The following is a 72,089-nucleotide window of genomic DNA, read 5'->3' as shown; positions in this document are numbered from 1 at the left end:
GCTTGAATTTGCCGAGGCAATAGCCTGATTTGCTAACTTCGGTGCCACTTAACTCAGTACGTCGTACCTTGAAACATCCTTACAATCCTTTCACTCTAGTTCTGGCCTTCATAAACACATATATCTTGTCGGCAGTGAAATGCTCTGTGATATTACACAACTTAAGCATCACAGTAAACCTCTTCTGCAATGCTTTACACGCTGTTGATTGTGACATATCCAACTCTCGGGATGCCAAACACACTGGTTTTGTTGGACACTTCTCAAAACGTCTGCCGTAACTTGTCCACGTTGGCATCTGCAACAGATGGGTGACCCGTCCCCATTTATGGAGAGCACTACCTATTTCTAGAAATAACGAATGCCAAACCAGAATAGTTGGTCTGGACACTGGTTTCCTTCCAAACAGTGATCGAAAGTTTTGTTGCAGCTGGGTACTAGCCTCCATTTCTGCGAAGCAGGCTGCCCACTGAATTTTCCTATATGGCGTCCTCATTTTTCGTCAAATCTGCAGCACCTAAAGAAAGGATACCTTTATAAGATCAGATGTTGAAAAACAGTTATTAAGTTTAAAGCTGTAATGATAATTTATGGACACACATTAATACACCTTTCCGCCTCAAAATATGCAACTACATGCTGCGCCTGTAAGAGATATCGAAACGTCCAATACCCCAACTTCTACACAGTTTTGCCTAACCCCATCCTCAGAAATGACTTGAAAGTGAACGTGCACGTGGCATAGGTTGAATTTTCACGTTACGACGGATTCCCTAGCACCAAATGCAGAAACGTACATGTCAGATTTTGGATCCCTAGATATACTCACGTAGATGCGAGCTCACGTTCTATGTCACCAGTAGAAATCAGGAGAAGCCATAATGGATTACGTCTATCGCAACTGAAGCCCGCATTTTCTGGTTATTATATAGCAGCTTTCATCAGTATGTGGTGTTTCACATTGCGGATCCCACGAAAACGCTTCGTTTCTGTTATTCAGGGAACAGCATATTCATTGTAAATGGGTTTGATACTTTTAGTATTATAATGTGCGTGTTATGAAAGTAGCACAGTTTTAAGTCACTGGTAAATTGAAAGTTACTTGAAAATACGTAGCTTTCGCAACAGTTTGTTATAATAAAATGCCATTTGATGACATATCGGCGCTTAAAGCTTTCGGAATATCGTAAGATCAAAGAAATAGACTGAAAATAGTATCTGTCAAATAGGGGGACAGATTGTTATCTCGTAGGTTGCCGGTTAGAATATGGCTTTCTCCAATAAATTTTAATTTACCTTAATGTTTTCTAAACTATTTTGGGACTTACTTATTAATTTAACAGACGTATGTTCTCTGTAACATCCTACACCGAAGAGCCAAACAAACTGCTACACCTGCCTAATATCGTGTAGGGCCACCGCGAGCAGGCAGAAATGCCGTAAAACAACGTGGCATGGACTCAGTTAATGTCACACGATGAATCATGTCAGGAAAATGCCTCAAACTGGCCTAAACAAACCATCTAAACTGCTTTGTATGCGCGCAACGCGAGATATGCTCAATGATGTTCATGACTGGGGAGTTTGGTGGCCAGCGGAGGTTTTTAAACTCAGAAGAGAGACCTGAAGCCGCTCTGTAGCAGTTGAGGTCGTATCGGCTGTCGCATTGTCCTGCTGGAATTGTGAAAGTCCGTCGGAATGCACAAGGGACATGAATGGATGCAGGTGATCAGACAGTATGCTTACGTACGTGTCACCTATCTATCGTATCTAGACGCATCAGGTGTTCCACATCACTCCAACTGCACACGCCCCACACCATTACAGAGCCTCCATCAACTTGAACAGTCCCCTGCCAAAATGCAGGGTTCATGGATTCATGAGGTTGTCCTCATACCCGTACACGTCCATCCGCTCGATACAATTTGAAACGAGACTCGTTTGACCAGGCAACATGTTCCCAGTCATCATCAGGCCAATGTCGGTGTTGACGGGCCCAGGCGAAGAGTAAAGCTTTGTGTAGTCCAGCCATCATGGGTACAAGAGTGGGCCTTGGGCTCCAAATGCCCATGTCGATGATGTTTCGGTGAATGGTTCACATTATGGCACTTGTTGATGGACCAGGATTAAAATCTCCAACAAATTTGCGGAAGGGTTGTACTTCTATCATGTTGAACGATTCTCTTCAGTCGTCGCTGCTTTCGTTCTTGCAGATCTTTTACGGGATACTTGATATTCACGGTACACTCACGAAATGGTCTTCAGGGAAAATCCCCACTCCATCGCTACGTCGGATATGCTGTCTCCCATCGTTCGTGCACCGACTATAACACCACGTTCAAACCCACTTAAATCTTGATAACCTGCCACTGTAGCAGCAGTAAACGATCTAACAACTGCGCCAAACACTTGTTGTCTTATATAGGCGTTTCCGACCGCAGCGCCGCATTCTGCATGTTTACATATCTTTTTATGGGAATAGACGTGCCTATACCAGTTTCTTTGGCACTTCAGTGTGTGTAACGTATGTACAGGGTCTAAACGGTAACTGTTTACAACGTACCACAGTGGTTTAGAGGAAGTCGAAACGAACAGCTTGATACAGGCCACTTGTAACCGATCAGGTTAATCACGTTATTCAGTCAGAATACGATTTTTTTTTAAATTCCGTTATAACTGGTGATTTAAACTTTGCAGTGGGGATAATATAAGGAAAAACACTTTTGTAAATATTATACAAAAACTAAGTACGTTTACAGTTAGAGCTAAGCTTGACGCTTACAACCATATTAGTCTCATAGTAAGAATGGCAGAGGAACAAAACGTTAAATGTTAATTTTACGCTGTTAAAATTCAAAAAAAATTGAGGAAAAATTTACATACGCTGTTAAAATTAAAAAAAATTGAGGAAAAATTTACAGAAACGAAACGTTTATGGTACGTACGTGGAAGAACAAGGTATTTTTAATATTTAAGGACGGTTTTGTGAGGAAAGGAAATGAGCTTCAAGCGATTCAGAGCGAATAAGCCGCTGGAGTAAGAGGACGATATGATATCCAAAGCCCGGTGTAGCTTAGGGGCTTCTGTAGGCCAATTTTTCTTTTTATCAGACATTATTGTTAGGTTAGCAAAAATTTTTATTGCAGTGTTGTGCACTACATTTTCTGATAAAGACTACCTTAATAGAGGATAATAAGTGCCGTTATTTCTTATGGTATTGTAATTGCGTACATCATTGTTCCTCTTGAACTGTATTGGTTTTATAACAAAATGCATGATGAGCCAAAACATTATGACCACCTGCTCAATAGCTTGTTCATCCATCTGATTCTGCGAATCAGGGATCCGACAGTTTGTTGGTAGAATGAGATTTTCACTCTGCAGCGGAGTGTGCGCTGATATGAAACTTCCTGGCAGATTACTCGAACTCGGGACCTTTGCCGTTCGCGGCCAAGTGCTCTACCAACTGAGCTACCCAAGCACGACTCACGTCCCGTCCTCACAGCTTTACTTCGGCCAGACGTCATCTCCTACCTTCCAAACTTTACAGAAGCTCTCCTGCGAACCTTGCAGAACTAGCACTCCTGAAAGAAAGAATATTGCGGAGACATGGCTTAGCCACAGCCTGGGGAATGTTTCCAGAATGAGATTTTCAATCTGCAGTGGAGTGTGCGCTGACATGAAACTTCCTGGCAGATTAAAACTGTGTGCCGGACTGAGACTCGAACTGGGGACCTTTGCCTTTCGCGGGCAAGTGCTCTACCAACTGAGCTACCAAAGCACGACTCACGCCCCGTCCTCACAGCTTTACTTCTGCCAGTACCTTGTCTCCTACCTTCCGCGAAAGGCAAAGGTCCCGAGCTCGAGTCTCGGTCCGGCACACAGTTTTAATCTGCCAGGAAGTTTCATGTCAGCGCACACTCCACTGTAGAGTGAAATTCTCATTCTGGAAACATCCCCCTGGCTGTGGCTAAGCCATGTCTCCGCAATATCCTTTCTTTCAGGTGTGCTAGTTCTGCAAGGTTCGCAGCAGAGCTTCCGTAAAGTTTGGAAGGTAGGAGACGGGAATTATACTGCTGAAAGATGACATCGCCATCGGGGAAGACATGAAGCACGAAGGGATTCAGGTGATTCGCAGCTGTCAGTCTGTCCTCGGTTACTACCACAGGTCCCATACAAGAGCAGAAGAATGTCTCCCACAGCATAATACAGCTCTCACTAGATTGCGCCCGTGGCGTCCTCCACGTTTCGAGCTGTAGTTCACCTCGATGACGGTGTTTGTGGAGACGACGTGCGAGCTACTGTAGCAAAAATGTGATTCTCCCGAAGGAGCCCAGACATTTCCGCTGATTGACGATCGAATCCCGATGGTCCCGTGTCCACTGCAGTCGTAACTGACGATGTATTTGGGTAACGTATGAGCACGTAGAGGTGGTCTGCAACAGAGCTCCATCTTTAACAATGTGCGATGAACGCTTTGGTCTCAAACACTTGTGCGTGCACCAACATTGCTCTTTCGGCAGTGATTCCACACATTGCCATCTATCCTACTTTATAGAGCAGACAAACCAACGAACACCCCGTTCTGTAAAGAGTCTTGGACGTCCAACCATTTACAGCCTAGAGGTAGTTTCACTGTCCTCTTTCCGTAGATGCTCGCAACAGTAGCACGTGAACATTCGACCGGCTTCGTTGTTTTCTAGATGCTTCTCCACAGAGTCTGTGTAATAATGATCTGCCTGTTGTCAAAGTCGCCTATCTTAAAGGATTTCCTCATTCGCAGCGCTTGTCTTTGGTAGAGTGATCCACCGTGTGTGTCTGCTCAACCTACATACTTTTGTTGCCGCGTCACGTGCCTGCTACGCCACCAGGAAGCACCCAACGTTGTGGTGGGCGATGGTCATAATGTTTTGATTAATCAGTGTAAATATAGTGTGAAGCAGAAGTCAAAATGCCTAACTCCTTAAAGAAGTATACAAGATGACTGTAGAGGAGTACTGTATACTATTCTTACGACATGTTTATGAGCAATGAAAACTTTCTTTCTTAAATAAATGATGAAACGTTCACGTATTGATTTGTGTCTACGCAGATTTGCAAATGATTTAAAGTGGCTGAAGTGAGTTGCTGTAGGAGCTAAAAATGTGTTTTCCGCACTGAATTACCATCAATGTGGACACCTAAAATTTTTGCTGTTCCTGTCATAGATACTGACTTTGTGTTAAATTTGTCATAGATAGTACCTCTCGATGTGAACTGAATATATTTTCCTTAGTAATTGGGAGTGAAATCATTTGCAGGGAAACAGTCAATTATGCTTTCAAATAAAAAGGCAGTATCTGTTCCAGGTATTTATTTTAAAGTAAATACCTGTAAAAGAGAATGTCCTTTTATTTTAAAGCTGGATTACATTTTATGAACAGGACCAGAAATTTAATGAAGAAAAATCACTCAATTATATGTTAAAGAACATTATTTTCGAATTGTTGTTTTGTCGCATGCATATGTGGGTTGATTACAACATTACTACTAATTGCATAAACAGCTAATTCTACTTGCTGTATATTAGGTGGAAAGTTGCTTACACCTATGAGAACAATAGTGGACCTATGACTGACCCTTGTGGAACCCAATAAGTGATTTCTCCCTAGTCAGAAATATCTAATGTGAGTAGATTGGTTCAATCATTTAGTACAGCTTTCTGCATTCTGTTTGTTAGAGATGACGTTATCAAAAAAATTGTTCAAATGGCTCTGAGTACTATGGGCCTTAATATCTGAGGTTATCAGTCCCCTAGAACTTAGAACTACTTAAACCTAACTAACCTAAGGACATTACACACATCCATGCCCGAGGCAGGATTCGAACCTGCTGCCGTAGCGGCCGCGCGGTTCCAGACTGAAGCGCCTAGAACCGCTCGGCCACAACGGCCGGTTGACGTTATCCACTTGTTGGCTAGAGCATCAGTTCCATAAAACTTCAGTTTATCTAGATGCATACTGTGATTCACACAGTGAAATGCCTTAGATATACCACAGAACGACAGCTTAAGACGTTCCTGTGGAAACGTGCGTATAGAACTGAGCCCTTGCGGTGACCAGCGAGTGTTAAGGAGATGAGCGACCGATACCGCCGCCTGGTTCGCCAAAGCTCACAAAGTTGGGCCGTGGGCCGCGCGGAGCGGGTTGCTCTGCCCTGGTCGATAAGTAATTTGCGTCGAGGTCAGAATAGACTGAGAGACCCTGCTGGCCAGCAGGGGACGGGGCAGTGGATCCCCGGCGGTTGTTTTCGGCCGTGGCCACCTGCTCCTGCCCCTGCCGGCGGGTGAGAAAAACAGCGCCATTTCTCCAAGTCGCCTGAGGGAGAGCGATGGGCGTTCTCCCGCCAAGCCTCGTCTGCGATCTGGTCAGCGGGAGATGGAGTTGTTTGTTATCGAACTGTGCCAGCTGACTGATAGCTGCCCACTGCATTAAAGAAGACTCTTCCTCACTAGTATACTCCAGGGAGCTTAATGACTGCAGACTTAATTGTAAACTGCAAAACATACAGAGTAGCATTTGTGGACTGTGGCCATAATCTCTTATGTCCTGACTGACTGACTCACTCACGAGTCATAGTCGTCCAGCCCAAACCACTAGGGATTGTAACTTGAAACTTGCAGAGGGTGTTGATTTTATACTGCCAGCGTCGTTTAAGAAGGGGCTTTTCGAATTTCCTCCTTTAAGATGACATGCTCGTGAAAATGACCAAAAAATTGAAAAAAAAATCTTGGTCTATAGAAAAGAGCATTTTAAGTTGATTTAAAAAATGTATAGTTTATGGATATTATCATTTTCCGTTCGTTATAAAATTGAGGTTGAACGTAATGTTGCACAGGGGCCACGCCCATATGTCTGTTTGAAGTGTGTCAGAATACGTGATGAGTTATTTTGTTCTTCCCTTTTTTCCCCTCGTTAGTTATGGAGTGTTAACACACATGTATTCTAGCAGGCACCGACTCCCAGAACCAAAGTACAGGCATGTCTAGAAGGCTATGGTTCGAATGTAAATAAAGATCTGAGAATATTGATATCGGAATTTCATATGCATGTGGTTTTGTAGTTATTGTGTGTTGTTTTGTTTTTGTGTGTGTGTTTCCTGTGCTACAAATGCCGACAGTAATGACATTTAGCCCCAAACGAAAGTTTCGCTGCAACCATTTCCAAACACAACCAAATAATACACATCAGTTGCCTCAAAAGTCGCCCGTGGAAACTGTGTCTACAGTCAGTGGTTCTAGACGTAAACTTTCGCTTCCTGAATGTAATAAGAACAAGCCTAGAAGTAGTGTGAATAGCAATAACAACGAAAATGTTATTGTGAACCTAAATATGATGTCAAGAATTTTGAAGAGTACTATGAAATGTAAGTACTGCAACTGCGAAGATAGTATTGACGTTTCTGAGGACATTTCAGCAAGGAAGGGTTTCTCAAGTCGGTTAGTGATGGCCTGTAACTCGTGTATGATGCATAGTGATACTATGACATCGCCAGTAACTGATAGTCGACATTACAGTGTAAATATTCGGCTTCCTTATGGAGTGCGATGTATTGTATTTGAAGGAGGAGGAGGGCTGCCCAGACTTCCTATGCAGTGATGGATTTGCCTCCAGCTCCACTGAAATTTTACTGATACAATAAATTAGTATGTAATGCTTTATGTGGTGTAAGTGAACATTCAATGAAAAGAGCAGCGGAAGAAGCAATAGCCTTGTCTGAGAACGCAGCGTTTGATGGCTCTTGGCTCCGAGAGGTCATACTTCTCTGAATGGGGTTGTAACTGCCACATTTATTGAAACTGGTAAGATACTAGATTATGAATGTCTAAAAAAGCACTGCCAGGATTGTTCAAGTAAATTTATTGGCACCCACGTTTGTGTAAAGAACTTTGATTGCCCAAGTGGAAACATGGAAACGAAAAGAGTTCTAAACATTTTTAGAAGATCAGAGGTCAGTCGTGGTGTGAGATATGTATGCTACCATGGGGATGGGGACTGTAAAGGACACACTACTGTGGTTAATGACAGACCATGTGGGGACACACTGATAGAAAAGCTTGAATGTTTTGGGCATGTGCAGAAAAGAATGGGAGATCGGCTGAGAAAATTATGTGAAGATTTGAATGGAAAAAAAGGCCTGTATATAGGGATCTGGCAAACAAAAATCTGCTTAGGAAAAGTATGCATGGTCTCTCTCAGAATGCAAATGAAAGCTTCAACAGCTGTATATGGGACAGAATACCCAAGACTGTATTTGTTGGGCTGACAGTGCCAAAGAGTGGTATAATGGATGCAATAATAACATTCAATGTTGGTTCAATTTCAAGGATCAATGTTATGAAGTAATAGAACATCCAGATGGCGAGGCATATGGCTTCCGCTCTGTCATTGATAAGCGGTGGGTAACCGAAGCAGAGACAGTTGCAGAAGCTGCTACCAAGGAGTCAAGGATAAAAAAAAAAAAAAAGAATGAAGAGGAAAAGTACAGAGGATAAGGAAACAGGAGCACAGCTGGAATATGCAGCTGGAATGTTCTAAACAAGCACAGTGGTAAGTTAATAAATCTGTTAATCTTCTTTTGTGATTTTTCTTCTAAATGACTGAAGTTAAACTCACAAAAATGGTACAGGTGTTTAGAATGACTTCATCTGCATCCATAGTCCACTATTTCCTGAAAAATTTATAACACGATGATGATGATGTCGGTGATATTTGAGCTACATTTTTAAATATTTTTGTTGCAGTAAAATAAATTATTAGTTTTTTTCACAGATAAGCATCAGGGAGGCAACTTATGTGAATGTTGTCTGTAGTCTGTCTTTTTCCAAGCTGCGCAGTCAGCGGTTCCAAAGAAAATAATACCGCAGTGAAATAGTCTTCCGTTTTTTTTATACCACTGTAAATGTTGTTGTCAGTACCTAAATATAATAAATATCTAAATGATTTTTAGCGAAATGCTTTGACTAATGACCCTTATTGTGTGTAAGAATTTTGAGCTATCTCTCGTTTATAGATCAGTTGCACTAAAGGGTGAAGGTAATGAATTCTAAAAATGCAGCCAGTTCAGGGGCATGTCCCCTTAAGGGAGTGAAGTGGGAGGTGATAAGTTATTTGAAAATACGTCGCTATTAATGCAATTTTGAAGCAAGAGCTACGAAAATTGGTATTTAGTTTCTGAGTCAGAAAGAAAGAAATATCTATTCCACCATTTTTAGAAATTTAACCCCTAACGCTAATTTACCCCTGTGTGGCTAAAATACCGGGTAAAAGATTTTTTAAAAGCAAACTTTATTAAAATGTCTTTCAGTGTTTTTGGAAATTCAGAACCTAAAGAGATGTTTTTTGAAATATTTCACTATGAAAGTATTTCAAAACTAAATCTGTGAAAATTTGAGTTTGTTTCTTGGCTGGAAAGAAAAATTACGTATTTCACTGTGTTAGGAAACTAAACCACAATGGGGGTGGAATTGGGAATGAAAGTTTTTCTGGAAATATTTCATAATAAAATTTATGACGGTAAATCAATGAAAATTTGTATTTGGCTTCTCTTTTAGAAATGAAGAAAAAAAATACGCATTTCACTGCTTTTGGACAGTCAACCTCTAATGGTGTGAAACGGGTGTTGGAATGTACACACATCAAAAAAGTTTTGCATCACCCCAGTTCCCAGAACTCCTGAAGATATACGTTGACTGTGGACATTGTATCACAGGCACAGTCCCTTTGACTCTTCAGAGATGTCACTAAACCTCCCCCCCCCCCCCCCCAAAAAAAAAGATGTAAACAACCATGTATGAGCAGTGCTTATTAGACGAAGGGGTTCCGACAGCCGATCAGTTCCAGTCATTCCACCAGGTATCTGTAGTTCAGCCATGCCTAGACGGTCCATACCGCGGTTCGATCGCTTCTGCACTGTTACTTTGTGCCAGGAAGGGCTTTCAACAAGGGACGTGCCTTGGTGTCTCTGAGTGAACCAAACCGATGTTGTTCGGACACGTAGGAGATACAGAGAGAGACAGGAACAGTCGATGACATGCCTCGCTTAGGCCGGCCAAGGGCTACTACTACAGTGGATGACCGCTACCTACGGATTATGGCTAGGAGAAACCCTGACGGCAACGCCACCATTTTGAATAATGCTTTTCCTGCAGACACAGGACGTCGTTTTACCACTCACATTGTACGCAATAGCTGCATGATGAGCAAATTCACTCTTAATGACAACGGTGAGGTCCATCTTTGCAACCACGACACCATGCAGCGCGGTATAGATGGGCCCAAAAACATGCCGAATGGGCCGCTCAGGATTGGCATCACGTTCTCTTCACCGATGAGTGTCGCATATGGCTTCAACCAGACAATCGTCGGAGAGGTGTCTAGAGGCAACCTGGTCAGGCTGAACGCCTTAGACACACTGTCCGGCGAGTGCAGCAAGGTGGAGGTTCCCTGCTGGTTTTGGGTGGCATTATGTGGGGCCGACGTACGCCGCTGGTGGCCATGGAAGACGCCGTAACGGCTGTACGATACGCAAATGCCATCCTCTGACCGATAGTGCAAATATATCGGCAACATATTAGCGAGGCATTCGTCTTAATGGACGACAATTCGAGCCCCCATCGTGCACATCTTGTGAATGGCTTCCTTCAGGATAACGACATCGCTCGATTAGAGTGGCCTGCATGTTCTCCAGACATGAACCCTATGGAACATGCCTGGGATAGATTGAAAAGGGCAGATTATGGCCGACTTGATACACCAACCACTCTGAGGGATCTACGCCAAATCACCGTAATGACAATTTTAAAATGTGATCTGTTTGTTCGACCTTGGAGGCACAATATGTGCTACAACTGTTCCATGAGCTCTGCGACAGGAGTAGGGAATGTCGTGAGATTACGCTTGATTGGGGAAATGATCATCCACTTTTGTATGGCAGTTTCTTATGGTGTGATGAAGCGGTATTTCATGTGGGAAGTTTTCTGAAAAGTCGTAGTATCATTATTAGTCAAAACTGGATCTAAATGTAACGGCTGAATAAATGCAACCAAGGGTATCGATCTGGTGTGGAATGACATGAAGCAGTCATTGGTCCGCACATGCTACGCAACACCATGAATGTTGGATGACACATGGAGATACTTTGAACGTATATGTGACATGTGATTCACGAATGGGAAAATGGAAGTGAATTGCTGATGATCCAACGTGAAGCGCTACCCCATTACGCAACTGCAGTGGGAGAATGGCTTGATGACTATTTCTCGAGCAGCTGGAATGGCTCTTGGGGACCGACAGAGTGGCTTGTATGCATCCCTGGTCTTCTTTTGAGATTGGGCTAAGGAACAAGAATAGTAGTTCAAACCAGTCTTGAACAAAATATCTATGAAATGTTTGCAAATGTTCCAGTTGAGATGCTAAAAAAAAGCTGTTGGTCCAGTTCCTAAAAGACCCAGGATTTGTGGGAAAAATGAAGGTGCACACGTTGAAATATAACTTTATTACGAAATGGAACACCCTAAGAAGGTACTCAATGGAAATAAAACTACAATAAATCGTAAAAGTGTGTCAAGTGTAGAGATGATTCACAAAGAACTTGAGGTTGAAAGAAAAAAGGTTTTTCACCGTGCTTATTAAATATTGAAAACTAAATTTATGGATTATCAGATTTGTGTACATATATGTATTTTCATAATTTTTCTTGAGATATGTCAACTTTTTATGATGATGTTAAATGAATTCCCAGAGGAGCATAATCATTTGTACATAATATGCCTAAGGAGCTTAAGTTCTTCGGCTGTTCTAGCACTGTTTTATCCTCATTTTCTGTGCAGCATCATCTTTCTCTGTTTTCCAGTCTACTGCTGCCATATCTCCCATCCTTACTATATCTCTTCCTTATGGCGTTTCTGCTGTAACTAATACGTTGTAAAGTTATGTGGTTACTTAGTTACATGATCTTATCTTTGAGAGCAAGAGTAATATTAGATTGACATAAAATTTGCGTTTAACAAAATATAATTGCAGTTACTTAAACGACATTAGAATAAAAGACTATAATCGGTGGCAAAGACGTATGGCATATGCATGGAAATAGATCTATCGCTGCGCATTCGATCCACAGGGTGATATCGATGTATTTCTGCATGCTGCACCGTCGTGACATCTTTGTGATTTTATTACAGAAATTGCCGGATTCCAAGATTTGTCCAAGCTGAAGCCGCTATCTCTGTTAATTAAATTCGTCGCCAAGCGAATTTCAATTTCTTTCTTCACTACTGAGTCCCAGAAGGATGATGTCGAGGCTAAAATTTCGAAGTTATCGTGGACCATAGAGTGCCCAGTGACAATACAGTGCTCGGCCACCGCAGATTTATTAGTTTGTAAGAGCCGGGTGTACCTGCGGTGCTCTGTGCACCTCTCCTGAACTGTACGTGTCGTCTGTCCGATGTATAAACGGCCGCCCTTACAGGGGATCTTGTAAACCCCAGGCTTCCGAAGTACCAAATCATCTTTAACGGAGCCCAGGAGTGCTGCTGTCTTTAGTGGAGGGCGAAAAATCACTTTCACTTCATGCTTACTGAGGATCCGTCATATTTTTTACGATAGGCTTCCCACGTTAAGGCAGAAAAGCCATCGATTTAAAACTTTCCTCGTTTTCTTCTGATTTTTTTATACCCACAGTTGGTTTCATTTGTAGCGCCTTTTGTATCTGCTGTTGTGAGTACCCGTTGGCTTCAAAAACTCTTCTCAGGTGTAAAAGCTTGTCCTCCAGGCTGCTCTCGTCAGCAATGACATGTGCTCTGTGTACTAGAGTTCTGAGTACACTCATCGTCTGTGAAGGATTGTGTTAAGGATGGTGGTAGCTTTTGCGCGTAAATATAAATCCGTACGGGGCGGTTTTCGATAAACCGCGAGTCCCAAGGTGCCATCATCTTTACGCCATACCAGCACATCCAGAAATGGAAGGCATCCATCTTTTTCGATTTCCATCGTGAATGGAATTTGTTCGTGAATGGAGTTCAGATGATCTAAAAATCCTTTTAACCTGCTTCACCATGGGTCCACACTACAAACGTGTAGTCAACATATCTCCAAAACACTGTGGGCTGCAAGCTTGCAGATTCCAACGCTTTCTCCTCGAAGTTCTCCATAAAAAAGTTGGCCACCAAAGGCGACACCGTCAGGATGTTCATAAAATTCGTTATTGAATAAAAATATGTCGAGGTCAAAACATTTTCAAATAAAGCTGAAATCTCTTTATCGATACTTTTTCCAGTGAGAAACATTGATTCCGGAAGATGAACAACGATACTACATCAAAACTGACAAACATATCAGAATTTCTCAGTTTGAGTGATTTCAGTTTGCCAATGAAGTGCACAGAGTTACGCATATGATGAGCGCATTTTCCCACCAGAGGCCTTAATAACGATGCTAAGTGTTTGGCACAGTCATAGGTTGAGAGCTAATGTAACTCACTATCGGACGCCTCGACTTCATCCTTCTGGGACTCAGTAGTGAAGGAAGAAATTGAAATTCGCTTGGCGACGAATTTAATTAACAGAGACAGCGGCTTCAGCTTGGACAAATCTTGGAATCCGGCAATTTCTGTAATAGAATGACAAAGACGTCGCAACGGTGCAGCTCGCAGTGATACATCGATATCACCGTGTGGATCGACTGCGCAGCAACAGATCTATTTCCATGCATATGACATACGCCTTTGCCGCCGATTAACGTCTCTGGCGCCCTGTGTATCTGTGGCCACATGCGCAGTGGTTCGGTCCTCGGGTTTAAAAGGACGGAGCAAGTGTTGGAGCGTCAGTCACATCGGCTCACTCTGAAGATGGCTGGACGGTATTCAGCAGAAATATAAGAAGAAGAAGTCAAATTTATGCGGCTGTACGCACGAAATTTTATCTATCAGTATTTGCGCTGCGAAAATATAAAGATGCACGATATTAGAATACGTGAACTTGTTTTGTCAATTTGAAGATGGGCAGGTCTTGATACATTGCTGACTTGAAGTCAGCGCATGAATTATGATAGAAGAGCCAAAATCGGACTATTAACTAAAGCTTTGAGATAAAGTTTGTCATATGATAATAACGTTGATTTATTGTCCTAATGACACAGGGTTGCCCATAATTATGTATATGATGTTTGACTGACTGTAGTATTAACTTTGATTTATTGTCCTAATGATACAGGGTGGCCTATAATCATGTATATGATCTTTGACTGATTGTAGTATTTGTAAATCTGTACAAAAAGTTCCGATATGGCAACACTTTTTAGCCCCAGAGTGGGGATAATGGTTACTGGACTTAGAGCCATTAGTGTGTGCCAGAAGACATAGCGAAATGGTGGTATCTGGACCAGTGTGTGTACTATGTGCGTTTTTATTCTGCAACAAACAACTGCGAAGTGGTGAGATGCAGGATGGTAGTCGATTTTGGAGGAAATGGCCCATCTGTCTTAAGAATAAATTTGACGCTATTGGTAATATTTTGCACGCAAAGGTAGAGGATAGGCCGTGGAGTGCGCATACAGCTTCTGCCAGACATCATGTGCTGGAAGCAGTTAACCCATGGGAAGCCAATATCTCAAAGGCTTGAGTCTAGTGTGTTGAACATTTCACGCAGTATACTGCAGAGAATAATGAAGGACCTGCAATTAAAGCCATGCCAGTGCAAGAGCAGCTGAACAAAACATCTCCAAAACACTGTTTCGTTAGACATGAGTGTGTGGAGTGGCCAGCTCACTCTCCTCATTTGACACCACACGACGTTTTCTTGAGGAGCGTTTTAAAGGATAAAGTGTATCAGGATAACATACATAATTTGGCTGAACTCTGGGAAGCTATCACAGAAGAGATCCACAGGATATCAGTATGGGTCTCTCAAATAGCTTGTGACAACACTGCTCTTCGTCTCCAGACAGGTATCTATTTGGGCTGGTGAACCATACCACAGTGGACAGAGATCAAAATTCTTGTAAGGGAAGGTATGAATGTAATGTATTCAATTGCAATTTTATATTCATATTGTGTTGCTAGTTTATTTACTGCAGTCTTTGAAACATCATATTCCAAATTATGAGAGACCCTATATTAAGAAGTAAATGACATGTAAGTAAGTAAACTGATTTTTAGATCATATTGACGGGCGAAACACTTAAAATGATAAAAGCATGTTCTGAATGATAGTTGAGTGAAATATGTGTACTGAAATTGGCTGTAGTTGAACTGTGAATACACAGTTCACAGAATGACCTATTGTATGAAGTTATTGGGTTTAAGAATACATTGAAATGATGAAATGATGTATTGAAGTAGAGTCTTGGTGTGCAGCTGAAGAGATACTGAAAGTACATACATTGTTGATGATGCTGAAACTGAGGGAATGTTGATGATGTTTACGTTAAGAGTAAAGTCAAGGTTAGGGAAATTTTATTTGTTCTTTATTATGGTGTCGTGTTTTACTATACCAATCCAGATATTCCTATATATTCAATTTTTCTACCACTTATGTCTGTCCAAAGTTATCATCATTTTATTATAATTGTCGATGTTATTTTAAGTCTTTTATTTCACTTATCAGAACCAGAGTAACCACATATTAAGCTATATATATATATATATATATATATATATATATATATATATATATATATATATATATATATATATATATATGTGTGTGTGTGTGCGTGTGTGTGTGTGTGTGTGTGTATAGCTTAATATGTGGTTACTCTGGTTCTGATAATTGAAAGAGGAAACTTAAAATAACAGTCAATAATTATAACAATATGATGGTAACTTAGGACAATTACAGTGACATAAGTGCTAAGAAAATTGAATATGAAGGATTGTGTGTAGTAGCAGAATGTTGCTGACCATCTGGTGACATTAAAATGTTAAAGAAATCGTGACTGTTGTAGAAATTCATAATTAATGATATCTGAAAATGAATTAGATAGCGTTCTGAGAAGGAAATTTATGAAATGTTAAGCTGATAGACGATTTTGCTTAATATGATAATGAAAGCACTAATTTTGCTATCTAAAAGAGTAATAATACAATATTCGTTTTGCTAATATGCCTTACTTTGGGGAAACGTTCAAGTTAGTATGTTTCTCCCAGAAATTAAGTAAATGCCAAATGCTTCAACCTGGTTTTCATTCAAGTATTTATAACTGGTAACATTGCCAGAAAGGATTCGTGACTTTTTTCTTTTCTTGTAGCTGACATTACACTCACACAACGGACATTCTGTTACACCAAGATGTGAGAAGGGTTCATAGTCATGAAAAACGACATTCTAAGCAAAGAGAGAATAAGGACTGATACAGTGCTAGTAATGATACGCTGTAATACCTAGGACATGGAAAAGACTAAGTGAAGTGCAGAAAGGTTTGGTAATTATACAATTTTTTATAAAGTGAAAACTATGTACATGTTTCTATCTGATGTCAAAAACACTGTTAAACGATATGAAAAAGCAGTGAGGCACTGTATGCAAAATCAAAGAGAATTTTACATGAAGAACTTCAACAACAAATATATTTATGCCGACTACTGTTTAATTTGTTGACAATTTTTTCCTATCTCATTTTAAAATGTCTGTTTGTTTTATGTAATTGTACTTAAAATAACCTTTAATCACAACAGAGTCTAAATGTCAGATACATTTCATTTGCACACCTCTTTTTTCGTGAAGCATCGAAGGGGCTGATACGCTATAATTTAAATTCAGTATTATAATCATACTAATTGCTTACCACGATTATTCAAAAAGATAAAATTGATAGAAAAATGGCTTTCTATTAATCATGGAAACCAATGACAATGGCTATAATATCAAATTCAAATATTCTTCACTTTACACTGTAGTGCATCAGCTACTTCAGTAATACAACGTATGGCCCCTTAACATAAGAAAAATGGAATACATTAAAATCATACACACATTCACAATCATGTGTAGCCTTGTCTAAAGAGCAGTGATAAGCAGCAAAGGATAAGACAAAAATCACATAAGTAACACTCTCATTCCATCACTCAAATAAACAGGGAGGAAAAAGGCAGCATTCATTTCAACAACCCGCCACTACAAAATTATTCAGAATCCACGCAAAGAGGGCATGGGTGACATGTGGTCACAAAAATATGTTAAAAATTAGTGAGATGTGTGTTCACGGCCTAATCAGTTACCGTCGGCTGCACAGTAAACACATACACTTTGTATTTAAGGAATTAAATTTTCTTAAAAACAATCATTTAAAAAAAAATTGACTGCAATACAAGCTGCACTGACAGCTGAAGGCTTTAATAAGCAAGAATTCAAAATTATTTATCTGCTGAAGGCCACAAGCAAGACTTTAGAAGAATGAACTACTGAAGCCATGAATCACAAATGAGGAAGACAATTGCACGTTAAAAATACCAAAATAATTTTTAAACAATCTTTTTTTTAAAAAAAATGACTGTAACACAAGCTACACTGACGGCTGAAGGCCTTATTAAGGAAGAAATCAAAATTATTTGTCAGCTGAAGGCCACAAGCAATACTTCACAACAATTAGCAGCTGAAAGCCTGAATTACAAGTGAGAAAGACAACTACACGTTGAAAATAGCAAAACAATTTTAAGAACACTCATTTAAAAAAATGGAGTGTAACACAAGCTACACTGATGGCTGAAGGCGTTATTAAGAAAGAATTCAAAATTATTTGTCAGCTGAAGACCACAAGCAATACTTCAGAACAGTTAACGGCTGAAGGCCTGAATCACAAATCAGGAAGACAATTACACTTTAAAAATACCAAAATAATTTTTAAAGACCTTTTTTAAATAAATTGACTGTAACACAAGCTACACTGACGGCTGAAGGCCTTATTAAGAAAGAATTCAAAATTATATGTGGGCTGAAGGCCGCAAGCAATAGAAATAATTTAAACAAAATATTATTTTTAAACAATTGACACAATCAGGCCAAATAAACAAGGGAGTGATCCACAGACAGTGCTCCAAGGATCGACCTGAGAAAAATCCCTAAAGCTGTATAAGCGTTGAGACAGGCAGCCAAGAGTTATGCTCACCTAATAGGATGGCAACTTAAACCGATAACCAGTACAACGATGGAATAATTCAAGCGAGGACGAAGTGACAGACAACCCTGCGTCTTCAGAATCCGGTGTTTAAAACATCGAAAGGGAGAAGGAACCACTACAACCAAGGTAGACAAAAGAAACCACACTCCACACCGCAATCGAGGAGGCTGTCGAACTACGCGTCATGCCCGACAGCATCGGCAAGACGAGGAAAAGTACACTGCCGCAAAAATACGCTAATCTCCAGGGCGGGTAACTGGGACGTTAGCGGCCACTAGACAGTAAAATGCCGCTGGTTGCACTTCACCAAATAATAACACAAAATTCAAAACTAATAACAGGCAGTAGAAGATATCTTATAGATTCTGCCAACTCGACACGCTCCACTTGGTGCTGTTCGTCTCTAGGCGACCTTTGAGCAGCAACGCACGAACAAATGGCGTGATCACCAAAATGGAGGTTTAACTACTGGATTAATGTTCACTCAACTCAACCTGCTGAGTCAGGATGACAACGAGGTTGTGGCCCTCGCACCTACAGCCCCTCGATCCAGCAATGCCTGCGTGCCGCCAGCGGTCACGGCATGTCCTCAGGCAGCCGGACCTCTCTGCTGCTCCGTCCCAACCAAACTACCGACACACCCGACCCGGAAAACACTTCACGTCCTTCTAAAGATAGTACTGGTACTAGATATCGATAAACGTTGTTGCTGCCAATCATGGACAGAACGTAGTGGGGCCAATAAACAGAAGAAGAAAACGAGACGACACTATCCCTATTATACGATGCCAACCAACCAATGGCACCAACGCGAGCCACACAAGGATCAGTAGGAAACTGGAAAATGGAAAGAAACGTACTGAAAGGTGAGTAATAGTGAAAGGCAGTAAGCTAACAAAGGAAGAACAAGTGCTATGGCTTAAGAACGTTGGCTATGTAGAAACAAAGACAATTCGTGTATCTTCCAAAGCCACACTCTTTTTGTATTCAAGAAGGAAGGCCGTGGAGGAACAAGAAACAGGTGTGGAGAGTGCGTAGGTTTAATACTCGTTTGTTTGAGGAAATGCTCAGTCACACAGTACCAACACGTAGGGATGTAGCGAACAGAGATCTAATGTGCTGTCAAGTAATATAAGATACAACTGGATAAATGTACAAATCTGACAAGAAACCACATGTTCAATTTGATTAGCAATCAGCTCGCGAAAACCAAATCACATTGCATTATAAGCCCACGTGGTAGCAGTTCAGAAGGAACACTGCACACCTTACTAACTCAATTACTGCAGTCACAAATCGATGAAAAGAAATTTAAAATGAGGACGGGAAGCACTCTCCCTAACATAGTACAGCTGAAAGAAATATTTTAAACACTTTTACAGATTAAGAATTGACATTCGATCATCTAAGCCCATTACTGAACTACACTGCTCAAGTGGGCATGTCCATACACTTGCGAGGCCAGCCAAAACGTACATCTCCCTTGGATACTGACCAACTGTTCTGCTATGTGCCCTCACCAGTTCAGGTTAGCAAAGTTGTACTCTGTAATACAGACTTTGGTAGAGCAGTTGCCCACAAAATGCAAAGGTCACGAGTTCGAGTCTCGCTCCAGTACACAGTTTTAATCAGCCAAGAGCTTCATATCAGCACACACTCCATTGCAGTGTGAAAATTTCATTCTGGCAGACTTTGACGGCGGGAATTTTTAAATGAATGCACTCACACAAAGTCATTCATGATATCTATCGGCAGAAAGGGGGAATTGGAAGATGCGATGTGAAAACAAATACATCTTGTTTTTCCTCCACGATCTTATTATCGTCTCAAATATGTAATAGCTGCTCTGGAGCTCCGACTGATTCTGAAGATGACAGAATCTGCACGCACTAGCGCTGCTACGTCACTACGGTACACACCCAATACTGCTACCAACAGCATATTTTTCCATAACATGAAAGGGAAGCAGTATCTGAGACGACAGTGAGACAGGGTTGTAAACTCCCCAGTGAATTTGACAGTGAGCAAGCAGTAAGAGAAGCCAAGGGGAAATTTTGAAGTGGCTTTAATATTAAGTACAAAACAATAACAATTTTGAGGTTTTCCAAAAACTGTAATTCTTTCAAAGACGACAAAGTACTTGGAAAAGCAGTTGTACAGAATGGATAGTGTCTTGAAAAGACGCCGTAAGATGTATTTGAAGAATAGTAAGACAGGAGTAGTTGAATTTAGACGAATTACATCAGGCTGTGCTGAGGGAAGTGGATACGGAAATGTAACACTAGAACTAATCGATGAGTTTTGCCATTTGTGCAACAAAATGGCTGATGATGGCCAAGGTAGAGAAAATGTAAAATACAGACTGGCCATATCAGGAAAAGCATTCCTTAAAAAAGGAACACTGCTAATGTATAAAATAAATTTAATTTTAAGGGTGTCATTTCTGAAAGTATGTGACTGGAGTGAAGCCTGCCGTGGAAGTGGTCGATGACAAGAGGGGAATGGAAACCTTTGAAATGTGGTGTTACAGGAGAATGCTAAGGATTAGGGATTAGGTGGCTAGATTGGATAATTGATTCTATTTTTAGCCCACCAATGAGTCGTCCTCCAACGTTTAAACTTCAGAGAGATGGCTTCTGAACCCCCCATCCTCAACAGCATTTTTAAGACTACTCAGTAAGCTCATTTCTTGCACGTTCATGGAAGAATCCCTCATCCCACCAGGACTTGGCGTCTGCTGGGCGTAGTGTGCTTTTACCCAGTGTCGGTAAGGCATAGCCTGGCTTTGTTTACATTTGAGAGAGAGATAAGAACCTGTTAAAATTGATTGGCGACTCCATGTTGTCTTGTGCACAACGACCAGATAACAGGTATACTTGAAAAAAGAGACAGCATTGGTCGTATATTTTTACTATTGAAAAATCGATTTTCTGTCACTGAGTGACCATCTTCAGTGCTATATTGTATAACTTAAATTGGGATGCACTGTTGACACTATGCTTACGGCGGTCATAGCATAGTGTCAACAGTGCATCCCAATTTAAGTTATACAATATAGCACTGAAGATGGTCACTCAGTGACAGAAAATCGATTTTGCAATAGTAAAAATATACGACCAATGCTGTCTCTTTTTTCAAGTATACCTGTTAAAATGTTTCCCTCACCTAAACTCACTTCACTGGCCTGTGCATAATGTCAAATGGAGAGTGTTCTGGGTCCAGTTGTAAATGTAGCCATATATTTTCTATGGGCGAGTCTCCACAGTCAATCATTGTAACGTCTTAGATGGAGTCGTGCACTGTCTATTAAATTCCTGCCGTTTATGGAAAAATTTTGTGACGACTGCAAGGAAGTCACTGGACAGCGGCTCAAAAGGACTGGACGGGCAGAACTGTTATCTCTCCCCCCCCCCCCCCCACGTCCTTCTAGTCAGTGGGGTCTCACAAGCCCACCTGTGCCTGTAGGGAGTGCCACAACACTAGCCTCGTCCTGTCAACCTCAGTGTAGCTAACGTCACCCATTCACAGCCCGACTGTCGGTCGACCTCTTGCTGAGGCGTGTGTGCGTGCTGTGACTTCATGATGGACCCAAACTGACTGCACTGATGGAGTGTGGGATGGAGGCAGGGGTCAAGGCAAGCAGGTAGAAGCCTGCCAGGAAACCAATGTGCCTGGATTACGGACCTGTTTCCTGTAAAATCGCCCACACGTAGACGAATGGGTCAGGGCAGACCTCACTCAGCAGGGGAGAGGGGGGGGGGCAGGGTCAGCCTATGTATTGGGGCTTTAAAGGCCTCAAAATTCCTCATACATACACTGACCAATCGTTTGACCAAAACCTCCCCTTTGCAAAGTGTGCTGGTCGTAACATGTCTGCCTTTGTTTGGACGATTTTTTAGTGGTTGGGCTCTGGACCAAGTGTGTCAACTTGCTGGAAGATCTCTACCTGCTTGCCCCAGCCGCTACCTGTCAACTCACAATCTGTCAATGCAGGTAGGGCAGGATCTGCTGCCGGCCATGGTGGCCGAGCGGTTCTAGGCGCTTCAGTCTGGAACCGCGTGACCGCTACGGTCGCAGGTTCGAGTCCTGCCTCGGGCATGGATGCGTGTGATGCCCTTAGGTTAGTTAGGTTTGAGTAGTTCTAAGTTCTAGGGGACTGATGACCTCAGATGTTAAGTCCCATTGTGCTCAGAGCTATTTGAACCATTTTTAGGATCAGCTATGCAGGTGGGGTGTGCCCAGAAACAATCTGATGGGTTGGGAGTAATGGGATGTCGACCAACAAGTTGGGGTATGAATGGACAGCTTCAGTGTTGACTTTCCGGACCTCAGCTCACAAAAAAATCTAACATTACATTTCAGTAGTATCATTACTGTAATTAGTATCATTATTAAATACGTTGATGGAAACATGACTCTAATGGTGAATAACTGAATCACCATAATAAAAATCAGATGTGTCATGCTGGAAATGGACTGACGCCTGTCAAATGTTTGAGCTCTATGGACCAGAATGTTTAGCGCAAGGCTGACTGCGCTCAATCTCACAGGTGTTTGAGAAGCTCTGAAATTGGATTTTTAATCAATTCTAATTCCCATCACTATGCATAGTTTTGGTGTCTGCGATGCCTCTGGCAGCTTCAGCCACTCTGGCGTTACCGCAGCCTCCATCGGCGGTCGCAGCCACAAAAGACGCACGAGCTTTCGGTGCACTGCTCGAAGTGCTGGCAGCTGCAAGAACCACTTGACCCCTGGCACGCCTCGCTACGCCAGCCAGCGACGCCATCAATCATACCCTCCCGCGCCCCGTCTTTCTTACGCCGCTGACAGACAATAGACAGCGACGACCGTCCGTGCCCCTGCTTAAGCATGCAGCCGCAGCCGGCGCCGGCTCGCCGGTACGCGCTCCTCATTAAGGACGGGAGGGTTTTTGCCGTGCCTAGTCGGCTGGCGCGTTCTTCCTCACCCGAGGGCACCCGCCTCGCCTCAGCTGGCCCTGGCGTTTTCTCCGCTCTCAACTAGCTGACCGGCCTAATGTTTTCCTGATGACCACCCGTACCGAAATGTTCGGACTCTTGAAGTGCTGACCGATTTCAGGACTGCGGTGATATCGGCTTCTCCTCGCAAATGGCTGTCTTAACGCTTCAAGTGCCTAAGTGATTTTTCCAGTAAAACAGTTAAATGTGTGGCTACATGTACTCTGTTTAAGAAAAGAAATGAATAAAACTGCTCATTATGGTTTTCTGTCCAACGATGTCTTATGGGGTGATAAATATATAAAGCATTCTACAATGTAAAACGGTGCAAGGTGGTAGAAATTCTGAGAGAAAAAGGAATAAACTATAAGGAAAGACGACTAGAATACAATATGTTCGAAAATGAAAAGGAAACACAAACAGCGGAAAGCAAAGAACGAAGTGTTCTGATTAAAAAGGGCGTAAGGCAGGGATGCAATCTTTAATCCCTACTGTTCAATCTCTACATCGAAGTACCAATGATGCAAATGAAAGAAAGGTTGAAGAATGGTATGGAAATTCAGGATGAAAGGATATCGATGAGAAGATTCTCTGATGACATTGCTACCGTCAGTGAAAGTAAGGAAGAGGTACAGAGTCTGTTAAATGGAATGAACAATCTAATGGGTGTTGATTATGGACTGAGACTAAATCGAAGAAAAACGAAAGTAATGAGAAACAGCACATATGAAAATACCGAGAAACTCAACGTCAGGACTGGTGATCACGATGTAGAGGCAGTTAAGGAGGTAGGCATCAAGGTAACCCACAACGGACGGAGCAAAGAGGACATAAAAATCAGACTAGTATTGGCGGAACGGACATTCCAGGCCAAGAGTACTAGCACCAAACGTAGGATTTATTTTGAGAAAGAAATTTCTGAAAATGTTCGTGTGGAGCACAGCACTGTATAATAGTGTAACATGGGCTGTGGGAAAACCGAAACAGAAGAAAATCGAAGATTTTGAGACGTGCTGCTACAGAGGGATGTTGAAAGTTGTGTGCAATGACAAGGTAAAAAAGAAGAGGTTCTCTACAGAATCGACGTGGAAAGAAATATATGGAAAACATTGACAAGAAGAAGGGACAGGATTTAAGAAGATCTGATAAGACATCAGGGGATAACTTCAATGGTGTTAGAGGGCGCTGTAGAGCGAAAAAACTGTAGAGGAAGACATACAGTGCAATTCATACAGCAAATAATTGAGGATGTAGGTTGCAAGTGCTACTCTGAGATGAAAAGATTGGCACAGGAGAGAAATTCATGGCGGGCAGCATCAAACCCGTCAGAAGACTAATGACTCAGAGAAAAAGTTGTATTGATCAGGAGCCTCGAATTATGTGGGAGATCGGGGATATGTTGTCACAATTTATGATTTTCAATTTTTGAAAATGCTGCTTTTACCGTTTCCCTTTCTAGCATTAGCCTGTCTCGTAATATGTGTACTTGGCCATATTTTATCTTGAATTTGATGCCTTAGGAACTTTGAATTTCCAGAGAATAAAATTGTGTCAGGTTCTTTCTTACAGACCTTAGGGATGGATATGAAGAATTCTTTAGACTGGAAAAAATAAATCATTTATTTACAAAAGTTATATTAAGAACAGAAAAATCAAACAATGCTATTGATCAAACGCTAATGTGTGTTTAGCAACAACTGAGACACTAAAATATTAAGCTAAAAATATTTGAAAAATTCTTATAACAGGTTTATCAGTTTCGATCGCACGCTCAGAATTTTGACATATATGGGTTGTTATAAGTCTTAGAACAGATAAAGGTGACAAATGCAAAATGAAATTAATATACAAAGTACCCTCCAGCATGTACAGTAGGGTGGCTTGTGGAGTACAGGGGAGTACAGGTGTCATAAATGACAATCATTCCCGAAATGTGGCAACCAACTAAGAACAGGCTTTTCAGACGAAAACCGAGCTAGGAAACTAACCCTGAACCTTACTCCGTCTTGATACACAAAACTGTACAACTGTTATAAAAAAACAGAGTGAGTGATTACAGCTAATTATATCAACAAATAGTAGCAGCTGCAAAATCACGCAAACGCCAATAAAATCCAGAAGAATGTCACCAGGAAGTAGAAACTGCGTACAACCGTTCAGAATATTGTAATCCAACTGTGATCTGAGTTTAGATCGCTAGGAATCAGGAACTTCTGAAGATTGAGACTTGTGACAACCAACCCGTGTGATAATCTGCCCTGGTCTCCCCTAGAGGATAGAGTGCATCATCTTCTCTCGACTTTATTCTGTGGGCTCGCTGTGACAACCAGGCATTTCACGCGGGCGTGCAGGTGGACATGTACACCTCACACACAAGTCGCGAGTGTTCTCCCCAGTGAGCTTGCGTCCTTTATACACGTGTTGCTGACGTAGAAGACATCGCATGATCCTGAGTCCGCTAGTAGCACTCACTTCGACTAGATCCAAGCAATCAGCCTGCCATCACCGTAAGTTTTTGTGCAATTTTTCCTAGCCGCTCGAAATGTGTAGAGTGACTTATTGTCGTCTGCGTCGCTCTATCGTCTCTTAGGACATGACAATGTAACGAAGTTTGCAGTTCACTTTTACTTTTCTGTAGCGGTAGAAACCTTTTTGTTCTCCTGGTGTGGATCTATTTTTCCTCTGATGGAAGCAATGTTGACACTGCTTATAAATGCACGATGTTTTAATGACATATAGAAAATCTGACTTATAATGCTTGGAGAGACCAGCCGAAAGAAGTTTGGTTTCGGGCCAAACACTCGTTTAAAAAAGCAGACCAGTGACACCCAAGCAAATCAGAGGTATATCCCAAAATTAATGACAAATGTATTATTATACCTCTGTTTCTTCCGATTTTTTCCTCATTTTTTGCTTGATATCATTGTATATGATAAAGAGGTATTGCAGAAGTTTTCTGAATATTACTATATGTACGTTGGACGTACAGATACATCAAACGTTTTTAATCTACACGTATGCCATTATCGAGAATTCCCAGAATCCCGCTGCCAGAGGCATTTTCGTCTCAGCATAAAATAGACGACAGCTTTCTCGATACTGCTGTTCTGTGTTTATTGGCATTGACTCTAACACCGAGAAGGGCTTATACTCGTATTAACAGCACGCAACTTTACTATGTCATGATGATTTCTACAATGGCAAAAGCTTACGGATTAGTCGCCCATTCGGACCTCCTGGAGAGGAATACCAAGGTGGAGGAGACCCTGACAAAAGATTGAATAAGCAACGAAAGGATAACATTCTACGAGTCTGATTGTGAAATGTCGGAAGACTGATTTTGAGATGGAGATTACAACATCTTAGAAGCGGAATGCAAAGTTTCAGTCTAGGCATAGTCGAGATAGGTGAATTGAAAAGGAAAGAGGATAACGATTTCCGGCCAGACGAATTTAGAGTAACATCAATTTTACATAACTTATTACAGTTGGAGTTGGATTTGCGACGAATGTGAACATAGGACAGACAATGAGTTAATGTGTACAGGTTAAGTGACAGGATTATTCTCATCAAAGCTGACAGCAAACCAATGCGGACAATGGCAGTTTTGGTACACATACCGAAGTCACAAACAGAAGTTTAAGAGATAGAGAAAGTGTATTGCAGTATACGGACTGTACGTATAACGCTTGTACGCCTGACATACCGGCAACCCTTCTCACAGCAGTGGTACATCAGCGGCCTAGTTTGAAGGGGTCACACAACAGACGACAAAGCTTCAATCATGCACGCTGCCTATTGCTGCAGACAATAATGCAGGCACCGCCAGAGATAGTTGGTTCTGCAGACCTGTTTGCGTCCACGGGCCACGTGATCGCAAAGAGTTCCTCTTGTATCTCTACGGCAGCATGGGTATTTAGCTGTGGCGTAAAGCCTCTCTGAGGCATCTTCCATCGGGTTCAGGGCTATATGCCAACTGCATCGGCATTTCTTCAAGCAGAGTCTTTATCGAAATCTTCGCTACGTACGTCGCCGTGCCGCACCGGCAACCGCTGAGCAAGGCAGCTGCCTTCACCACCACCAGGACTTGTCCTCCGCATTGGAGACGACCACGAACTTGATATCGGCCGTCGACCTTCATTACGTTATTTTGTTCTACTTTCCGAGTGAATATTAAAGCTTGACTGTTGTATCAATACGATCTTCAGCCTAAATTCGGAGTGTAAGTTCAGTGATAGTCACGAACTTTCCCTAACTATTCTAATGATTAGAATTTCTCTAAGGGAGTAATATTTAAGTTTGTGTGCGTTTCAGAAAAACATTCTTACGCTATTTACACGGTCGTTGTTCTCATTGTGCCTCGACTGGCCCAAAACTTAGTGTATTGAATGGATAATTCGTTATGAAAAGGGATATGAAAAACCTCAGACTCGTGGGCGATTGGGATATGGTAGTAATGGTGAGAATAATTATTAGAGAAATGGTCCCCGTAACAAAAATGAGACTGGGGTAACAATAATCGAGCTTTGCAATAAATTTGAGCTAATAATGGAAAATAAATGTCTATTAATCGAGATAGGAGAAGGTACAGCTAGCCGGAGTGGCCGAGCGGTTCTAGGTGCTTCAGTCTGGAACCGCGCGACCGCTACGGTCGCAGGTTCGAATCCTGCCTCGGGCATGGATGTGTGTGATGTCCTTAGGTTAGTTAGGTTTAAGTAGTTCTAAGTTCTAGGGGACTGTTGACCTAAGATGTTAAGTCCCATAGTGCTCAGAGCCATTTGAACCATTTGAGAAGGTATACTTGGAAACGTCCCGCAGACATGAGTAGATTCCAGCTGAATTACGTCGTGATCAGACAGAGATTCCGAATTCAGATAGTGGGTTTTGGAAATTTAACACTATGAGGGTGAAATGATGAATTTTTTAAAAATATATTATTATTAAAGAATTACTAAACTATTTTTAAAGTCACATCTATGAACACTTCTAGGATACAAATAAAAAAAAAATACGTGTTTCAGTGTTTCTGGAAACTGAACCACTAAGGGGGTGAAACAGGGCCAGACTGATTCACGGACTAATAGTCGCCCAGCCCGAACCGCTAAGGACAGAAACTTGAAGTTTCAGAAGAGTGTGGATCTTATATTGTGGCGTCGTTTAAAATGGGAAATCACATTCCTAAGGGAACGAAGTAAGCGATAAAAGGCTGTTTGAAAATATGTCGCCACTAAGAGCATTTTGAAGCTAGAACTACGAGGACTGTCACTCAGAAAATGAAAAAATAAGAGTTTCAGCATTTTTGGAAATTCAGTTACTAAAGGGATAAAACAATGGGAGAATTTTTTTTCCAAAATAAATAATAACTAAAGAACTATTAAAGGATTTTTAAGCTTAGATCTATGAACATTTGTATTTGTCCTCGCAGTTAGAAAAAAAACGTGTTTAAGTGTTTATGGAAATTCAATCCCTAAGGGAACACAATAGGGGATGAAAACTTAAGAAAATATTTCGTTACCTTAAAAAATTTTAAAGCTAAATTTATGAAAACTGGTATTTCCTTTCTAGGATAGATATAAATAACTGTATCTCGTCCGCTCTCACTATTCATCGCATTTACTTATAACGATAATACATTGAAGTGCCAAAGAAACTGGTATAGGCCTGCGTATTCAAATACAGAGATATGTAAACAGGCAGAATACGGCACTGCGGTCGGCAAAGCCTATATAAGACAACAAGTTTCTGGCGCAGTTGTTAGATCGGCTACTGCTGCTACAATGGCAGGTTATCAAGATTTACGTAAGTTTGAACGTGGTGTTACAATCGGTGCACGAGCGCTGGGACATAGCATCTCCGAGGTAGAGATGAAGTGGGGATTTTCCCGTACGACCATTTCACGATAGTAGGCCTACCTGAATACCAGGAATCCGGTAAAACATCAGATCTCCCACACCGCTGAGGTCGGACAAAGATCCTGCAAGAACGGGACCAATGACGGAAGTGGAACCCTTCCACAAATTGCTGCAGATTTCAATGCTGGGCCATCAACAAGTGTCAGCGCGCGAACCATTAAACGAAACATTATCAGTATTGGCTTTCGGCGCCGAAGGCCCACTCGTGTACTCTTGATGACTGCACGACATAAAGCTTTTCGCCTCGCCTGGGCCCGTCAACACCGGCATTAGACTGTTGATGATAGGAAACATGTTGCCTGATCGGACAAGCCTAGTTTCAAACTGTATCGAGCGGATGGACTTGTACAGGTGTGGAGACAACATCATGAATCCATGGACCCTACATGTCAGAAGGGGACTATTCAAGCTGGTGGTGGATCTGTACTGCTGCGGGGCGCGTGCATTTGGAATGATATGGGACCCGTGATACGTCTAGATACGACGCTGACAGATTACACGTACGTAAGCTTCCTGTCTGACCACTTGCATACACTCATATCCATTGTGCATTCCGACGGACTTGGCAATTCCAGCAGGACACTGCGACACCGCACAAGTCCATAATTGCTACAGAGTGGCTCCAGGAATGCGATTCTGAGTTTAAGTACTTCCGCTGACCACCAAACTCCCCACACATGAACATTTTTGAGCGTTTCTGGGGTGCCTTGCAACGTGCTGTTCAGAAGACATCTCCACCACCTCGTACACTTACCGACATATGGACAGCTTTGCAGGATTCATCGTGTCATTTCCCTCCGGCACTATTTCAGACATTAGTCGAGTTCATGCCACGTCGTGCTGCGGCACTTTGCGTACTCGCCGGGGCCCTACACGATATTAGGCAGGCGTACCAGTTTCTTTGGCTCTTCAGTTTAAGAGTCACATAATATTTGTTGTAATAATAAAAATTAGTAAACAGGGCAGTAAGACTGGAAGTTAAATAAAAGTTCACGCAAATGCACACGTCTTTTCATCGTTTTACCTTTCCAATATAATATGTATGAAATAATACGACTGACCTTAAAAAAGTAGGAAGCTTACCAGCAGTGACACCGCATTGGCACATCACAAACGCGTAAAAAATCTTTTGCTATTTTATCAAAAGTACCTAAGTAGTACTCCTTATTATATACACATTATGGTGTCCCAATGTGCTATTAAAAATGTACAAAGTTTCAAGCAAATCCCTGGCCTGGACGTCGTGGGCTTCCCTTGTTAGCAAGATATCATTGTAGACGTAAGATTGAGAAGAGATGGTGTAATAGGGTACAATGGGGGAAGGATGGAGGAAGAAGATCATCTGTCAGGTTTTCAAAGGAACCACACCCCTCCCCCATAGGTCTTAAGCGATTTGGGAAAATCACGGAAAATGTATTTTGAGGGCCAGACGGAGATTTGAACCGGTATCCTCTCGATTAGCCAAACCTAAAAGGGATGGCTTCTAGTCTGAGAGCAGTTCCAGACGGGCGCGGATCGTTTTCAGTCGGTGTAGACTCTCATGCGGTACTTCGCTATCGCCACGCTCCAAACTGGACCGTGACGGAGCGACTGAAATCGATGAGGATGAGAATGGCGACACTATTTGCTAGCAGTATGTGTGTGTGTGTGTGTGTGTGTGTGTGTGTGTGTGTGTGTGTGTGTGTGGTCCTTCTGTATACGCTATGTTGTGCTTCTCAGTCAGCGTATCCTCGTGTACCAAGGTTTTAAATTTCCTTGCACGGGCCTCCCTCGTTGCATTTGTTCCTAGTGGCATCTGTCAATATACCGACTGTTCTCGAAGGCTTCACCCGGCTGTCCTACCGTAAGTTGTTTGAACACTGGCTTCTACTTTAAGAAATGTAAGATGTTGCCATCACGAAACGAAGACCTATAGTATCCTATGACTTCAGCATTAGTGATCCGCACTTGGTATCACTCAACTACACCTAAAAAAAAAAAAAAAAAAAATAGAAAGAGGGGACTCCCCACGAGGGAATTATCCGAATGAGACGAAAGTTTGGGGTAATTCTTCTGATTCAAAAAGGGTATTTTTGGCTCAAAAGCGGGCTGTTCAAGCTATATGTGGTGTAAGTTCGAGAACCTCTTGTCGACCCCTATTCAATAGTCTGGGAATTCTGACATTGCCCACACAGTATATATTTTCTTTCATGTCGTTTGTTTTTAGCAATATTAGCTTATTCCCAAGAGTTAGCAGCTTTCACTCAGTTAATACTAGACAGAAATCAAATCTGCATGTCGAATGCACTTCCTTGACTCATGTGCAGAAAGGAGTGCAGTATTCTGCTGCATCCATTTTCAATAAGCTACCACAAGAACTCAAAAATCTTAGCAGTAGCCCAAACACTTGTAAGTCTAAACTGACGAGTTTCTTCATGGCTCACTACTTCGAGGTCCGCAGCTCGTGGTCGTGCGGTAGCGTTCTCGCTTCCCGCGCCCGGGTTCCCGGGTTCGATTCCCGGCGGGGTCAGGGATTTTCTCTGTCTCGTGATGACTGGGTGTTGTGTGATGTCCTTAGGTTAGTTAGGTTTAAGTAGTTCTAAGTTCTAGTGGACTGATGACCATAGAAGTCCCATAGTGCTCAGAGCCGTCACTCCTTCTGTTCTGTCGAGGAGCTCCTGGAGGACCTGAAAAATTAAGCAAATTTCAGTGTTACATTGTTGATTTTCCTTATTTCGACTTACGACTTGTCACCTGAATATGTTTCTTATATTTAATTTTATCTGTTTCTACTATCGTGTTATAATTTCATGTATTGACTCGTTCCGTGACCATGGAGCCTTCTCCTTAATTTGGTCCCACGGAACAATAAATAAATAAATAAATAAAATGTGATGTACCTGTACAGACAAAAAGTGGTTAGAATTTAAGAAAAATTGGAAGATTTATTAAAGAGAAGGGCTTCTCAGATTGAACAAGTCAATAAAGCGTTCGTCTACATTTGGCCCTTACGCAAGCCGTTATTCCGCTTGACGTGGATTGATAGTTTCTGTATGTCCTACTAAGTGATATCATGCCAAATTTCTCCAGTTAACGCTTTAAAGCATTGTGCGCCTTGCCCATAATGCTCCAAACGTCCTCAGTTGAAGAGATATCCGCCGATCTTGCTGGAGAAGGAAGGGTTTGGAAAGCGCGCGACAAGCAGTAGAAACTCTCGCCATGTGTGGGCGGGCATTATCTGGCTTAAATTTAAGACCTTGGTGGCTTACCAGAAAGGCCAACAAAACTGGGAGTAGAATATCGTCGACGTACCGTTGTGCTGTACAAGGGTGCCGCGGATGCAAGCAAAGGGATATCCTTCTATGAAATGAAATGGTACACCAGACCATCACTCTTTGTTGGTGGGCCTTATGGCGGGCGACTGTCAGAAAGTAAGGATTGCATTCCACTGCTGTCCAGGGCGTCTCCAGACGCGTCCTCGCTGATAATCGTAGCTCATCACTGTAGACATTTCAACTCCAGTCAATGAAATTCCAGGCCGGTCCTACCTTGGCCAGCAAGGGCGCCGGATCTCTCCGCAATTGAGGACGTTCGGACATTATCGGTAGTCTTCTCCAACCGCCTCGGTGTTTTGACGAAATGACACGCTAAGTGGACAGAATCTGGCACGATGTCTCTCAGGAGGGCGTCAAACAACTCTATCAATCAATGCCAAGAGGAGGAACTGCCTGCACAAGGGCCAGATGTACACCAACATCTTATTGTCTTCCTCGATTTATGACTCTCTTTCTCTTAAGTGAATCTACAGTTTTTTCTGAAATTTCAACCATTTGTTTGCCTGTAGATGTACATCACACATACCGATTTCCATCCCATTCGGATAATTCATTCATGGTGCATCCTTTTTTTCTTTTGGTCTTAGGCTGTAATACAATTACCTGGCTCTAACAGTACGTAGATATATGAAATGGTATGACCGCATAAACTCATTCGTAGATAAACAAGGTGTCAGACTACGGCACATTGACATTATGTCTCTCAAATGCTTCTAATCTACAAATGAGGCAGTTATAAAACCCTTTTGCTAAAGATTTGAGAATTTTGTTCAAGTGTGTGGGATCCATATCAAATAAGAGTACGAGGAGATAATTAATGAATTCGACGAAGGGCAGCACTAACGATTACAGATCTGTTTGTCCCATGGGATAGCGTCACACAGATGTTGAAAAAATTGAAATAACAAAAGCTCGAAAAAAGACACAAAATACCTTGAACGAGTCTGCTTAAAGTTTCAAGAACTAGTTTTAAGTGATGAATCATATACTACAGTTTTCTACGAATTGCCCCGGTAGCGATCATGAGCACAAGATTAGATTAATTATGGCACGCGCAGAGGCGATGAAGCAACCACACTACTTGCACTTCATACGTTAACGGAACGGGAAGAATCCCCTAGTAACTGGCACATAGAGAAGTACCCTTTCTCATGCACTTCAGAGAGGCTGTCAAAGTATGGATACACATGTAGGTGAACAGTAAACTGCCGTGGTGAAGTCAGGATAAACGAATGTTTTACTCCAGCCAGCGAAAACCAGTTGATTACATGTGATCTTTCAGACGATTTATGAGGGCTGCAGACTGCTATTACGCACACTTTTTGTTAGATCCCTGGAAAACGATACAGCAGAGGGATGTACTAGTTTTATAATTAAAGTGCAGCTACTCAGAGAGGTCCAATGTGGGCTGTAATTATCGAATGGCAGCGCAACTTGGCAGATGTTCCAATGTGTTAACGTGGAACCGATTTAGCTGAAAAAAAAATAGTTCCAATTGACGCCACCAGGTGCAAATTCGGCGCTGTGAATGCAAGGAAGATGTATAGAAATGTTTCCATATGTAATGTATTAGGAACGGAGTGTGGGCACGAAAAAGTCAAAATAGTTATTTTATTACGAACCACTGCTTTCACAGTTTGTTCAATATGAACACCGGAAAGGTCGACGAGGTGCTATAGAACCCCAGATTTCCACCTGGTGGCCAAAATGTGAACTTATTTTTTTTTTCCTGCACAAATGGGTTCCGCGTTAGCTTATTAGCTTATCTAGGAAGTTCTGTTGCCTTACGTTAATTCCAGCCCGAGATGGACCTCTTGAATAGCTTCACTTTAATCGTAACCATCCACACGATATTTTTCTCGCCTAAGATGTGCTCTCACGTCCCTGGAGCACAGCGCGCTCTGGTGCGGCTAACAGTAACCAGAGTGCGGTGCAGGGGGCGTGTGTAGGCTGCTGTCCGTCGCGGCGGCATCCATCAGCGGACCTCGGCGGGATGGCGCGAGCGGCCTTCGCCGGCGCCTCCCAGAATAGCCAGCCGGGCAGCCGCGGCTGCCCTCGGCACCGCTTGACCCTCGTTGGAGCCTCGTTAAGGGCCGCACGTCGGTCTGGACCCCGCCGTGGCCGCACTTCAGCGCCACTTGACACAGGTCACTGTCCGACCAGTTGTTCAACACTGGGAAAGTGAAGCCACTACCGATGGATCTTCCCCACACCACAAGGTGATGTCATGTGAAAGCAACAGGACGTTGTCCTCAACTAACAAGGAGGGGCCAGACCTTGATACGCACAAATTTAGATGTAATTCACCGTAATATTCGTGAGCCACTCGAAAGCAACAGGCGGTTTTCCAGAGAGCACTCTTCAGTATGGGCCCCTTTCTTAGCTTGCGTTTATCATCAGTCTCAACCCCAGCAGAGTGTCTAAAGCACTGGTAAAAAGCGCAGATCACTCCCGTATCCGGGAATCATATTTATCATAACTACCAGAAATAAGTTTTTGTCTAGAAGCTAAGTAAAAAAAATTATCAATCAAATGTTGGTTAGCTACCAATGGGACATTAAACAGAATTATTGCCTTACAAATAAGTAGAGTTGCGCTCTACCGAAGCTACGGTTCGGTAGTTTTGGTACATTACATAATGACGCAGTAAATGGTAGGGTTACCGGTAGTATAGATTTCATTGTTAGGAATGAAACGTAAAGGAATGTGTAAGAGAGAAAATGGGAGCCGCCATCTTCTTTTTGTCTTTTTGCTGGCTCGGTTATTTGTTTCACACATAATCAGAATCGCCCATTATTCCGTGTTAGCTGATTGTGTTTTTCATTTCCTTACACAATATAAATTATGTTTAACAAGTAAAATAATTAGTTGATCGCGTAATTTCTGCACTTTTAAGTAACCGAAGCAATTACTTTTCATGAAAGTACAGTTATACAATATATATAATGTTATTGTGTGCTCTATAGAACATTCTTCATTATGATGAAGCTCAAGAGATGACTGTTACTACTGATACATGAGAACGTTGTGCAGGAATAACTGAAACATGTTTCATATCACTTCGACGAAGTATTAAATCGACGTTTGATATATATCTGTTCTGCGTTTTTTTAACTTTTCGTTCAGAAAATTACGTTTCCTAGCGCTGTGTGATAAATCTGTACTGTTTCCTCCATGTTTACCACAACATCCTTCTGCTCGCATTACAAATCAATAATTTTCGAATGAAACCTGAATTCAACAATGACTGATAATTAAATCGACACCCTAACTACAAACAGACGTTGATGTACGTCATTGGGGACATGCTGAAAATGTATGCCCCGACCGGGACACGAACATGGCAGACGCTCTATCCATCTGAGCCACCAAACCCACAGAGAATAGTGCGCGTGCAGGGACTTATCCCTTGTACGCTCCCCGTGAGCCCCACATTCCCAACATGTCCACACCACTACATTCGTAGTGCGCCTAATAGACGTTTGCCATCACACTCATTACTCGTGGCAGATTAATCAACCAAGTCGCGTACGAGTTGGGGCGTAGTATGTGCGTTCGCACAAGAAGGTCAATGACCGGGTAGTCATACAGGGTGTTTCAAAAATGACCGGTATATTTGAAACGGCAGTAAAAACTAAACGAGCAGCGATAGAAATACACCGTTTGTTGCAATACGCTTGGGACAACAGTACATTTTCAGGCAGACAAACTTTCGAAATTACAGTAGTTACAGTTTTCAACAACAGATGGCGCTGCGGTCTGGGAAACTCTATAGTACGATATTTTCCACATATCTACCATGCGTAGCAATAATATGGCGTAGTCTCTGAATGAAATTACCCGAAACCTTTGACAACGTGTCTGGCGGAATGGCTTCACATGCAGATGAGATGTACTGCTTCAGCTGTTCAATTGTTTCTGGATTCTGGCGGTACACCTGGTCTTTCAAGTGTCCCCACAGAAAGAAGTCACAGGGGTTCATGTCTGGCGAATAGGGAAGCCAATCCACGCCGCCTCCTGTATGTTTCGGATAGCCCAAAGCAATCACACGATCATCGAAATATTCATTCAGGAAATTAAAGACGTCGGCCGTGCGATGTGGCCGGGCACCATCTTGCATAAACCACGAGGTGTTCGCAGTGTCGTCTAAGGCAGTTTGTACCGCCACAAATTCACGAAGAATGTCCAGATAGCGTGATGCAGTAATCGTTTCGGATCTGAAAAATGGGCCAATGATTCCTTTGGAAGAAATGGCGGCCCAGACCAGTACTTTTTGAGGATGCAGGGACGATGGGACTGCAACATGGGGCTTTTCGGTTCCCCATATGCGCCAGTTCTGTTTATTGACGAAGCCGTCCAGGTAAAAATAAGCTTCGTCAGTAAACCAAATGCTGCCCACATGCATATCGCCGTCATCAATCCTGTGCACTATATCGTTAGCGAATGTCTCTCGTGCAGCAATGGTACCGGCGCTGAGGGGTTGCCGTGTTTGAATTTTGTATGTATAGAAGTGTAAACTCTGGCGCATGAGACGATACGTGGACGGTGGCGTCATTTGGACCGCAGCTGCAACACGGCGAACGGAAACCCGAGGCCGCTGTTGGATCACCTGCTGCACTAGCTGCGCGTTGCCCTCTGTGGTGGCCGTACGCGGTCGCCCTACCTTTCCAGCACGTTCATCCGTCACGTTCCCAGTCCGTTGAAATTTTTCAAACAGATCCTTTATTGTATCGCTTTTCGGTCCTTTGGTTACATTAAACCTCCGTTGATAACTTCGTCTTGTTGCAACAACACTGTGTTCTAGGCGGTGGAATTCCAACACCAGAAAAATCCTCTGTTCTAAGGAATAAACCATGTTGTCTACAGCACACTTGCACTTTGTGAACAGCACACGCTTACAGCAGAAAGACGACGTACAGAATGGCGCACCCATAGACTGCGTTGTCTTCTATATCTTTCACATCACTTGCAGCGCCATCTGTTGTTGAAAATTGTAACTACTGTAATTTCGAAAGTTTGTCCGCCTGAAAATGTACTGTTGTCCCAAGCATATTGCAACAAACGGTGTATTTCTATCGCTGCTCGTTTAGTTTTTATTGCCGTTTCAAATATACCGGTCATTTTTGAAACACCCTGTATTTTAACTATGTAGGAAGGTAGTATCTGTTCCCGAAAGAACAGCTACCGTTGATGACCGTGCAGCTTCTCTAGAATGAAATGATAATTAAATCGACACCCTAGCTGCAAACAGGCGTTGATATACATCATATACAACAGGCGCAATATCCTCTGTGCTCTCGGTGGCTCAGATGGATAGAGCGTCTGCTATCTAAGCAGGAGATCCGGTCAGGGCACACATTTTCAACATGTCCCTAATGATGTATATCAACTCCTATTTGCAGCTAGGGTGTCGATTTAATTATCATTTCATTCTAGAGAAGCTGCAAGGTCATCAATGGTGTCTGTTCTTTCGGAAACAGATACTACCTTCATATAAATAATAACAGTTTCAATTTTGGTATAAGCACTGTTTACTTTTAAGTAACAGACAGGAGGATAACTACGTAGAACAAAAATGTTGCATAGGTTTCCAGCCCTTTATATATCCTCACTCGGTTTCTACACGGGTCACTGCTTTCAATTTCTAGGGGAATCTGGTAAGACACTGATGGTATACGTAAAGAATGCGACCGTTATGAGGTAACGCCTGATAGTGATGCAACACGCCTGGCGTACAGGTGATTACGAACGTAACTGAGCAAAGCTACAGGGGAACCTACCGTAGTGAAATCAAATGGCTCTAAGCACTATGGGACTTAACAACTGAGGTCAGCAGTGCTCTAGAACTTACAACTACTTATACCTAACTAACCTAAGGACATCACACACAGGCATGCCCGAGGCAGGATTCGAACCTGCGACCGTAGCGTTCGCGCTATTACCTACCTACTCCACGCTTGCTTGTGATAGTCTACAGTAGTCTACTCAACTCATAACTTTTCGTTACGAAGATATGAACAGCAGCACCTCTTTTTGTTTAATAGCACCCTATATTTACTATACAGCTTCCTCTTCCCAAGACCTGTTCAAAAACTTATCGCAGTGGACCACTCACGTAAACATCACGTTATTAAAATCGTAACACAAAACTGTCACTGACTCCCTGCACTAGCACACCCGAGTAGATGCCGGTCATTCAGTCACCTGTCTTCAGTTGATGGTTCATATGAGTACAATGTACATCAACAAGGAGAAGGTATGAATGGTACTCAACTATGGAGAATGTAAGTTAGCAGATCAGTAACTGCCATCATGCTTTCTTATTTACAGCACAGATAGAGTTGCAAAAATACTGCCGTTTACCCTACACTGCCACAAGTAACTTAAGAAAATGTTCAAATGTGTTTGAATTCCTACTTATGCTGAGAACAACATACCGAACCTCCTGCGGGTGTGCCGCGCAATCCGTGACATAGCGCCTCAAACCCCGCGGTCACTCCGCGCGACTAACTTTAGACTACGGCAATTTCCCTAGTAGCCTTATTCTGTTAAGTTCGTATCCACATTACCTGTACGTTAGGTGTACTGCGTACACATCGGGTGTTACATCACATCGATCGCTTTGCTAAGCGATCAGTCTCAAACTGCGGTTGGCGTTCACTAACTAATGCGACACATTTTTTTCTCTCTGCCAGTTTCTGTTGAAAGAAATGCGGAATTTGTTGTGGGGCACTGTGGAATATTCCCGCTTCAGCCCATATAGTTTCATTAAGTTCTGACATGCGGCGGCGCTATACATAGCCTTCAAAATTGTGTCTGTAACGGAGCTGCGTTCCAAGCAGAGAGCTTTCACTGAGTCCCTTTTGGGAAAAATTGGAACATCACAGTTGTTAATAGGCGCTTGCAGAATGTCTACGGAGACCTGGCAGTGAACAAAAGCAAAGAGAGTCGTTGGGCGAAACATAGGTCAGCATCGCAACAAGATAGTGCAGACCTCCCATCTGCAACTTGGCTGCCGGTCGCAAACAGCTGTGATTATCCTTAGGAAACTGAAGTAATGACTTCAGCGTGTACGTCGCCAAAAAATGCAAACGAATTTGTCCTTCCTCGTGACACGCAAGGCTTCACATAAATCTGCGTACAAGAGAGGAGCTCACAAACTTCTCTGGACTGTTCTTCTTCATCCCCCGTGCAGCCCGCATGACTTTCCGACTTCCATCTGTTTGACCCAATGAAGGACGCACTCGACGGGAAGGAGGAAGTGGGTGACGGGGAAGTTATTGATTTAGCAAGATGTTCCCTACGACGTCGACCACTGGAGTGGTACCATGCGGGCCTTCCCGATAAGGTGGCGTACAGACGTCGCATTGAACGGAGATTTTATTGAAAAAAAGGGTTTTATAGCCAAAACATGGTGGAATAATATGGTGTATTGGGATCCTGAATAGAATCAACCTGATTTCAGAAAAAAATACGTTGTATTACTTACTGAACAACCCTCGTAGTTTCCCTGAGAAATCTGATGCTGTGAACCGTGTAGAAACTGAGTGAGGATATATAAAAAGCTGCGTAATCTATGTCACATTTTTGTTCTACATTGTTATCCTCCCGTCTGTTATTTGAAAGTAAACAATATTTACAGCAAAATTTAAATGTTCAGTGTTTAATTCGTGCTTTATTCGAAAACTGCTGATTTGTAACGTGAAACAGAAGGATGTTCTACTAAATATAAAAACAGCAATACAAATCTGTCACATAGCGCTAGGAAACGCAATTCCTCAAAGAAAGCTAAAATTAAAGAAAAAAAACTTCAAACAGAAATACATCAGACATCGCTTCAGTACTTCGTCGAACTTCTATAAAACACGTTTATGTTATTCATAAACGATTTTCTAATTTATCAACAATCAGAGGAAACTGCTGTCTTTGATCATGATGAAGTACCTTCTGTTTAGTACAATAATTTTACAGAATTTTTTGTGTTTGTGCATCTAAATTGCAATTACATCGTAAGCAATTGCTTTTGTTATGTAAAAGTACAGAATTTACGCAATCAGCTAATTTTTATTACTTATAAAATACAATTTATATTCTGTAAGGGCATAAAATACAGAATGGACTAACGCTGTATGATGTGCGGCTCTAATTATGTGCAAAACAAACAACCAGACAGATAGACAAACAACTAGGAGTCGTCGGCTCCCAGTTTATCTCCTAGACATTCATTTATGTTTATTTCCCTACCGATGCTACCAATACTACCGGTAATCCTGACATTTATTACGTCTTTTAGGACTGTGCCAAAAGTGGCGAGCCTTCTTTCAGCAGACTGCTACTCTAAGTACTGTGGTACATCTGAACGATATATTGTGTAAAAGTAAGGTCAATTCTTCATTTAAACCTGTATCATCGCTGTTTTTACTTTACTTGTAGGCTAAAGGAAGGCGTAAACGTTACGCATGTAGAAGTACTGTACAGACAGCGACGTCTTGACAGAAGCCAACGTTTCCACCGGATGTTATCTCATCTTGCTATGACGTTTCAGGAAACGGTAAGTTTCAACTCGAGGCAACTCACACAAAGGAAGTCGCTTAAGTTAACTGCTTTCGTTTCTGTTGCAATGGTTACACACGTGAGCACACGACAGCTTCAACAGAAGACTGGCATTCCTAAAACCAGCGTACATCGCAGCCTAACATATCAGGGTTCCATCCTCGTCATGTATACTTACACCAAGAATGACATGTGAATGATTTCCAGAATCGTGTGCATGTAGGTGAGGAGGAAAGCATTTGCTAAATAGAGCGGTGGTCATACGTTGTAATTGGTGCTTCAGATCGAAATTAAATTACGTGCTCGAAGTTAAGTGAAAGGCCTGGTTAAATCCGCAGGACAGAACAGGTAGTTGGAATTGTGGAAAGGGCCCAAAAATGAGCGGCTGTCAGTTACACTCGAACACATATGACTTTATTTAGTTTTCCAAACATTACAGAGCAAATTTCCGACCTTAACCATCGACTGAATATGTCACACAGGGCACAACCTCTTTAAAACACAACTAAAATAAATTTTCAAAAGGCAGAAAGCGCAAGGTTTTATCCTTAAATAATATTTCAAATGAAGCTGAAGGCCCAAACAATCTAAGACTTGACATCTAAGGAATTTTAATTTTAAAACGGCTGCAGGCCCATAGTTTAAACACACAACTACAATAACTTTTCAAATGCAGAAGGCCCAAAGCTTTATCCTTAAATAATTTTAAAAAAGAGGCTGAAGGCCCAAACAATTTAAGACTTAACACTAACAAATTTTACCTTTGAAACGGCTGAAGGCCCATGATTCAAAACACAACTACAATCAATTTTTACAAGGCAGAAAGCCCAAGGCTTTATCCTTAAACAATTCTTTTTAAATGATGCTGAGGGCCCAAACAATCCAAGATTTTACAAGTACGTAATTTTAATTTTAAGACCGCTGAAAGCCCATGATTGAAAAACACAATTCAAAAGGCAGACGGACCATTATCTACAACAACTAAAAGTATACAAATTCAAACCATCAGCTATGAGCCATTAAAATACACAATCAAACACGAATAAGAAAAGGCAGTACAGCCAGTGGCCCTCAGAAGTTTCCGGGGGTCGGTCTGCACTTGAAATATTAACGTTCGCTTAGGGGAGACAGGTAGTCGGCGCAACTATATCCTATCCGCCGGCAACCCAACCAAGAGACAGTCAACGGACCCATCGACGACTTGCTTTCCACCCGACCGCTACAGAAGGAAGTCCAAAGCCAAAACGTAAAAGGCGTAACAACCCACAACAAAGTATGCGTAAACTGTCAAAACTACACGTGTTGGACCGCGACAACACGGTGAGGAAAGGACACTGCCTGAATTTTACGTCAGCGGCCAGGGCAGGTAACCGGAACGCTGACGGCCTCAAGGCAGAAAATTCCGCTGGTGCACTTGGACTTCAAATAACCAAACTACAGTTAAACTCTATCGGACGGTGGCCAAACTTTCGCCAAGTCAAACACTGGCTGTTGCTCACGGTAATACCCCCAACAGCCAACCACGAAAACCAATGGCACAATGTGAACAGACTGGTTTCAGTAATTAAATCACCACTCAAATTTCGATGTCCTGGGTCTGTGAGCCAGGAAACCTCATAGCAATCGGAATAACTCCCACACAGTCCGACACTGCGTAGAGACCGCCAGCAGGCCATGCCCACTGCGCCTCTCGGAGATTTCCTGGCTGATCCACACCACCCGACCGACTGCCGCACGCCGGCTAGCTGGAAACTATAAGCACCAGACCAAAGATAGTACAAGGTGCGAATATCGATACACACTGCTGCTGCCACACGCAGCAAGAGGAGGAACCGCGGCATAACTGCAATAGCCGCGGGAAAGCAAAGGCAGAGTAACAGTCCAGGTTTAAACCAACGCATAAGCCGGGGCCAGCGCGGCTCATTGAGAATCACTGTTATTGCAATATTTTCATTCTTTGACAAACGAATGAATGACAAACGGCCTATTGGCTTCTGTCTCGGGGTCTTTGGCGGACGTTCATCTAATGGTTTTTCTGACGTTTCGCCAGCACGAGTGGCTGGCATTGTCAAAGCTTCACCCTCCATTGCCGGTGGTGAACTGGAGCCAAGCTCGCGGCCGCAGACTATATGTACCTGGCGCGCCAACGTCCGAGGGCTTCTCCGCGGTCATTTCCGGTGCGGTTCTCCTCTTGCTACCTGCGACGGTCGTTCGCTGCAGTACGGGAAGCCAGGATCCGTTTACCTTAAGGCTTTCCTCTTTCTTGTTCAAACTGTTCGCGTGTTTTTGTATTTCTACAGCTTCTCTGAACAAGCGCGTGTGATAGTGCTTCTCTACAGCCAGAACTTCCGTGTCGGCGAATTTAATTACGTGGTCGGTCTCATTCAGTGCGTGCTCTGCCACGGCCGATTTCTCCACCTGCCCCAACCTGCAATGTCGCTTATGCTCCTTGATCCTGGTGTCAATTGATCGTTCAGTCATTCCGACATGAACTTTTTCCCATGTGCATGGTATACGGTATATTCCCGACATTGCAAGTGGGTCTCTTTTCTCCTTCGCCGATCTAAGACACTCTTTGATCTTCCTTGCCGGTTTGAAAATCGTCTTTACGCCATGTTTGCGCAATATACGGCTGATTCTGTCCGTCACTCTAGGAATGTATGGCAGAAAGGCCGTGCCCGACATTTCTTTTTCTGGTTCCTTACTTCGCCGAGTGTTTGGCTCTGTTACACTTCTAATGTAATTTGTGGAGTACCCATTGCTCCTCAGAACAGTTTCCAGGTGTTGCATTTCTCTTTAGATGTGTTGCGGCTCACATAATCGTCCTGCTCTCGTTACGAGCGTACTAATCATACCTCTTTTCTGGCTCGGGAGGTGGTTTGTCAGTTTGTGCAGGTATCGGTCCGTGTGATTCGGTTTTCGATACACGCTGTGTCCCAGGTTTTCGCCGTCCCTTGTGACCAGCACATCTAGAAATGGCAGTTTCTTGTCCTTTTCTACTTTCATGGTAAATGTTATGTTGGCATGGAGGCTGGTCAAGTGTCTTAGGAAGTCACTGAGCTGTTCCTCACGGCGAAATTTCAACTCAGACGGAATTTCAACTCAGAATCTCTCTGTAAGTGGGTGTCAGACCACAGGAGACAGGTTAAATAATGTCTTAACAGTAGGCCCAGGTTCCACTCACATATAATAATCATACTAGCTTTTTGGAAGTCTGGGAGACAATCTTTGTGCATTATAATACTGACACGACGTGATTAGTTCAAGCAGCTACTCATCTTTTACAAGTCAGTGAGTCGTTCGATTATACTCGTATACAGTGTGGGAAACAAAAGCAAAGAAAACCTGGGATGCCATTAAAAATGAAGCAGGGAGAGAGGAACGAAATACTGGTAATAGAGGAGGATAAAGTAATGAATGATACATGTTACATAGTAAACAATGCGAATGAGCATTTTTCAAGTATCGTAGAGAGTTTCCCAAAGACAAAAAAGAATACCTGTAAATAATGATGCTCTGAGTACGATGATGTTACTGCCAATCACAGAGAATGACGCTAGTGAAACCATAAAAACCTAAAAAAATAAAATGTCAAAGGACTTAGAAATAAAAGTGTATGTGCTAAAACAATGCATACAGAGTGTACACTCTAGCTCCCTTAACAAACATAATAAACCAATGGAAAACTCCTCCTACCGGAGTACAAAAAAGGCGAATATGCTCCTGTTTAAAAGACTCACTGAAAAGTGTAGGTACCAGCTGCCTCGTTCTACCTTCGTCAGCACCTTTAAAAGTTTTCCAAAAACTTTTGGCTTGAGACCATAATTACGCTGTTTTTAACATACAGCTTATATATCACTCCCACAGACTTCCATAACTGCAATTCCATCCGCTGGTCCGTCGCTGCAAGTTGCTCATACCAATCCACTCCCGCTTGCCCATTGTCACTCACTTATTCAGCCCAACCAACTGTCAATATCTTTTTGTGTCTCTCATCACTATCTCCTGTATCCAGCCATAGACTCCTTCGTTCTCTCCTATTACTACAGTCTCCTCTCACTGTCTCACTGTCTCCTTCTTGCTCTCTCTTACACCGACTATCTCATTCGTTCATTCTCACAGCTGCTGTATTTTCTCACTGTCACTGTCTCTCACTTCCTCGTTTTTATTGTCATAGACTGCATCCCGTTATTGCTGGCTCCCTCCCCCATCCAGTTCCATTTTACTCTTCTCTTCATTCCTCTCCCACTCTCACTGTCTTCTTCACTCTTTTTCTATCGCTGTTCTGCCACTGTATCTCTCTCTCTCTCTCTCACTCACACTGTCCTTGACTGCTTCGCTCTCTCTGTATCACAACCATTGTCTACTATCTTACAGCACTTAATTCTCTGTCTCTTTCCCACTGCTACTGTCTCCTTAACTCTCACCATAAAAAGGAGCGTATATGCTCGCATCCCAAAATTTTTGGGAAGGTCTTCAGAGGTGCCGAGAAAGGTAGAATGAGGCAGCTGGTACCCTACTTTTGAGTCAGAATTTTTTAAGCAGGATCATATTCACCTTACCGCTGGTTCGCTACGTTTCCCTGCTGCAGTAGGGTATGTAACTCATATGAAAAGAACTTCACGGGTCAGTAAAATTTTATAGTTTACTTTTGTGATACTGAAACAACACAAAATAAATTTTACATTTCAGACTGGATTTTACGTACACGAAAAATTAGCATGTGGTTTAGTACTACAACACGGGGTTCCCAGAACCCCAGAACCATGATGATGATAATGGAGACACTTAACTGCACATTTATTGCACTTTATAAACTGCGTTTTCGACTCATACTGGATTTTACGTATGTATTTTACCTGTAGAGATAGGGAACTCTGTAGATCAGAAAATGAGAAAGACATCAATAAAATGTTCAAGGTTATATGATATCGGGCTCTTTGGAATATATCGTTTTCTGCCATTTGCTGCTCGTAGAAATTAGAATACGCGGCTCGGTTTCGGTACAGATAAACCATGTTTTTGGGTGTTTCTCGATAACGGGTAAAGATTTTGAAAACAGGAGGATGACACTTCTTATACCTAAAGAATTTACCGTTAAAATTTGAGTAGTTTACTGCGGTTAGTTATTTAGATATTCCTTGCTGACGGCGATAAAGTAGTGAAAAACGTTTTTTCAGATTTTCTCGGAAACCGTTCATGAACCAAATGTTGCCTCCATAATGCCCTTAATGTGCACCGTAAACTGCATCTAATTTAAAAAGAACGAACTGATTTTCTAAATTTGCCTAAGCTAGAGGTAGTGTGTAATATTCAAACTATGACCCTGCACTGTAGGATACTTACAGCACCATGATCCTTTTGTTGGGTTTACGAATGGTACGTAGCCAACGGCCATTCTACCGCCAACAGAAACCGATGCATGAGTCGCGAAAAAGTCCCGTTTCTATGTTTGGAGTTTTGGAGTATTTTGGTACCGATGAATCATTGACATCAGGGAAATTTCCAGAGAATTTAGAACACGTAAGACTTGTAACTTTTCTAAAGGAAGGTAATACCTCTTCTTTAGTTAGATGACGCAGAAGACACAGAAAACTACTGGCCTGTGTCCCTTCTGCCATCTTTCTCACATACTGACAATTATGAAAGACATGTTAACGAAGTACCTTAATAAATAGAACTTCTTAAGCGAATCAACTGTTTGGTTTCCAAAGGTGTAGCAGTACGGAATCAGCCATAGCAGAATTCATAAAAGTTGCACTTGATGCTATTCACAAAGATGAGTTGTCACAGGCATATTTTTAAATCTTTCTAAGTAATCTGATACTGTTGACCATAACAAGCTAGAAGCTGGAAGCTCGAGGAATAGACGATTAGCTAATGACTGGTGCTGATCACACATAGTAGGTAGTGTACAAAGAGAAGAGAACACATACGTTAAAAACGTCTAAACTTTTAGTAAAACACTTACGAAAAACAAATATATTAGATTGCTCCGGGTTTGTTTATCGATTGTCATTTTTTATTTGTAGTTCGAAATTGCAACTTGAGTTTACATAGTGTCATTTTATCATTTGGAGATAGCTGTGAGAGGAGCTGTGGAGGCTAGAAAATGGAGCGCCAAGTGGGAAAATCGGAAGATTTCCGATATATTCATCTGTTTGTGGTCAACAGAGAGGTGACAGTATCGGAGACAGCCAGAAGCATTTGAGCCGCGTGTAACACCCCACCCGTTGCTTGTCCGATTTTTGTGTGTGTTCGCCCCTGACAAACAACTTACAGAGAAATTGGGAGTGGAACTGTTCGCAAAAATTGATAACGCTAGATTTAAATCTGGCCCTGTCACCCCTAATTAATCTGCGGTGGTAGTGTTGACGATAAATCACACCTACTTTACTTCCAAACATGATCGATCACGAACACTTAGGGTGTTTAATGTCATCAAACACATACACAGAAATAAAATAAAGCAAAAGGGTGAATTCAGGATCAACTACTGAAAGTAAAGGCTCTACTGAATCACAATAATTTTATTATAACCTTCAGATCAATGCTGAATAATACACAATGAACAATTTACAAATTATCCTCCTAACTGGCATTGGCAGTAACTGTGTTAAAATCGGTCCAAAACGCGATCTCTTATAACATATATATGAAGAACCACTACACTCCAAAGTACCGTGAAACATCTGTGGAAACAGCAGTTGCAATTCATCCAACTATTTAACGTTACTCCTAACACAGGCCGAAGCGGGAGCGATCTCACCGTAATATTCCTGTTGCAGCGGCGGCCTCCGACGGCGATGGCGCGGCCGTGCGGTCGGCGTGTGGCGTCTCGGAAAGTACACTCCTACACTACTCGGACAACAGACTGCTGTCCGTAAACTTCTCTAATTGCGACAATGTTTCCGTCAGCAATGAGCTGGCGCGGCTAACGTCCTCTCAGAACGAAAGACCAAGACAAGAGACGACTTGTCGAACGTCCTCTCAGTACGAGGGCCCAGAACGGAAGATCTCTACTGGGAGTCCAGCAAGATCGCTCTTCACCTTTGTTTTCTCACCTCAACTTTTACCAAGTGAATCACATCACTAGAAGCTCTCAGAACAACCGGTTTGCCAGTGCCAACCAATGTACGGCCTGGGAATAGAACTCTTTTCCACAATTCTTTTATTTACACAAGTTTCATAACTAAACTCCGCCCTCGCCGGCTGGGAAGAACCACAGCTGTGGGCAATAACACGTTTACTGGATTTTTTCTCCCAAGAGACCACTCGAGATTTTCCCGGCAAGATTCCCCGTCGTAGCGAACACAGATTCTGGCATTGAACGTTTGTTATTCGGAGCTCTTGGCCTGCCCCACTTGAGTTGCTCGAAGGCGTAAAATTAGTGGGACATAGGCGAGAGCACGCAAAGGAAAGCCCGTCCAGCTATACACTGCTCTGTTTTGATAAACACTTGAACACCTGCAGCCGCTCGTCCCTCAGAGGTTGGGGGCCGATTGCAGAAATCCCCCAGTTCACCATCCATACCGTCAGGCTGTGGCCTTCGGCGGCTAGGCGGGAACGTAACCGAGCTCCGTCTCGCGTACTGCCTCTCCGCAAGATCTTATAATTACAAAATCGCGGAATTCTCGCATGCCGATGCGTTTCCACATAGATTTACTACACTATAATTTAGAGTAGTACGCCAAAAAAACCTAAAGTGTCACGTGTAAATGGGCTCATGTAAGGTGCAAGGCCGTTGCCACCTAACACGTGTATAGGGATAATAATGCCATTGGACAGAGAACGGAAAGAAAATGGTTTTCTCATTTTAAGGAGAGTCGTTTTGACATTAGTGACTCTCCAGGAACATCTTCGGGTTTTGATAAAGGTCGTTTGAATGCATTAAACCTCAATGATGCACGTCAGTGAACTCGAGAACTGGCATATGTGATGAACAGTGATCATTCCAGCAATACGTGACATTTGCATGTGGCAGGTTCAAGAATCGGGTGTACGGGTATCGTAAACTTTAAGCAAAAGACAAAACATTATCGGGCGACCATATATGCATCTCTGATTGCTCGTCATCAGCTGGCTCGTGAACAGCACCGACCATTCCTATGCTGTATGGTGAGAAATGGTGTCTTTATGCTAAGGTAAGGAAAAGGAAGGAGTGGTTGAGCCCAAACAAAGCAGCAACTCGGCGTACAAAGACTTGCGGGCATCCACAAAAGATAATGCTATGCATGTGCTGGAACAGCGATGGTGTGGATGGTGTGGTGCCCTACGAATTTCTTGTCCGAGGTCTAACCATCGCTACTGACATTTATTGTCAACAACGGACACGTCTTGCAGATGCACTCGAAGAACGAGGACCAGGAAGACTGAGTGAAATGGTGCCACTCCACGATAACTCCCGCCTGTATTCTACTAGGCTGACAAGAAACACTACACAGGAGTTGGGTTGTGAAGTCATTTCGCATCCACGCTATTCACCTGATTTTGCGTCCTCAGAATTCCATATTTTCCGCTGTCTATCTAACAACCTTCCAGGAACTTCTTTTCCGGAAGAAAAGGCGCTCCGAACGTGACTTAACGAGTTCTTCGCTTCAGAACCACGTAATGTATACAGTCGCGGAATCGAAAACTTGTTTCAGCATTGGCAAACTGTTGTCAGTAGTGAAGAAGACTGTATTATTAATGCTTAAAGTCTTTGTTATGTTTATCTGTTGTGTTTATTAAACTTATGGGAAAACGCTACGAACATATTCACCAATCCAATATTGAAATAGAAATTCCTCAGGGTAACATATTAGGTCAAATACTGTTCCTGATATACGTCCATGACTTTCCAAACAGTGTTGGTCATGGAGAACATATTCTAGTTGCTAATAACAACAATTTATAGTCACTAAGAAAGGAAGAGAAAGCGAGGGAAACCCTTACGGAAGTTTGCAGTTGATCAGGGTGCAATGAAGTGACATTGGTCATAAAGAAAACAAATGCCATGAATTTCAGTTTAAAAATGGAAAATGACATCATTAAATTAAATGTAGGTGGCACCTTTATAGACTGCGCAAGGAAAAAAAATTGAGGAATGAATGTTGATTCTCAATTGAAGTGAGGCGAACCCAAGAAATATGTTTGAAAACATAATGTCGTTAGGATGTTATGTCCTTAGAGCCCTGTTATAGGCGCGTAACCAGCCAGTATCTTTTAGTTACATACTGTTAGTATGTACACTCAGTTCTTAGATATGGAATTCTTTTGTGGGCAACGAATGCACGGAATATGAACACAATTTTCAAACTACAGAAAAGGACCATAAGACTAGTAACCAAAACAGTAGTCGAGGTCATTGGAAAGATCTGTTCAAAACACAGGAAATTTTAAGTACGCCATACGAATACATTTGCCCAGCAGCTATACATATAAGGAAGGCATTGATAATTATTATTGCACGAACGTCTCTGTCCATGATGATGGAACAAGTTATGGAGGGACATTACGTGTACTAAGAAAGAACGAACGTAAAACTCAAAACAGAATTTTATTTCAGGGAAAAAACTGTACAATAAACTGCCCGATCAAAGAGATATCCAAAACAAACCTTTTTGAAAAGGCAATAACAGTTGTTCAACAATACGTGGTATACACTGAAGGATTTTTTAAAAAGTTTTATGGGACTTATCTGCTACGGTCATCAGTCCCTAAGCTTACACACTACTTAAGCTAAATTATGGTAAGGAGAAACACACACAACCATGCCCGAGGGAGGACTCGAACCTCCGCCGGGACCAGCCCCACAGTTTTTGACTGCACCGCCCAAGACCGCTCGGCTAATGCCGCGCGGCACTGAAGGATTACTTAGATAACACAGGGTAGGAGTTTGGTAATAAAAAGTCGCACAAATAAACAATAATAATAATAATAATAATAATAATAATATGATAATAAAACTTCTGTCATTTCACACAACACTTCCACACTATATTTTTGGTCACTTTTTCCTTTTCTAGAATATCTTAATTACAAAACCATGCACTGTGTGTTGAAACCACCTAATCGTCTTCCTGACCGCAACATTCCAATCATTATAGAGGCATGCTGACTCAGTTTTTAGGAAATTGGAAGTTGCGGTACACAATATGGAAACCAAATATCGTCCCTATAGTCTTGACGTCAGCTGATAGCGTATGTAATGTTACATTATGTGTGTAGTGTCTGTAGTGAAAAGAAATGAGAAATGAACATTGTAGCAGTAGCCTTTCAAATTCTTAAAATATACTTTGCGAAACTGTTTTACAACAGGGTTAAACAGACTGACGTAGCTCTGTTTGAAACAGAATGGCCTTGTATTCGGTTGGATGGAAGCTACAACTTTCATCCGACCCTCCTGATTTGGGTTTTCCGTGGTTTCCATAAGTTCCTTCAGGCAAATTCTGTGATGGTTCCTACTTCATGGGCAAAGCGAACTACCTGTCCCACCGTTGTAAAATTAGACTTGTTGGTAAATACCTGTGTTTGAATTACAATTTCTTTTTTTTTATATTATAATATCTGTAAAAGTGATGTGCCTGATTATAACTGAAGTGGTCAGAATTTTGCGTTGGTCAGAGTTAGAGGACTGGCGTTACGTGGAACAGTAATTGATACAATATGTGAGTAAAGGAAGAAACTTAAGGTTTTAATGCCCCCTTGTACGTTGATATTATTACTGTAGAGTTTGCTAATGACACAAGTGTATTAATCTGAGGTCGAAACACAGACCATAAGACAGAGCCCAGGTGGTAGCCGAACAGACCTGCAAGTAGTTCATGGCTAATGATTTAAGTCTTAACCTCTAAATGACTTATATCATTTAATTTCGTACAAACAATAAGTGCGTTTAATACTAGAAGAAGACATCAGTAGTCGTAAACAGTCTGAGGCACAGCGTGTAAAATTATTTGAGTTCCGTCTGGATAACAAGTTAAATAAAGTTAAGACATGGGTTAAGCAAAAGAAGAAGCACAGATCAGTTTTTTATGCCTTCGAAAGCGTCTGTAAATGTGTTGACCTAAAGGTAGCGTTGTGGGAGTTATTCTGCTTATTTTAACTCACTGTTGTCTTACGGAATTACCTTCTGAGGTAATGCATCTAAAGTAAATAAAGTGTTCGTTCGGTGAAAGTGGGCAGTAAGAACAATGTATAAAATAGATGACTGTTCGTCTTGTAGAATTCTTTTTAAGTAACTTGGAATTCTTACACTCACCAACACATTTACTCTTTAAGTGAAGTTCAAAAGTTGGTGTGGATATAAAATGTCGATATTTACTTCATTGAATAGAAAATTAGTTTTTGGAGTTTTTTCCTATTTGATGCATGTTTTTGATTTTGGATGAGTAAGTATTTTCTATTTATTTTGAAATAATTTATTTGGCTAGTAATTTCTACATGTTCCATGAGGACCTGTATTGTTACAAGATATCTCAGAAACTGTTTAGAAGGCGGTGATATGTGTTGTTTTATAGTAAACATCCTGTTGCATTTGCTGGCTACATTGGTTGTTGCTATATCACTTCCTGTTTGTGATATAACGCATGGTATAATCCGCGTCTTGTGAGGCGCATTACAACTTTCGTTGTGTCTACTTGGATTTGTTGCTCATTCAGTCAATAGGACTCCAGCAAAAAGAATATTTAACAAGGGAAGACATAAGGAAAACAGATTTTACAGACCATGTGCTGTTGGAAATTTACATACAGAGCAACACTGAACAAAGTTCTTCACAACCAAGTGCTTCCAAGAAGATACTTGTGGACAATAATGAAGTGTACTAGTGTCAGTGATAGTTTAAGTGTACTAGAAACAATGTTTGTGCGGTGGACAGATGATAATTTCTGAAAATGTTTTAAAGTGAAACAGTTTAGTTCTTAGTTTGGAAGTCCTGAGTTTGAGTTATGAGAGTACGAAAGAAAGTAACGCTCCTGAGATGAACGTCACATATTTCTAAGGGCTAAGTTCATCGGTAGGGGCCCTGCAGCTGGAATAATTTCGTGTTCTCTACTGAATCTGTCACACCTCCTACTAATGTTTCAAGATACACGGATGGTTCAGGGGAAACCGTAAAAGTAAGTGCAAAAGAATCAACTAAATCTGCAACAGTAGAATAAAATGACTGTAACAGCGACGTTTGCATCGCATTTGACGTATCATGCTAGAAAAGAGGCCATCAGTCTAAAAATTCTTGTGCAACTGCCGTAAGTGTTGACAATGGGAAGGTGCTTGATGTCGAAGTATTGTTAAAATATTTCCATGGGTGCACAAAAATTAGTTCCAATAACAATGAAAAGAAACATCTGCAGGAACACAACTGTCATAAAACGTATGAGGGCTCCAATGGAGGAATAGAAAGTGTCTCATCTGTGAAAATCTTTCAGCGCTCTCAAGAACCACGTGGGTTTCGCTATGCTAAATTCGCTCGTGATAGAAATTGCAGTTCATTCAAGTCAATAATTGAGAGCAGGCTCTGTGATGACGTAACACAGCAAAAGTTATAATGTGTTTGTCATGTGCAGAAAGCTGACTGCGTAAAATAAAAAAACTTGAAGATGAAAAGTCTATTAGAGGTCGTTTGACTAACCAAACAAATCAGCAAAATGAATACTATGGCCAAGTCATTAGAAATAACACAAAAAATTTAGAGATGAGAAAAATAGTATGGAAAATGTTTTTCCACAAGACGGCAATTGACGAGAAGCCACTGCCCAACATGTGTTCAGTTGACTGGTGTAAACACCGCAAAAGTGAGGAAGCAGGAACCGAATATCCCCATAGAAACACCATCTCCGAAGCTGTTGGAGCAGCAATAAAGCCACTATATACATATCTGGCACATACAGTTCTTCTGAAAGAACTCTCAAAACGGAAATGAGTCTCCCAACAATGTAGTATTGACGAGGGTTACCAGAAACGCGTTTGTGGTCTTGAAAACAATGAAGATTGGGTTCGATGATGTTGTCATCACCTTCAGTGATGGAAATGCAAGGAGAATAAAGGTTCTTATTTGGAAATAAGTTCTTGCCATTATGAAGAAGCAGACCTACAATAACTCGATAGACAGCGTGTCTCCAAGGCAGAAATTATGATCAAAAATACAACGGAAGCAGCAAGATCCCTCAGACGGAGAAAGATACTGTATTGGGTTGATCCTCAAAATGATAAACAGTGCAAAGGTGGAGAGCTTTAGGCTGTTTCTTCATCCAGTCAAATGGGTCAAATGGCTCTGAGCACTATGGGACTTAACATCTATGGCCATCAGTCCCCTAGAACTTAGAACTACTTAAGCCTAACTAACCTAAGGACATCACACAACACCCAGCCATCACGAGGCAGTCTTCATCCAGTAGTGAATTTTCCTTTACTTCAACTTTCAAGTGCGATTTCTGAAAAATTACTTTTTTTTGCAAATGTTTCCCATTATCTCAGAAACTACTTAAGCAAAAGCTCTGAAATTTTTATTCTTATTAACAGAGGCTTATGTCCATGTGGATTTGCAGTGGTAGAGACAGCACTAATAGTTTGACAATAAAAAATAGTTTTAAAAATTACATAATTTTTGAATACCTCCATTAAAAGTTCATATCTTTATTCCAAACAAAATTAGATACTTGATAGTAGATCAGTGAATGCATAAGATAGGACTCTATACCCTGGGAAAGGTTTGTTTTATTATCTCGGATAGTTCCTGACAAAACTGAATATAAGTATGTTAACTTTTACGTCATTACGATAGGTCACTGATAATCTTCTTTTGTTGCTTACAGTAACAATAAGTTTCAACTGAACTGTGGTATATGCAGCCCCAATATGAGATACGAGGATAACCTTAATGTGAAAGTGGCGTCCTTGACCAGAGTCGAAAATGGAATTATGCACTCTGGTGGCAAGATAGTCAACACGGTCCCTTATAAAATAAAGTAAGAAATTGGGAACCCATGCGAATTCGAAAGAATATTAAAAGTTTAGCTCACGAACAAAGAGAATAATGACATAGAAGCAACTAACGAACGACAGAAAATGTGAAAATGACGATAGAAATTGTAATGTGTTTAACATAAGTTGGTGGAAAGATACGACTGCCAAACCAACACTGGAAGCAGGCACATACTATAAATATTTGGACGGATATATAAAGGACGATCTGTAATGAAAAGACCGTACAAAGCTAACTGCAGGAAAGCCAGAGACTAGACTGGGAAATGGAAGAAGGAGTTAGACTGTAAAATGATACACTTCCAAACATGGTTGTTACTCGCATAACTGTATACTAGTTTCAGCATTCATAGGATTATACAGCCAACCGGCTGCAGATAACTGTTAGGTACGCTGACCTAGGTTCGACACCTACTAAGGATGTCTTCATCAGAATGAAATTTCGATAAATCGTAAAATGAAATTAATCAAAATCATGCTTCGACCAATACTTGCCTGAGACGAAGGTCCAAGGAAGAACAGCAAGTTTCCCATCAGGTTCGTTCGTTTGTTGCAGAGATGCCCATTCAAGTCCAGTGGCAGATGCTACAAAAGAGGCTCTATGTATCACAGTATGGTTTACCGCACCTTTCACGACTGTAGAACGGGAAAGGGGTTGACTGACGATGATACACAAGTATCACTTCTGAACAGCATGCTGCAAGGCATCCCAAATATGCTCAGTAATGTTAATGTCTGGGGAATTTGGTGGCCAGCAGAAGTGTTTAAACTGAGAAGAGTGTTCCTGGAGTCACTCTACAGAAACTCTGGAATTGTGGGGTGTCGCATTGTCCTAATGGAATTGCACAAGTCCGTCGGAATGCACAATGGACGTGAATGGATGCATGTGAAAAAATGTTCAAATGTGTGTGAAATCTTATGGGACATAACTGCTGAGGTCATCAGTCCCTAAGCTTACACACTACTTAATCTAAATTATCCTAAGGGCAAACACACACACCCTTGCCCGTGGGAGGACTCGAACCTCCGCCGGTACCAGACGCACAGTCCAGGACTGCAGCGCCTTAGACCGCTCGGCTAATCACGCGCGGCAATGGATGCAGATGATCAGACAGGATGATTACGTACGTGTCACCTGTCAGAGTCGTATCTAGACGTATCAGGGGTCCCGTATCACTCCAACTGCACACGCCCAATACCATTACAGAGCCTCCACCAGCTTGCAAAGTCCTCTGTTGACATGCAGGGTCCATGGATTAAAGAGGTGGTTTGCATACCCGTACACATCCATCCGCTCGGTACAATTTGAAACGAGACTTGTCCGACCGGGAAACATGACTACAACCATCAACAGTCCAATGTCAGTGCTGACGTGCACAGGCGAGGCGTAAAGCTTTGTGGGGTGTAGTCATCAAGGGTATACGAGTGGACCTTCGGCTCCAAAAGCCCATATCGATGATGTTTCGTTGAATGGTTCGCACTCTGCCACTTGTTGATGATCCAGTATTGATATATGCAACAACTTGCGGAAGGGTTGCTCCTCTGTCATGTTGAACGATTTTATTCAGTCGTCGTTGGTCCCGTTCTTGCATGATCTTTTTCAGGCCGCAGCGATGTCGGAGATATGATGTTTTACCAAATTCCTGATATTCACGGTACACGCCTGAAATGGTCGTATGGGTAAATTCCCACATCATCGCTATCTCGGAAGAAGCTGCGTCCCATTGCTCGTGCACTGACTGTAACACCACGTTCAGCGCCGGCCGCGGTGGTCTAGCGGTTCTAGGCGCGCAGTCCGGAACCGCGCGACTGCTACGGTCGCAGGTTCGAATCCTGCCTCGGGCATGGATGTGTGTGATGTCCTTAGGTTAGTTAGGTTTAATTAGTTCTAAGTTCTAGGCGACTGATGACCTGAGAAGTTAAGTCGCATAGTGCTCAGAGCCATTTTTTTGAACCACGTTCAGACGCACTTAAATCTTGACAACCTGCCACTGTAGCAGCAGTAACCCATCTAACAACTGCACCAGACACTTGTTGTCTTATATAGGAGTTGACGACCGCAGCGCCGTATTTTACCTGTTTACAATCTCCGTAAGTCAATATGCGTGCCTATACCAATTTCTTTGGCGCTTCAGGGTAGTGTGAGCAGCGGTAGTGTTGTGTCAGGGGAACTCGGTTCCAAGGCCGATCCGCGGCAAGTGGAGGCTCACTGCAGAAGGTCGTGGGAGGCGTGGGTCGTCGGTCCCTGCGGCACCGCGACAAAAACAGACCATCCGCGGTGCCCGGCCGTGACTCAGCTGCCGGAAACGAGGCGTTGGCGGTAGCGCGGGCACCGGGTGACGTCACCAGGGTCAGGCGAGTGCTGCAGTGTCCAGCCGGCCTCCAGCGGTACAAGAGCACTGTGGGCCCAGCAGAGGCGAGTGATGTGCCCCAGCGGGCGCCGGTGGACACCGACGCATGCCACTCGCCGCCGGGAACGATAACAGCCGTTATTTGTAGCGGCCGTCTGCCTGTCCGAGATACTATCAAATAGGTTTCGAAATACGTTAACTAAAATTATAAAGGTACCGGGCCCAAATATCGTCATCTTCGTAGGTTAGGAGCTGTGTAAGACCTGAAAGACTATGGAAAGGGCAACAAATTTGGTATATATTGTCCTGACATTTTTCACCCCTTGTAAGAAACTTATAGGAAAAGTTGTATAATATATTATAACCAGAATTAGACATAAACGTTAACACAAAAAAAAATAGAAAAAAAAATTGTTCGCAATTTCGTCTCTCATAAAAGTACTCAAAAAGACAAAAAAATGTTTCAAATGGCTCTGAGCACTATTGGACTTAACAGCTATGGTTATCAGTCCCCTAGAACTTAGAACTACTTAAACCTAACTATCCTAAGGACATCACACAACTCCCAGTCATCACGAGGCAGAGAAAATCCCGGCCCCCGCGGGGAATCGAACCCGGGAACCCGGGCGCGGGAAGCGAGAACGCTACCGCACGACCACGAGCTGCGAACCCTCAAAAAGACAACTAATTTAAAATTTTTTCCATAACAACAATGCTTAATATGTCAAGTACTATAAATCAACTGAAGCGCACGAATGAACATTGTTTTCAAGTTATTTTCTGCCTTCTAAACATGTGTCACATATGAAAATTTCTCGGGTACTCACTCGGGTGGCATCGTCCATAAAGTCGGCACCCATCAGAGATCAATCAGACTCCAGGAACGCCTGAAGATGAGAAGAAGTCGGCTTGCCGAAATACCGCGCATGATGGACGACGCCATCTGGCTGAATACTTGAGAACTTTTCAGGATTTCCGTACCCTGGGAAAACCTCAGATCACAAATGTGTCAGCCGGCCGCTGGTACCCGAGCGGTTCTAGGCGCTTCAGTCTGGGACCGCGAGACCGCTACGGTCGCAGGTTCGAATCCTGCCTCGGGCATGGAGGTGTGTGATGTACTTAGCTTAGTTAGGTTTAAGTAGCTCTAAGTTCTAGGGGACTGATGACCTCAGATCTTAAGTCCCATAGTGCTCAGAGCCATTTGACCATTTGAACAAATGTGTCACATGTGAATTTGCGTGTCTAGGTAGATGAACAGCATGTTTCGTGATAAGAAACCAAGCATTTTGCGTAACGAATCTGTTTCTCTCGCCTTTTTCGAGAGGAAAAAGTAAAATATTCTCTATTAATAGCAAATAAACTGCAGTTCTAATAAAAGTTCGAAATTTCGTATCCAGGGCGAAAGTAGGAACTGCAAGGGGGACCTAAGTACGAACATCCCCAGACTAATTATAATCTCTGCTATAGCAACAAAGACCAAACCGTTGACAATAGCGTTTACTAGCAAGAGCCACAACACATGACTTAAAAAAAAAGGCCAATACGTGAACAAAAATCAGCATGTAGACTGGCAATAGCAAGCTGTTACGTTGACTGCTGCACTAGTCCACCTCAGTACGAAAATATGAATTCTCTCGTACACCAAAGTCAAACGTACTGCACACAGCAGACTCTCTTAACTAAAGTATGGGCTGTGGTCACGCTTGCATGCTCAGTTAAACATTCCTTACCAACTGTGGAAACCGGAAATTCCTAGGGGGACGAATTCAGGAGCAGGGACGATGTGCCTCATTCTTATTCTTCACCATCACCCGCAAAGTAGTTCCCTTGGGAGCGAATACACAGATCCCATCGTTATCACAGTCGATATTCGCCCGTTTTTCAGTCGCTTATACAATCCGAAAATCTGTGGTTGCCCTAACCATTGTCTCCAAAAACTTACTTCTATATCTAGTGCGTTTCTGCAATAGTTTACCCAAATGTAAAACAAAGCTTTATACAGGTACGCTTGTCTTCCAAGACAGCGTTCGTAAAACCAAAAACTCACGGAAACATGACAATGAAATCTTGCTCAGCAACTAACAGAACTGAGAGTTCGGAGCCACTTCTCACACTGATAGACGGATGTTGTTTGACTGTGAGCGAAAGCAAAGAACAATGGCGTCGATAAAAGTTGTTCCTGCCATGAGTTACACTGACTGAAGGGTGTATGGAGAGATACCCTCAAGGGGTCTCAGTGTACTTGGAGTCATTTGCATACAAGATTCGAATTTCGATGACTTTTGCACTCCATTTCGTATCGAAATGTTGGAATCGCAGAAAAAAAAAATCACAAAAATGTAACACCATCTATTGATTGCTTCCGAATACACAGAAATAAATGTCGTCATTCAATAGTTGTTTCAGTGTGGCAACAGTGGTTTCATTAAGCATTGCTCCTGACAGCTCTGAAAGGTGAATTTTAATACGATTTTTGCTTGCAAAATTATCCACAGCTACTCAAATTCGTTAGGAGCTTTAGCTCGTATATGGGTCTAAAATAACGAGTGAAATAGAGATTAGGCAATGGTGTCAACGCTTCAGAAATTGCCATGCAAATGAGGAGGATGAACAGCTCCATTCAACAAGGGGACCAGAAACTTCGAACGGATTGACAATTAGCCTTTGGTGCTCTGGCTCATGAATTTCCTTGCATTTGTCGCACTTATTATAAAAGTTTTGCTCGGATCTGTTTATCTTGCAGCGCCTTGGAGCTATGAGGGTTCGTCTCAGCAAGTCCTGCTACATTGGTTCCCGCGTTTTTTCACGTTATTATGAAAATAATTATGAGAAAGAACATACTTAGGATCAGTAACTAGTTACATCAAAATTATTTCTTTTATCACTATAATGCATCTGTGAGAGTATCTTCCCCAACGCATTCTTTCCATAACATTATGGTGATCGTATTCATCAAGGAATTTCGTATGAGAGCTCTCTCCGGCTTGAACTGGTAATGAATACTTATCTGCTATACATTCGACCATACCGCAGAAGTGCTCGTTCTCAACAAAGTAAAATCCTCTCTATACCTCTACATAACACAGCCCTCTTCTCAAAATCTACAACGAGAACCATACTATGGACATCAGATAAATTAAATTACTTTTAAATTTAAAAAGACAGCTTGTTTTCCAGCTTCTATTATGCCATAGTTACATCTTTCGTATACTTGTCGGTAGTTCGTACTTCTCAACTTCCATCCCCATCATCCCCCCCCCCCCCCCCCCCTCCCACTGTTTGTCTACAGAGTCTCATTATTCTCGCAACTGCGGTTGTTATTTGCCGTTACCTGCATGGTTAATGCACGACCTAATTTGTTGGCTAGTAACAATTAACAGCGCTCCGTCATGCACCGTCCTTTAAAGCACCTACATTTGTTACTGCACTGCTCAATAAGTTTAAGGCGTCACTTTCCCAAACGCCGTAATTAATTCCCATTGTGATACAGAAGTTTCGAGTTTGGCTGAATGGTGCCTTCTTTCTCTGTACTGTTACAAAAATGTGGCGCCCTGCGACGTAGATCTCGAGTTCGGCAACGCCTCAAGCAGTAATATGTCAACACGCGAAAAACATGTCGGAGCTCAGATGTTCACGGAAGGTGTAAAATATGTTAATGATATCACATTGGACCAAATTACACCACAATTCCACCCAACGCCACCGTGGACGCGTCACACGTAAGGACGGTCGTCATCGCCCCCTCTTATCCAAATTTTCTTTTGTCGCTTATACGATAGTGGTCAGAATCACGTCGTCACATGGATTTCTTGTGGGTCGCCGAGAAAAACATTTCAGACACATCGTCCCGTAGAATCACCACAAAAAGCCCCGGGGGTGCAATAAATGGTGGCAATGAAACGAACCCTCCCTTGAGGCGTCGATTCCCACACATTTCCCAGTCGAAAACGAGTCTGCAGTGCTATGAGCAACAGGACTACTTACAGGGTGTTTCAAAAATGACCGGTATATTTGAAACGGTAATAAAAACTAAACGAGCAGCGATAGAAATACACCGTTTGTTGCAATATGCTTGGGTCAACAGTACATTTTCAGGCGGACAAACTTTCGAAATTACAGTAGTTACAATTTTCAACAACAGATGGCGCTGCAAGTGATGTGAAAGATATAGAAGACAACGCAGTCTGTGGGTGCGCCATTCTGTACGTCGTCTTTCTGCTGTAAGCGTGTGCTGTTCACAACGTGCAAGTGTGCTGTAGACAACATGGTTTATTCCTTAGAACAGAGGATTTTTCTGGTGTTGGAATTCCACCGCCTAGAACACAGTGTTGTTGCAACAAGACGAAGTTTTCAACGGAGGTTTAATGTAACCAAAGGACCGAAAAGCGATACAATAAAGGATCTGTTTGAAAAATTTCAACGGACTGGGAACGTGACGGATGAACGTGCTGGAAAGGTAGGGCGACCGCGTACGGCAACCACAGAGGGCAACGCGCAGCTAGTGCAGCAGGTGATCCAACAGCGGCCTCGGGTTTCCGTTCGCCGTGTTGCAGCTGCGGTCCAAATGACGCCAACGTCCACGTATCGTCTCATGCGCCAGAGTTTACACCTCTATCCATACAAAATTCAAATGCGGCAACCCCTCAGCGCCGCTACCATTGCTGCACGAGAGACATTCGCTAACGATATAGTGCACAGGATTGATGACGGCGATATGCATGTGGGCAGCATTTGGTTTACTGACGAAGCTTATTTTTACCTGGACGGCTTCGTCAATAAACAGAACTGGCGCATATGGGGAACCGAAAAGCCCCATGTTGCAGTCCCATCGTCCCTGCATCCTCAAAAAGTACTGGTCTGGGCCGCCATTTCTTCCAAAGGAATCATTGGCCCATTTCTCAGATCCGAAACGATTACTGCATCACGCTATCTGGACATTCTTCGTGAATTTGTGGCGGTACAAACTGCCTTAGACGACACTGCGAACACCTCGTGGTTTATGCAAGATGGTGCCCGGCCACATCACACGGCCGACGTCTTTAATTTCCTGAATGAATACTTCGATGATCGTGTGATTGCTTTGGGCTATCCGAAACATACAGGACGCGGCGTGGATTGGCCTCCCTATTCGCCAGACATGAACCCCTGTGACTTCTTTCTGTGGGGACACTTGAAAGACCAGGTGTACCGCCAGAATCCAGAAACAATTGAACAGCTGAAGCAGTACATCTCATCTGCATGTGAAGCCATTCCGCCAGACACGTTGTCAAAGGTTTCGGGTAATTTCATTCAGAGACTACGCCATATTATTGCTACGCATGGTAGATATGTGGAAAATATCGTACTATAGAGTTTCCCAGACCGCAGCGCCATCTGTTGTTGAAAATTGTAACTACTGTAATTTCGAAAGTTTGTCTGCCTGAAAATGTACTGTTGTCCCAAGCATATTGCAATAAACGGTGTATTTCTATCGCTGCTCGTTTAGTTTTTATTGCCGTTTCAAATATACCAGTCATTTTTGAAACACCCTGTATATTGACAATCTTCGATACTTTAGACAGCTCCCGGGAACTATAGCCTTTCTCCAAGAACGTTGTTGGCCAACAACCCCACTGAACGTGATAGCATCCCTTTGGAATGCAGTGCGATTGCAATATTTACTCTGATGTACACAATGGAACCATTAGGCACTATTCAGAACTTTTCGACCAAATCTGACCGTGATCCAAAGCAGAAAAGGCTGCTTATACTTTTCCAGACCTCCTACGGCGTGATCATTAACGGATGCAATAGTGTCAGATGCATGAAAAAACCGGTAAAGGATTGCTCTAAGACACTTCTTTCAGTTCGGAAACACCCTTGGCGCCACCCACCAGGCTTTGTTGAGTACCCTTTGCAGACAGGCAACCCCCTCGATACCACTTCGATTCTGGATAGCCCTGTAGCAGGCGCAACAGGTTATCCTGTCTGCAGCCCCTTAGGACTCCCGTCACGAGTTCTGTCTGTAAAGGTACATTTTTAAAGTGCTCAACAAAGGTGGTTGAGTGACACGGAGAATGTTGCCGAACTGGGTGGTTATAGAGGGACCATTCACCGTTTTATTTACGTATCTGTCAATGTTGCATCCCTCTGAGATCACACCAGAGGGGGGCGTGAAGCAGGATGGCTGGAAAAACATAAACACCCTCTGGTGCTTTGCATCACGTTCAGATTTCCTCGAATGATTTTGAACGTTCCCTAGTGGTTCTGTCCTGTACGCCAGATTGAAAATTGCAGCCGCGCTGTACTCCAAAGGTTCAGTGAGTTTTCCGGTCGAAATGTCCTTAGGTAAATGGTTAAACGTCTGGGAGGTATCAGCAGTGTGAAATTGTCAAGAACGTCGTGCTGTTGCTCATCGCAAGGTCAGCTGTCGTTTTCGACCATAAAATATGCGGGACTCAAGGCTCCAAGGCAGGGGGGTGTAAGAGGTCCATGACTAAGGAATTTATTGCTAGCGCACTCGAGCAGATGTAACTTCGATGGATTGCTCACGCGCTGCCTGCGATATGTTTGCTACGATAGAACCCCTCTCAGAGAGCAGTGTTGGCAGCAGTAGGAGTAGTAGCTCGGCAGTCGGGCGGTGGGGGTCAGGTCGCTCTTAGAGAGCAGTTCTCTAGCTGTATAGCTAGCAGAGAGCACTTGTGTCCTGTATGGAATTACCAAGGCCGGTCGTGGAGAACGATGGCGCTGCCTGAGCGATGTAGTATAAGGTAACAGCAAAATATTATCATTTATTTCCGCGCGCATATGTAATTTGCAAAAACTCATTTTGTACTATTGTTATATCAAAGTGACATGTAAATAATTTTCAATAATTTTTCAATAATAATCTTTCGTATGAAGATAACTTTTGACAGTCATTCATCTGAATTTAAAGTTTTTACTAATTTCTCCTATCCATAGTCATGGCAATTATCGTAAAGAAAAATCAGTTTTTTTACACATAACAAAATCTAGTGGCCAGCACTGCACAGGGCTGTGCCAGAAAAATTTCTTATAGGAGCAGATATATTTGCGTGTTATCCGGCGACATAATTGAGGTAAGAATCTTCACTTTAATCAGAATGACTATTCAGGGCCATGACGCAGCATTGCTGACGTCTAGATTTTCCAGTTTAGATTCACAGTCAGTTAATAATTGAAAGATATATGATCCACATTTTTCTGGCGAGGTTACGGAATTTATCTGTTGGGAGGTTACAGGGGTGGTTTCATTAACTCGATTTTTGTAAATAATTATGACTTTTTGTGTCTACTGAGAGCGGCGGTGTGTCTGAAATGTTTTCCCTGACCGCTCGAAAGAAAACCTCGTGACATCAACGCTTGGCGTTGCAGTTCTAACGTCCTTTGCAGAGACAACGAAAGAGGAGCTGAAATGTAGGTACCAGGGGACGCGGGTGACTACCTTTCCATCGAGTAACACGTCCCCGATGGCGTTGGGCAGAACTGGTTGTGAAATTTGGTGCCACTGTGGCAAGATTAACCCTTCTTACACCACACATGAACTTCCAAGCTCTGACCTTTTTTCGCATTTGTCGATGTCTTGCTGTTTGAACAGTCGCAGCCTCCAGGGTAGCGTCACAAGGCGCCATGTTTTTGCACCATTAGAGATGAAGGCTGTAGACACCTTTGAGCCAAATTATAAAACTTACGTGTCGCAATAGGAGACAATTACGGCGTTTCGGAAAAAAAGTGGTACTTCAGTTGTGTTGCGCAGTGTGTTTCCTGCCTGTCGTAGTGGACAAGCGGACCTTGAAACTATAACTACGAGGGGAGTACAAAAAGTAAGCTACAGATTATCACGGTAGGCCAGGTAACATTTACTGATTGCTACACTACATTTCAGAGTGTCACAGGTACATGAGACTGTTTTTCAAGATAATCACCGAGTGTCTGTAAACAACAGTCGGGACGTCCTACCAATGGTTCAGATCATCGACAGTAGAAATTCGTTCCTTGGTCACTGAGCTATACTAAACCTGCTGTGTGAACTCATTCATCATCGGAAAAGCGGATCAGTTCAGTTCCTCGATTGCCTGGACATGTCGTTTGCAGTCAATATCGATTGCCTTCCTTCCCGATCAGCGTCAAGCGCGTCTTTGCGGTCTTAGTCAAATCGCTGGCGCAGCTTCGCTGCATCTGGACACGACACTGCAATTGGTCCACCTATCGCCAAAATTTCACGGTGATTGTCTGTGCAATTTAGATGTTTGTCCCACAAGAATGGTTCTGTCCCACGTACTTCAGTTTTGGAGTAGGTTTCCAGCTCGTGCTCGAAATCACTCTCTCACCGTGATGCCCTTTTTATAATACTCTCTTTAGCTAGCGCGCCACTCTTGCTCCGCAATAGTCTTAGTGTGGGACTGCATTTGCAACTCACTTTTTAAAGTCTCCTCGTACTTCACTGTCTATAGAGAACGGTGTTATTAATTGTTTTTAGGTGTGGCCCCAGTACTCGCGTTATTTTGAGTAGTGGCTGTTCTTCCTGTCACCTCTGTATTTGATGTAAATTCCTGGTATGACTTCGAATAGTGCTCATTGTCCCTCTGACGCGTCAACTCCTCTTCCTCTTTTACATTGAATATTTTAGAAATTTTGATATTCGAACTTTTTTCAACAATCTCTTTGTTAGTCCCACGGGTTTTCTCCTTCCGTCTACTTACTCCACCAATACTCTCCACCAATATTCTTACAGATACCTTCCCTTACTGTCTGTATGTCATACGGAACCACCTCATTCCTTTTCAGTTTATATTCTGTAGGTTAGACTTCCTTAAATTCATGTCCGACATGCCCCTGGGATTTTTGCTTGCACCTCACGGTGTCGCTTATATTCTCGTATTCGTTCAATAGAATCTTTTTGCTTCCCCGTCTGTTTCTCTTTTTCTGTTCCATTACTCTTCTTTAAAACTACATTGGTGTACAAAATGAAAGCAACAAACCGCTATTTCCCCTTCCTGTGTCTAATTCACGATATAATCTTGCAAACTGTCCATACGATCGTGTTCTGCATGGAAGACGACATTTCGGTTAGTGGACAACCACGCCAGCGATGACGTCAGGGCACCTATCAAAAGAGGTAGTGTTTGCCGGGTAGCTCCACATCCACAATCGCTGTGTACGCGATCACAGACGATGCAGTATGGCACAGAGAAGACGCCTATCAGACTATCTCCGTGGATTCCTACAGGAAGAATGGAAGCAAGGCAGTCGCAACCTGATGTGGTTCAAATGGCTCTGAGCACTACGGGACTTAACTTCTGAGGTCATCAGTCCCCTAGAACTTAGAACTACTTAAACCTAACTAACCTAAGGACATCACACACATCCATGCCCGAGGCAGGATTCGAACCTGCGACCGTAGCGGTCGCGCGGTTCCAGACAGGCCTATAGCCGCTCGGCCACTTCGGACGGCCAAACTGATGTGGCCCGATGGCTTAAAGACAAACATTCTGTTGTTTCTCGAATGTGGCGACAGTTTATAGAGGCCGAAACTGTATCCCAAAGACCCGGGCAGGGCCGACCATGTGTGGCATCCGAAAGAGAAACCATAATTTGGTTGCAAGGGTACAACGATATTATCTTAGTACTGCATGGCAACTGGTATCTGACCTCGCAGCATCCATTGGTCGTGTTCTGTCAAGGTAAAGGCTGTACAGAAGGCTTCAGCAGAGTAGCTTTTATGTCGGGGACTTCGTGTATGTGTACCTCTGAGGCATTTTCAGAAAAGGGGACGTCTAGAGAGGAGTCATCAACATGCCACCTGGACGGCCGAACAGTGGTTCATTGTTCTTCCCATAGATGAGTCCCGATTTGGTCTGGAGAGTGATTCTCGACAGATTCGCCTCAGGAGGGAACATGGAAAACAATTTCGGGACCCAATCATTATGGAAAGAAACCGACACTGATGAGGATCTCTAAAAGTGTTTACATTGTTTGTGCTGACCATTCAAACAGCCCTTCATGAAATTGTATGGGTGAATCGGTAAGGTTTAACTGCTATCAGGTATCGTGACGAGATCTTGGGACCTCATGTGTGGTTGTTGCATGGTGCTGGTGGCCTAGAATTTTTATTGATGGGCGAGAATGCTCGACCTCATAGAGCACGGGTGACTAATGTTTTCCTGGGAACGCGAGTTATTGCACGCATGGCATGGCCTGCTTGCTCTTACGATTTTTATCCCACAGAGTATGGATGGGTGGCACTGCGGAGACAGGTTGCATGACGTCGGCATCCTCCAATCATTCCCCAAGACTTGCGAGCAGCTCTGAAGGAAGAATGGGCGTTATTGTCTCAACATGACACTGATGACGTTATTCGCAACATGCTCCGTCGTTGTCAGTCCTGTACTGGTGCTAGAGGTGTTCACACCCCATAGTGAGTACCTGAACCAGTTGTCGGAATGTGTGTGCAAATCCGTTGAGTTGGAAAAAACGAAGAACATTTTTGTCTACAGTTACACATGCAGTAGTTGTTTACGTTCTGTATTCTTTACATTGTTTCTACTTTACTATCAAATGTTTATGCTGTTTTATGGCAAAATAAACGCACTCTTGCAAAAATTCCGTTTGTTGCTTTCATTTTCGACACCAATGTATTTGTGATTCCGTCTCTTTCCTCAGTGTACTTCTTCCCAATATCAGTTCACAATATAACTTTCGGCAGTTTATTTACTCCTACCATATGATGGCTCTAGGCACTATGGGACTTAACATCGGAGGTCATCAGTCACCTAGACTTACAACTAATTAAACCTAAGAACATCACACACATCCATGCCCGAGGCAGGATTCGAACCTTCGACCGTGGCAGCCACGTGGTTCCGGACTGAAGCGCCTAGAACCGCTCGGCCACTGCGGCCGGCCTACCATATGATTCTTTTTTTTTCTTAAGGGCAAATCACTTTTATCATGAAAGAAAAACAGAACAGTATGAGAAAGTATAGTTTGCATCTCTAAACACAAAAAAAGGAAAATAAGACACCTGAAAACAGCTCGGGAAGTCATACACACCATGCACATGTTCACACACTTTGTACATTCAGTGACAACTGTATCTGTACTCACCTTCGTGTCGATCAGCTGGTTTTCTGTGTATCTCAAAAATTTTCTGAACTTCGTCCTCTATCTTGCATAACTTTTCTTGTGATGGAACCATATCATCCCTCTGTACTGCTGAGAATGTTCTCTTAACGTCATAACCTGTCTCTCTTATTTCACGTCTCTTGTTCATCTTATCCTTTACGAGACTTGTGAAATCCTCAAATGTTGCACATCCTACAAATGCCTTCACTGCACGTTTTCAAGCATCCCTAGAGATACTTTCTTACCAAGAAGAGAAGTGTATATCATAATTTAAGAGCATAGCACCGTTAAAACGTAATCCGCATTGGGAAAAATTTTTATGGTGTTGAGTTGATCGGTAAGACCTGGTAGTTTGTTTAACGTTTAATTTTCCACAAAAATAAACAGGAAAAGAACAACAAATCAATCAATAACGTATTTTCCTTTATTTACAACTTGTTCCCAACGTGTAACAAGCTGTTCAATGCCTCGACAGTAGAAGTCACCTGGTTTTCACTCGAAGAAATCGTCCAACCAAACCCTCAATTCCAAGTCATCATTGAGCGAAACCCCACACATTGCGTTCGAGCAGGATCGGAAGATAGAAATCCAAAGGCGCCAAGTCTGGAGAACACGAAGGATGTGGCTTCCTTTACGACGTGAGGGCGCTGTCGTGTTGGACGTGAAGTTCCACATTCACTATTTGGTTCGGCTGAAGCATCACATTTGTCCAAGTCCAAAACTGCCATCTCTGAATCGTTTAAACCAATTCTGACCCACCCTAAGAGGCACCATTTCTTCGCCACACACCTCACAAATCTCTCGGGCAGCTTTCGTGGCTTTGGTACCTCAATTAAACGCAGAAAGTAGAAAGCGTCAAAAATACTCTTTTGTGTCGACTTTACCCTCCGTTTTAATGACCTGAAAAGAAAAAAATACGTCAGCATATAAAAACTAAAGACGCAGTTTTGTAGAGCACATAACTCTCTATCGAATAGAATAAAACGCATTACCAATACATTTTACTTTCCACGCAAAATTTTCGCTTCAAGAACGCCATGACTTATTGAACAATCCAGTTTTCATTCGTAGAGTGAAAGCTGTAACTTCACGAAACTGTTGTCTGGTATGTTTTAAGGCACGTCTGTAAAGCTACATTGTTACAACGACATATGTAGAAACTGAGAGAACTTACGTGGTTGGCAGTTTTATGTAGATACTATATACATTACAATAATTGGAAGTTTATTTTGAATGAGACAAAAGTGGCAGATAAGTTATTAACGATATGTGAAAAAATAAACCTAAGTTTACTGGGCTCTTACACAGAAACTGTTGCCTTAGAGAAATATCTATGCCCGCATCTCTCGTGGTCGTGCGGTAGCGTTCTCGCTTCCCACGCTCGGGTTCCCGGGTTCGATTCCCGGCGGGGTCAGGGATTTTCTCTGCCTCGTGATGGCTGGGTGTTGTGTGCTGTCCTTAGGTTAGTTAGGTTTAAGTAGTTCTAAGTTCTAGGGGACTTATGACCACAGCAGTTGAGTCCCATAGTGCTCAGAGCCATTTGAAGAAATATCTATGAAGGCGAGGTGATTGTTTGTGTAGCTGTGAATGTCCTAAGAGGGAGAGATTTTAACTGAACTGCGGTTCTGCTCAAATAAGAGCTGCACAATTAGCACTTTACCCACAAACATTAAGTTTATAGTTATATGTGTAAACACCAACTGATATAAGGAAAATCATCATGATTCAAAAATTAAAACTTCGTATGAGGCGGACAGTGTCTCCAATAAGATACGACGAAGTTGTGGCCCTTTAATATGTAATAGTCTCTTACATAATTTATCATTAATTCATTGTGTTTTCTCAGACAAATAGAAATACGAGTACATCGTAGTTAGACCTCTCTACAAGAAGTTCAACTCCTCAAATGTCGATACCTATCACCCACTGTCTCTCCTAACATCATTTTGTAAAACGCTCAGAAAGTAATGTAGTCCACGCTTGCATCCACCTGTATAGTAAAGGGATATTTGTCCAACCATTTGGATTTCAAAAGGGCTTCTAAACTGAGTGAGCTAAAAATTTTCTGAGCACGTAATAACATTTGTTAAATGATAAAAATATCAGCAGTTGGGTTGCTCTGTGATTTATCGAAGGCATATGTTTTTCTCATAATAATATAGTATTAGAGAAGGTAAGTTTTATGGAATATGTAATTCAGTACATGCCTGTTTAGTTCTCATTTCAGAAACAGAATGCAGAAGTTTATGCTGTCAGAGAACAACAGAGAGGGACACCACATCATCTGCATGCGCAGAAATTTCCTTAAGAATCCCACAGGGTTGAATCATTGGCCCACTAGTGTTCTTACTTTAATGAGCTGTCATTTTATTTGAATGATGAGGCAGAATGAGTCCTGTCTGCTAAAGAAGTGATTTTTTTGTGAACATTACAGATTAATTTGTCACAAATGAGCTAGCTCATCCAGTACTGCACAGTCAAAAATGACGCAACTTCTATTAAGCTAGTATACTACAAAGAAATAACAAACAGGAGAGAGCGTCCCAAGTCATTGAGTGCGTATACAGATGAAAGCTTTTAGTGGAAAAACGATATAGTAGATCTTTTAAAATGTTAGAGTTAACCCACTTTTGAAATAGAAGTAAGTTAATATATTTAGCTTATATTCACTTACTGAAGTCCTATGGGATGATATTATTGGGACAACTCCTCACTTAAGCAAAAAGTAATCACTGCATGAAAGAAAGTAATTAGAATCATGTGTAGCGTTACGTAACAGACCTGCACCAGAGGAGAATCCGATTTTTTGCGCTCTCGTGAAGATAAATTATTTAGATTGTAATAACAGTTAATTTAGTACAAATAACTCACTAAATATTTGCATAAGTGCGTTTTTAAGCTTGCTAGTAAATATATCATTTTCCTTTACGTATTAGTCCATAAAACGCGAAAAGATTGTGAGGTCGGGATGTAATCGTATATTTATTTACGTTTTGCCACAACTTAGAGAATCCCACTTAACTGTTCTGTTTTTCTTTCCAACAGTTTAATATGAGCTTTCTATTCACTACTAAGTTGATATTTCCAGCAACTATGGTAAATCTTAATTTTTTGATTTAGAATTGTTCGCACTAGGCGATTGTTTCATTTTAGGTTATACCATACACGTAAAGTGTTAACCTGTAGGCCTAATTTTTCCAGCACGCAAGTAACGAAAATTCGTGTAGTGTAAAGCGTATTAAGCCACTGGCTTCTATTTTTATGCGAGTTATCTGTTTTTCAGTGCGTGATAAGTGTGGACATTGCCATAGGATAGTCAAAGAGGGAGTGGTACGTGTAGACTGTGGAATGGAATTTCACTGGGGTGATTATAGTGGGGAACTGAATGGGGAACGTAACGAGGCTCCCCCATGGAAATATAGGCATTGCAAAAAAAAAAAAAAAAACAACAACAACAACAACAAAAACAAGAGAACCGCTGAGCAGGAGGAAAGGAGTTGTGCCTTTCAGACTGAATTAGATTACGCTAAATTTTAGCTACATAGGTTGAAGGAGGAAAAAGATCTTGGGAACTCGGTAAAGGTAACAAGCAAAGGGCGAAAGGAGAGCAACCGTTTCAACTTCATTGGCATTTGAGCTAACAGTAAAGAATAAATTTGATTTGTTACATGAAGTAGGAGGGGAAGCGCCTCATCCAGCTGTAGGTCAAATTAGGGTGCAGCAAAGAAGCTCACTGTAGGTG

Source organism: Schistocerca nitens, chromosome 9, assembly GCF_023898315.1.
Source record: "Schistocerca nitens isolate TAMUIC-IGC-003100 chromosome 9, iqSchNite1.1, whole genome shotgun sequence".
Classification (NCBI taxonomy): Eukaryota; Metazoa; Arthropoda; class Insecta; order Orthoptera; family Acrididae; genus Schistocerca; species Schistocerca nitens.
The sequence above is the reverse complement of the archived record's forward strand: the minus strand, read 5'-3'. Positions refer to the sequence as shown.